The following is a 71,665-nucleotide window of genomic DNA, read 5'->3' on the forward strand; positions in this document are numbered from 1 at the left end:
CATGTGATTCAGAAACATGCGCTTTTATCCACTCAACCACGGCACCTCCACACATGCTTTTCAAACAAACATGCTTTTTAAGTCAACATGTCACATGCTTTTCAAGTAGAAAAGTTTCCTTTAGCCCAAGAGTTATTCTCCTGGAAATTGTGTTAGTGCTGGAATCTCATAATATCAGAACAACATCAATGGTATATGTGTATAGGGATTGAAGGCAATATGCTTCCTACTGAGGCGTTGCTTAAAAGCACTTACAAAACACACGTTACATACTTCAGTTTTAAAATACACACCCAGAGTAGTGGCATAATGTTTGATAATTTTGATCATTAGAAGGTTTTATTCATGTTGATAGGGCAAGGCAACGCATTTTTCCAAGAACATATCACATTGACTCAATTCTGCTACAGAAATTTGATGAGGTATCAGATTTAAAACGAACTCATTACATTCATTGAATAAGCTTATCCATATTCTATTACATATTACACACACATGCACACATTCTATTACATATTACACACACATGCACACACACACACATACACACACACAGACACTCATACACCATATTGATGAATGGGAGAACTGTAAGAATTCTGAACAAGATGACAGCACACGCAACATTGACTCTACACCTACACGTGAGTTTGGAAAATAGTGGCAGCTGTATCATCTTGATAAACACACAATGTTCATTCCTTCATTCATGTTGCAACCAACTTTGTTTCAGTTACATGAACAGAACTTACCCTGATGGTGAATTTATGTAATATTACTAACATGCGGGGAAAAAAAATAGACTTAAAACTCAATTGTGAATCTCAAGTAATAGGACTATTGCCTCGTACACTTTAGGAAGCAATATATTGGTTCTTGGGTACTAGCCCATGCCATGGCAATAAAAGAAGCATTGATTATTTTAAGTACATTCCTTTGGATTCATCATATAGTACTGGAATCATTGCACTTAATTAAATGTAATCTATTCTGACATATCATAAGTATTACACATTTGTGAACTGCAGTGACATCAATAACATAATTTTTGGGGGCAATCCTTCTACACTGAAGACAAACTGTCTGATGGTAGTTCATGATAGTCCAAATGGAAAGGCTGCAGCGAAAGCCTGATTAAGTTTCAGAACACTGACTCTTTGATGTCAATATCATTGAATGTAAGACTGTAAGCTTTCCAGTGATATATAATTAGTCAGAGTCAGTTGGTATGAGAGACCAGCCACCAAAGGAGATCAAACATAGTTTTATATATAATATACTATTATATACATGTAATAAACTTTAGAAGTTAAAACTGTGGGAGATGAGGCATTCAAAACAATAATCAGACAGTTCAAAATAAAAGTGGAGTTTAAAGTTCAGACATTCTCTGACTTTAGAATATGTGAATGAGGTATATAAAATGTCAAACTTATAATCTTTGAACAAATGCATGTACTGAATTCCTCCTTTTGTCACAAAGTCACCTTAATTTCATATATCTTAGTTCCGATGTCTGTGGCTTATCAGGCTAATGTGATGACACATCACTTATTCGTAATTTCTGCTAGCCCTTTCTGGCAGTTGAGCTGAAGCTAGTCATACAATTTCTGCTTCCTCTTACAACATGGCTGCCAACCTCAGTACATCAAAACAAATACTGATGCAAAATTAAACAAGAGACATGGGGTCTCGCACTCACTTGAGTATCGCAAGTTCACCTTCCATGCACTCTTGCAGACTCTTACCTGACAACATTGGAAACTTAAGGCGGGGGCAACTTTGAGAGCTGGGGGGGGGGGGGGCATGGTGTCCATTTGCATATTCCATCACAATGGTAAATATACCTTCACTTTCAATGTTCTCATTGAAAACTATTCAAGCTCTTTATCATGTGGCATTGAATCACATCCTGCAATCTGAACATGATGCAAAAAGACTCACTGCTGTAATACTGTATATTGTATAAGGGCACAATTTTGAGCACAAGTGCTTTTAAAATGGGTCTATAAAATTTCTGTGAATAAAACTCCACAAGGTATTCATCATAACTAGAAATGTCGCTACAGCGACTGGTTATACCCCCGCCAAACAACATTTCATAAGCTTTGGTCAAAACAACATTTCATAAGCTTTTGTCAAAAAACTGAGGAAGCAGTTAAATCCGCAAGATCTTTCCTTGATCTTCTGCCATTAATATGCCGTTACCATGGCAACGTACTTTCGGGTACTGTCGAAAAATGCGTCTTGCACATCTACAACCAAAGGCACACATCTGTACCAAGTTTCATGGAAATTGGGCAAAAACTGAGGAAGTAGTTTGCAACACAAAATTTTCCATCATTTTGGCTCATAATATGTGAGCTGTTACCATGGCAACATACTTTTTGTCACTGTCAAGAAATGTGTCATGCTGACCTATATCCTAAGACAAACATTTAATATGAATTCCATGAGAATTGGAAGAACACTGATGAAGCAGTTTTGCCATGAAGCATTTTGCCCTATATTTTACCAATAACATGCCGTTACCATGGCAACGCACTTTTTGCCACTGCGGAAATATGTGTCTTGCACATTAACATATTCAGATGAACATCTGTACCTAATTTCATAAAAATTGATCAAAAACTGTGGGAGGAGTTCGCGACGCAAGATTTGTACCCATTTTTGCCCATAATATGCCGTTACCATGGCAACGTACTTTTGGGTACTGTCAAAAAATACGTCTTGCACATCTACAACCCAAGGCACACATCTGTGCCAAGTTTTATGGGAATCGGTTGAAAACTGAGGAAGTAGTTCGCGACGCAAGATTTGCAACGGACCGACCGCCCGACCGACCGCCCGCCCGACCGACCGACCGCCCGACCGACCGCCCGACCGCCCGACCGTCCGCTGATTCCTATATACCCCCTTCAAACTTCGTTTGGCGGGGGTATAATAAACTCTTCACACTACATAATAACTTTAGATATTCCCATGATAAAGAATGATCACATCTCTCTGAAAGTCATATTGAATTTCTAGAAAACTTCATCCACATGAAAATATTTTATTGATGTGGCTAACAATTTTTTACTTACTTTCTTATGGAAGAATAGATGCATAATCTGCTAAGTTGAGTCTTCAATCATGCCATCTAGGCATCATGACAGGTTATGACATAATGTGAACACAATAAGTAATCTGCAATCATAAAGGGATGACACCTCCCTCATACAGGTCGCCACGGTTGCCCGCCTCCCTCGCGGTCGTTATGGCGATGACTCGATTTCTGAGGACCTTGTCCCAGTCCTCGCCCTTGTCCATCTTGGAGACTCTGGTTGGGAGCGAAAGCCACCGGTCTACCTCCTCTGAGGGCACTGTCGCTAGGTGTGCTGCCCCCATTGCTTCGGGAAACTTTGCAGGAGAGGCCGTTGCCACGCAGAGCGAGATGGGTGGAAGGTCTGCTCTGGGGTTGGCAAGTCTTGTGTTTCAGAACAAGAGAAGAGAGAACACAGCATACATTTGCATCAAAGAGGAAAATACCTTAACATTTTAAAGTTCCTAGCATCAGTACAGATTGATTCTACAATCTCTACAAAGTGCAATCCTATAAAGATTAGCAAAAGACAGTGTAAAGTATATGTGCTTTCTTGTGTCATGATTTTTGTTTCCTTTCATGTCAATCTTTTACAAAGACAGCATTATTTGTCTTCATTTCATTGAGCAGTTAACTGAATTAAGTTAATGAGTCAACAGGGTGAAAGCAAAGAAGTACATAAGTTGCATTTTCTTGTAATGTGCATAAAGACACACACTACAAAGGGATGTCTTCGGTTTAAGTCACTGGTATAAGAATTACATTGATATGAATACTCTACAAAAATCAAACTGTAAAACGAGTCTAAACATTATATTTCTAATGCTTCTAGCAATCATACATGAATGAACTTTGAACTGTAAAACGAGTCTAAACATTATATTTCTAATGCTTCTAGCAATCATACATGAATGAACTTTGAAAACTATAGTATTGAGTTTTGCACCTGTTGAAGTAGTAAGAAACAGCAACAGCTGAGTGGGGACAGAGTGAGTAGGCGTCCTCTTTCCAGCATCGCTGCATGGTGGACAGGACCACGGAGTCATCCACAGCATATGAGCTGATTGTCTCTCTTATCTTAGGAAAGGAAAGCACATACAGAGAAAATGTGTAAATTCTGTCGTGCATCCTCTTCCGCTTAACCCTTTCTGGGCCCGGAACTTTGGAGAGTGTGTACAATGCTATGTGGTTTTCAGTGCAAACTGGCACTCAAGGCACACAAAGGATGAATTGATGTCCATGATCCACAGTATCAGCTCATTACAACATCAGAAATAAAGATTTTTTTTTGACATGTTTGTTAAATTACAGATCGGCAGTTGCGATCTTACAAATTTTATTTGTCAGAGGGAGACAAACTTAAGAAAATTAAAACCTCAACCTTTACCCCTCTACTTAATATTTTATTCTCTTGCATTCACCAGAGATGTACATTTCAAAAACACCCCACCATACATGTACCTTTTTATTCCAACACCTAGTCTGCAAGGAAACCTTTGTGATCCAAATCCTATAATATTTATGCACCAGCATGCTTTCACAGTAGCAGCAGCCATATACTTCTGAAACGCTGATCCTTATAAACAATTTATTCTCAAATACGCAACAGATAGATGCATACTTCTATTCAAAAGTGAATGAACTGTATGGTATTCCTATTTCCTTCACAACTACCACTCAAAAGGAACTTTATTGTGAACTGGGCACAATATTTTATGTGGCACACTGAATACAGAATCACCATAAATGCTGAAGCCATCATACTAACAAGCTAGCACTGACCCTCTAGGAGAGCTGACTGATAATTGTATTACAAGTATCAAGATAGAGTCCAGGGCAATTGAGAAACCCTTATATTTCAGAGAGATTAACTGTAAAAGTGGATAATTTTGCGCGAGTAATTTTTCGCGCTCGGACAGGTAAGATGAGTTTCGCATGTTTCTAATTCGGCAGAAATGGGACAATAACTACTGGAACGTGTGGTATACAAAAATATTTGTGTGCTTTTATTTTTGCACTAGCTTCTGGTTGTGCGAAATGCAAAAAAATTTCCTCACCGCGAAAATTTCCACCTTTACAGTAGATCAGTTCAATAACTGAGAAGATCCTTAGGTGTTCTCCTACTAAATCTTGTCAAATATATCATCGTATCAAATCTATCATGAAACAATATATAGATGATGACTGGCGGGGGAGGGAACATACCGAATGTTCCACCCGAAGGGTTTGAAATGCTATTGAGGGAGGTTATAAGTCCTGAGATGAAGTCGTGGGACTTATAGCCCCCCGAAATATCATTTCAAACCCTGAGGGTGGAACGTTTGGTACATGTTCCCGACAACAAAAGTCATCATCTGTTATATTATATGGGTTAGTCAAATATGTCTAAACGTCAACCATCAAAGATCGTAGAGATTCAGTGTACGATCTTTGCAACCACCAGCATGCAGCACAATGCACTCGATCGCTCGCTCACGCAGAGCCAAATTCACTGTGCGCGTGTGGTCCTATAGGCCTTCTGTCATTTGTTATGTGAAAATGTTTTCCCATGGGAGAACATTACCAAGAATGTTCACCCATGGGCAAACATAACGAATGTACCTCCATCACATGACTGTGTTCAGCCAATCACTAACCGGTATTTGACTAACCCATTTAATATTTGATAATATTATTGTGTTTTTGTTTCTAAATGGGGATGTTTCCTTTCATGAGGGTTAAAAGTCAAGAAAAGAGAAACCAATGCATTGCCCCGTCAAGACCATTCCTACCTTTTTCCAGAGCTTGGTGTCTATAGATGAGTGTCCTTCCTCTTCAAACCTCTTCATGACATCATTGATGTGATTCACATCTCCGCCTGAATACAGCCACAATACTCTCTCCCAGTTGTATGGTAGCTGCAAAGTGAAATGAAAATGCTGACACAACTATTGCAGCGTGATGTGGGCAAAATCAACGTGTTCTAACTTGAAGGCAAGATTATTATCCTATCATATGTTAATGTTAATTTACTGACATTTTATAATCCTTCCAGATGTTTAAGGTCATCCGATTGTAGATTGCTTGTTGTTCCAAAAACGAAGAAATCATGGGGGGATCGGTCGTTTGCACATGCTGGACCTTACCTATGGAATCAGTTGCCTCAAGCTATCTGTCACATTTCGAATGTTGACTCCTTTAAAGTTGCCCTCAAGACTCATTTGTCCATGACCATTTTCCAGTAGAATTGTATATTATGATGTATATTTTTTCATTATCATTATTGTGTCATTCATTTTCATGTGCATGTTTGTGTAAGGATTTTTGTATTTCATGACTTACTTCTTCTACTGCGCCTTGAGCATGTTAACTATGTGGAACTGGCGCATTATAAGTACCCTGTATTATTATTATTATTATTATTATCATATATTTCTACCTCCCTGGTATGATCGAACTTGTATTCGATGCATTGTGTAGATAAAACTTTCGTGTGCATTTTACTTTTACGAATCTTGGCTCCTTGTGAAATTTTATGCTTTCAAAATTTTCAGGTTTTACAGTAATCACATTAACCTATTCCATACAAGAACCTGGTAGCCCGTGTATTAAAATCTGTGGGGATTTCAGAATTCAGCATGGAATGGGTTGAGGTTGTTCACTCGGCTGCTGTCTATTGAGTTATCTCTGATGTGTATCTGTAAGTGGCACAATGACATTATTTGTGAGGGGACAGGCAAAGAATGTGTGTCATTACATAACTGGTTGTAATCCAGTCCAGTCTATAGACTGAATGAAAATGGACAGTGGACTTTGATCGTCAATGGCAATTTATGTTGTGTAGTTGCAAATACAGACAAGTTGTTGATAGGAAACTCTTTTTAAAGGGGTAATTATCCTAGATGTTACGCAAAATCATACCATATGCAAATCACATGGTCCTGGACATAATGGACAATGGGTATGTCAAGAACATAGTGTATTATGCAGATGGGCTCATGCATCATGTGTGTAAGATATACACACATGGACTTGCCCCACAAATATGCAGATTTCACATTTGACCTTGAACTTTGATGCTAACGATTGTTGACTTGTTTCTTCTTTTAGCAAAGCACAACTCTGATGAGGAAGGGCATGACACCAACTGAAATTTCACATTGATTAGAAAATAAAATATCTGGATAGATGGAAAGGAAGGAAACATGACACCATCAATGTGGAAATACAAGGACAACTGCCATTCCTACTGGCAAGTTCTTTGCATATAATGTCAATGGCAAAATTGAGAGGTGGCTCTGGGTGGGTTAATGAACTTTACCTGGATGTCGATGGCAGGAGAGAGAGTCTGGACGACCTTGCCCATGGAGTAGTCATTGTTGTTCAGCGTTCTGTGCACGATGTCATTGCTGTTGACGGCACACACAATCTTGAGAGGCAGACCCATGTGCTTAGCAATGCTAGCAGCTGAAGGATCAAAGTACATTGCCAATAATACATACAGGTTGTGAGCACACTGCCATTTTGATTTGGTCCATGAAATACCAGGCATCAGAACTTGAACAATAGCACAGCTTATATTCGTGCACATACAAAGCTAAATGGTTCACCGATTGCGCATTATCTATTAACAGAAAATGCATATTCTGTGATATCCTGGATAGTATATCAAGTTCATTTCAAGTTCACTATGCACTTCATTCAGTGAGGATAAAGTGCCTTGCACAATATTTTGATAATAGTGGCTACCTATACAGCTCACACAGTACAGGTCTACCTTACGGTGCTCGTGGCAGTTCAAGAAAAATTCATGTACAAACATAAAAGAGCAGGGAAGAAAATACAAACACACTAGCAAGCAAAAAAATCAACACAATTCTCTTGGACATGACAGATTATATCTATGTAACTGCTAATATGAGAGGAACAAATAGGTTTCATAAAACCTATATGTACCTCTCACATCATATAGGGAGCATATAGCTGTTATTTTCACGTACAGATATTTTCGCGAATGAGTAGGTCATGGACATTTTCGCAAGATTTTTTTTTTGAGAATTGACAATGAGGCTCGACATAAGTTTACAAGTAGCCTAGCTCACAGCGATATCTTCGTGTGTCGTTAAATTCACGGTCCAACAGTGACTCACGATATTTGCAAAAATTAAACCCTCGCAAAAATAATAGCTCATACAGTAGCTACAGCCAACAGACTGACAACCATGAACACTCTGAGATCTCTTCCAATGAATTCTGTAAATTTTCCACTTACCAGTCATATTTCCTCCAGCCCCTGTGGGGATGACAACTTCGACCTCTTTGTCACATGATGGGCAAACATTGAAGTAGCCAAAGAAGAAGTGGATGATATGACCCATGACCCGACCCCAGTTGATGGAGTTCAGCGTTCCGAGGTTATGTCGGTCCCTGAAAGAGACATCCGTGCACACGGGCTTGATAACCACGTCGGTGTCGTCGGATGTCCCATCAACTAAGTTTGATTAGAGTGAACAGATTTTGGCATGAGCACTTGCTTTGTAGATTAGAGATATCCCAGTGATGTGGTCATCTTGCCAAGAAAGCATGTTATAACACAAGACTCACAGTCATATTAATGTACAGCTCAGCAAGTCTACAATTTCATGAAATTACAGAGCAAAATATAATATAGGTGCTGCATTCAAAAAACTTTTCTCAAAATATCAAGGAATGGTATTATTTTTCTTAGGCTGAGTCTATCAGTATCTGTTTTATAAGCTAGTAATTTCATCATCGTGCTACAAAATGTATTTCTAGCTGAAATTTGATGAAAACAAGGAGCTTACGAAGGACTGCGAGAAAGCGTCAAATCATTTTCATCATCATCACTAATAATCCATTTGTTATTTTACATAAAATGACGCAAGGAAAGATGGCTGTGATGATGACGTCCACTCGTCTTTGCTCTTCACCTGAGAAAACATGGATGTTCTTGTCAATGGCGGTGAACATGGAGAGCTTCTGGAGCCTCGCACACTCAGGGACAAGAAGGACCAGGTCTATGTTGTCGAGACCTCTCACAGCTTCTATGGCTGCACTACCAGTATCACCCGATGTTCCTGCGAAAAATAAAGACAAAATACTATAGGAATATTCTCATTTAGTCTCAGTCACAGGACCAGATATACAATACTTCCACATGTAACACAACACACAATATAAAGATAGAAATGTGTAGTCAACAAAACCATAAGAAGATATTGTAAAAGGGCATTCTAATCGAGACAATAAAGCAATAAAGCAATAAAACACTGAGTATCAGGAACAAAACAGTGATGATGGGTATAAAAAGGAGTGAAAGAATAGCAACAGAATTAGTGAAGCGGGAGGGGGGGTGGGGGTGGGACCTAACTAGATGTGGTGTGGCAAAAGAAAGGGAAATAAGAAATAAAATAAGTGATTAGCGAAATGATTCTACAGGGCACTGAATCTCAAGGTACCCATCCTGACACAGTCCGAACCAGCAGACAGAAGTTCTAGAGACGACTTGGCACCATTTGACCTTATGAAGAACTCCCGACCTCTCTTTAAAAAAAAAAGAGGGTGATTTGGCTAAAAAAGTATAAAAGAAAATGCAGTTCCCATACGAGTGTGTAGTAAAATTATCAAGAAAAAAAAATTATTCCTCCCATCTTCCACAGGAGTAACGTACTGACATTGTCTCATATTTTATTTTTCACACCATACGCCTCTTAACTCATTCCTCACGGGAACCTGGTATACCAGGTTCCAAAAATGTAAACAAGAGTGCCTGCATTTGTGGCCTAAATTCATGTTTATTTGTGTTATACTGCCAAGATAATCTAGCAATCAAAGGCAGGGCTCACTGTATTTCAGTGTTTACAACTGACCCCGTTCAGGAGCCTCATATTGTTTATAACAAGAGTCTGTCGACAGGCAAAATGAAAAAAAAAAATCTTGTTTGGGGGCATTGAAGGCTCTTAGAAGAACGGGTAAATACCTCCCTTTGTGAATTATTTTTATTTTATACATCTTTCAATTGTCAATGAATAGAGACTAGTTACCTTGTCCTGTCATGCATATGGTGTCATGATGGTCTTTCTGCTGGACAGAGGTGCATTGCTACACCTGAGTCGGCTTCCTAATCTATATCAACTTAGGAGGTATCACTGGATGCAAATGAAGAAGCTTGGCAAGTATTTAAGCCAAGTGCCTGGACACATAAAGTGTCAAGTACTGTATGCACGGAATATTTTATGAGGTTTTTATTTTTGCAAATTTTGCGAGTCAGGTGCTATTTGTGAATTCAAAAACATGCGAAATATATTAACTTGTTATATCGTTGTGTTCCACAATCACGAAATGTAACCACTCGTGAAATAGTCAGGAAGTCCCAATTCGCAAAAAAATTAGACTCGTTAAATATATGGCATATACAGTAAGCTGGTCCTCCACTCTGGCAGCCAATACTAACGCATATTTATTGGGCCTACATGAATTTGTTCATGTGACTGGCATGTGCATTTCGTTATCACAATAGATCCTTTTGTTTCACTATATCAATAAGGATATGTGTCCTATGCTCTTAACTGGATGAATGAATAAATGAATAAGAGTAATAATATTAGTAGTAGTAGTAGTAATAATAATAATAATAATAATTATATAAACAGCAAATGAAAAAAGAGTCATAACAATGAACATAATGGTAATAATTATGACAATGATAATTAGAATACTGATGTAGACAATAGCAACTAAAAACAATGATGACAGAGTAACTCAAAACGTGAATATTAATACAACTGTATTCACCAACAATGAGGATGATATTCTTCTTTCTCTTTGCCAAGAAGTACTGCATGAACTGGGCCAGTGACACCATGGACAGGTCTTTGAAGGAGAGCGTTTTGGTGTGGAAGAGCTCCATGACGTTGAGATCGTTGGAGAGTTTCGCCACACGCAGGGCCTCTGGGATCTTCAGCTTGGCCATGGCTCGATCCACAATATCTGTAATAAAATGTAGAGTGGCTGATAATATAAGGGGCCTTGCCTTGACACTAGGTCGTGGAAGGGGGTCCTTGGGGGCTGCACTCCCACCCCCATACTTATGGTACCTAACAAGGAATATGCACACACACAATTATAATCAATTTATCTATATTATAGAAGTCTAGTTGAACAAACATTACCTGGCTACTACACTATCCTACAGTACTAGATTTTAGATGTGGAAACCACATAAATTTACTTGTTGCAAAAAGTAGGATAGAGTCTAACTGCGACCAGCCCCAACGATTCGCCTCCCACAGAAATGTGTACAAGGAGCGCCCCAGGGTTAGAGTCTAGAGGAATTTGCATAGAAAACAGGGTCTAGCCTATCTATAGCTGCATGGTACACATTGAGGAGCACATTTCAAAATAGATTAGTTGTACATGCACAGCCACAGGTACACAGAATCACTGACACTGTCACACTGTATGTCTGCAATTCACATTTTATCACAAATATTAATATCATCACCATCATCATCATCAGCATCATCATCGACATCATCATCATTATAACGTTAGTAATCATACGCCATACGGTATCGTTGTCACTATCATCGGTATCGTTGAAAACCAATTAAAATGGGGATCAATCTCCATTCTGTCCCATCATCAACATGAAAAAAAAAAAGCAGACAATAACATAACAGTGTAGATCTTGACGAAAGCTCCATTTACCCTCCAAGTCTGCCAGTAGTACCTCATCCTCGCCCACAAACAAAGGGAAGATCCTTTTGCACAATTCGGGATACGAGAGCTTGGACCACTCTAGCAGCGTGCTCCGCGAGACTTGCGGGACTTCTTCGGGGATGAGCAAGCCACCGTCCGGCAGATAGCCCGGCGTAAATATTGCCTCTTCGAAAGAGAATTTACCGAATTTATCGGTTCTTGTCCCAACGTATTTCATGGTGGCTGGGTCTATGATGTACTACCAGCCCAATTTCAAAGTGGCTTCTGAATCGATTAGCATACAGTGACTATTTTTCTGATCTTTCACGGCCGTTGAACTGTGATACGCTATGCTGCTACTACATGTATACTAGCAGACGTTGCGCCTATCCATCTAGGCAGCTCAGTGACGTGTATGGTGCTATGCAGCACTGAGATCGTGAGCTGAGTACAGTGTTTCGGTGTGTACACGTGTACTACACAACGGACTAGTGTATGTGTAGTGTTTTTTTTTTTTGCTTAATTTTGTTTACCCTCATAAATGCTTCACATGTACGTCAGTTGACAGACTCATGTTTACCGGGAGTTTAAGAGACAATAAAGTGCTCCCATGTCCGTAAAGCAAATGTGGCAGGGTATGGAGAAACTGCATTGAAGAAGGAAGAAAGCGGTGGTTGAAAAGTTTTGAATTTCCCTCCTCATTATATTCTCCACATCACATACACCTACTCTCAGTTCTTTTTTGTTTGTTTATAGGCTCCTATAGGTTGAAATACAGAATAGCTCACCATATCAATAATTGTCAAATACTAGAAGTCACAAAACCCAGAAATTGCAAATATAAAATTCCTTCCGAGTCTTTTAGATTGTAAAAATAGCTTACTCAATTATTGTTGTACCTGATGATTCTTGAATTAATTCAGGGGGTGTTTCATCAATTTAGTCAGCATTGACAAGTTGTCAGTCTCTGACAATTTCAGTAAAATCCTTGGGTTTGATTGGCTGAGATGCTCTGGTCACCGTCCTGTTACCATGGTGATTGTCAGAGACTGACAACTTGTCAGTTCTGACAACTTTCATGAAACGATAACAGTTTTTGAATCGCAGGGGCGAATCCAGGAATTCCGTAAAAAGGAGAGGGGGAGCGCCTCTGAAAAAAATATATATATGTATATCTATATATAGGCCTATATAACATATATATATATATATATATATATATATATATATACATCCCAGGTGCCACTTCCGGGTTTAATCTGCTGACAAGGAAAAACAAACCCCCAAAAACAAACAAAAATGTCATATTGATTACTGAGTAGATTGTAATTGTAATGATTGGGTACTGAACGAAATATTTAGGATCTATTCTGAATTGAATTGAATTGGATTATGCTTGTGTGTGTATGTGTGTGAGTGTGTGTGTGTGTGTGTGTGTGGGGTGTTTCAACTGTCTCTGTTTCACAATGATTTGAAGTAGCAGTTGTCATTGTCATTACAAAATATATAAATGAAGATGCACCGTCACAGTGGGGTTGTCTAAAAGCAATCTTCATCTTAACCAGGATATTAACAGACACAGTATAAAGTCACTCAAAATTTCATTCACTTCCGAATGATCCCCAGACATAAAAAAGTCCTTCTTTCAGCAAAGCAGTCGTTACACTGGCCCTCGTAACTGCAGCATACTAGTAAATCGCCAAATACTCGCAAAATGGCAACACTATTATATTCTTTTTAATTTTTTATCAATTCGGAGACAGCCCGAATGAATAAGGGTAAAAGACTGTTGTTATATACTGTGCAGGATACTCTGATGTATACTCCATGTATCAATAAAAAATAACAATTTGAGCCTTGGGTATTAAACGTAGTGGAACATTTTATATACCCAAAGCTCAAATTTTTATTTTTCATTAATAGTAGACATCAGAGTACTCAGTATCATGCACATGTAGTATAAAAACAATCTTTTACTCTTATTCATTCGGTTTGTCTCCGAAGTTTTATATATTCTATATGTATATATATATATATATATATATATATATATATATATATATATATATATATATATAGCAATATCCATAACACACACACACACATACACACACTACATCTCCCGTGCAAGATTTGTTGTTGATACATTTAAGTCTCTTTGCACCCGACCGCGCCATGTTAAATTTTAGTCCATCGCTGTCACTATATAATACCTGTAAGTATATATAGGTGTGTGTGTGTGTTATGGATATTGCTAATGATGGTTGAAATATATACCGACAAGAAAGGAATCAATATGTTCGTCTTTGTCATAATTTATTCTTGTGCTAAACACCTCACTTACTATATAATCATTCGTTTTCACATGGATACATTGATGTAATACAATAATTCAGTCGAACGAATCAAACATATACATATAGGTCAAGCCCGTTAGTTATCAATACTGACATGACATAGTCACAATGAAAAAAAACAACAACTTTTTACCTATACTATATAACAAGGGAAAAAAGCCAAGTGAAAATTAAAATCATGTAGTTTCGATTTGAGATCATTTTCTGTAGTTAATAGGTGCATAACAATTCTTCACCTTAAACCTTTCTACCTTTGCATATTTTGATAATCATAATCATGAACTATATATAAAAAAAAAGCCGCGTAACTACATAGTCCGATCACAAACCCTATATCGTTTATTGCGGGGTGAAATAATTTGCCATACATGAACACGGTCTTCTTATCAACATGTATAGGCTATATTGTACTACGAATGTCAGGACAAATTGCAAGCTGGCGTAAATGTTATTTCTCGTTCTCCCGGAAGAAAAAAACAAACAAACACATGAATCATAAATTAGAAAGAGAGAGAGAGGTGAGAGAGAGAAAGAAAGGATATCTATGGGTAAATCTTTCAATCAACATCTTTGGGGAAGTTGACATGATAGGTTCTTAAACTCTTAAACAAATCAAAGCAAATAGTATATTTTCTTTGGTAACATATTTCGGACTTGGTAGGCAATGAGTACTGTCATAGGTAAAGTGAAATTTCACTTCTTGTTCATTTTAAGAATCAAAAAGTAAAACAATCAAACAGACAATGATGCCGGAAGTTTCATTAAAATCGGAAGTCGAACAGGAGAATAGGAGAATAGTCAAATTTCACTTTCCCGCTAAACGGTTTGCCATCGGTGTCAACAACAATACGCAAGTTAGATTGGGTATATCGTGTCATCGAACCACAGCTCCCATACCGATTCGTAATTAAAATCATTACATAAGTTATGTCTTTGATCAATTTTTAACTAGCAACCAAAAATAAGGAAAATACGTGACAATAATCCTGTGCCATAAACAGTGATTGTTGTGCGCGGCTATAATACATCATCGTCATGATCGTTGTGTCTGTCTCGAATGCAAGATCATTGCATGTTATCGTATTTCGGAGAAATAATCATGAACTATAGTTTACTGCATGCAGCTCCATATAAGTAATTTTGTTTGCCTTTGTTCTGCAGTCAACTTGAGCATGAAACGAATTCATGTTTACTTTTGAGAGGGAAATTTTACATCATTAATGTGGAACAGTTGGAACCATTATACCAATATGTTAAAATGCAAATGAATGTAGCTTAATAGATCTTAACGAGAAGTAAGTGCTTTGAAATCATATGCGATGAGTCACATCTCTTGACTGTCCTTCTAGAATCCCGAATAGTTATTATTTTCTAAGAGTTTCAGAAGCTTAGGAGCATTCAAAGACATGAATTCATCGAAGTCGATGACCTGGTCGAACAGGCGTTTCGTATCATCCACGCTGTACTCAGGACATGCTGTCTGATAAAACTGGAACATGACACCCAAATCTTTCGCTCGAGGCAAGTCTAGCTTCTTGAAGTCCTCCGCTGTCATCTGGAATGGGTCAAAGGTCAAAGGACGAGCAGTTTGCGTAAATTTAAAACTTTTGTTTGCAGAAGTAAAAACTGGAAAACAGTGTAACAAATCAATTTATTACCTTTTAAGCATTATACATACCGTCGCAAAATCTTAAGGAAAGGCACATATTTTTATTTTCATAACAAAAATAATTGATCAATTTATCAAAAATCAAGAATCGTGCATGACATACTCTTGTCCAGGCGCAACAGGTGACATATACAACAATAATTATGGTTTCTACTTTTTCAAGAAAAGACCATCTATTTAGTACGTTGGTTTTTAAAGGTCATTGCATCTGAGGCAAATTAAGCGATACCGAGTTGTAATCGGCTGATAGGATCGATCTTTCTGTGTGTTTCTTTGTTATAAACGCTGTACAGTGTTTGTCACAAACTATTCAAGTGTCATGCGTCCATGCAGTGTGAGTCTGATTTCGTCATTTTTTTGTTGTTGTTGTTGTTGAAGATGATGTACGCTTTTTCCTTGTCTTAAAAAAAAAACACGAATCGGTAGATTCACAACTTTGTGTGCAATACGATCAATATCTATCTTTTTTTTCGCGTAAAGTCTCCATGGTTTACCCCCTTTATAGGCATAAGTGGGAGAATCGAAAAGACAGTGATGGAGTGTAAGTATCAATATTGAAGATGACTATAATTGACAATAGTAGTCATGGTGATTATGATTATGATTATGATACCAAAATTACTGTTGTGTGCGTTTCCGACATCATCGTTACTATATAATAAGAACAAGCCCCACACCCTATGCCCAGGCCTACAGCATCATGACAGTTTGACCACGCCCACCTGGGAAGCTTTTATGACCAGTGGGGCAACGTGCTTGGAGGCGATCGCTGCGTATTCGGCTATGGTTCTGTAGTCTCCCGCTAGACCCACACGCCGACCGACGTAGTGCTCGGGTTTCTTGAAGACAGCTAAAAGTGCTTGGCCTGCCTGGGATGCACAGATCATTGGTAGCGGCTTCCCCTCCATGGGAATATCTGTGAAACAATCACAAATAATATTATGACGTGTGCCAGAAGGAATATGTTAGCTCTAAAGTTAATCGTTCATTCTGCCCCTGCCATCTTCCTTCCTTCCTTTCTTCCACCATTCATTATCATTGCGCAAGGCGATGAATTTGATTTGCTAAACCACATAATAATAATAATGATAATAATAATTAACATTTATATCGCGCTTAATACACAGTCTCTAAGTGCCTTACACGTATCATAATTATACCAAAACATAATCTTACATTATTCAACATAACTACAAAACTCATGATCGACTTCAGACATTAAACAATCATGCGATTATTATGCTCACCTGTGACCAGGGAGATGGAAATTACAAAGATATTATGTACGTACAATAACCATTATGACGGTGAAGGAGAATGAGACATGCTGTTTTCATTCTACAACTAAATCTGGACTGATGTAAACTAAAAAAAAAAAAAAAAACCACACACACACACACACACGACATAATCACCCCATGTTTGCAAGGATTTCATTATAGTATCTTTTGTGATGATTGGAAAGAGAATAGGTGAAATGCTGTGAATGGCGATGCCGATAATTTCAGATGTATAAACTCAATCAGGTTAGTTCTTTGGTTCTTTGCTTATTGGTCAGCATTATGACAAAAATATATCATCAATTAAGATAAATCTCTCTCTGAGGATGGCGTTAAATATTACATGAAGTAGAGATGAATCAAAGGAAGAAAGACAGCACTGCTCGAAACACAACGGCAGAGGGCTCACTCCAAACGTAACTGGCGTCATTCTGACGAACGGGAATGAAATCCCGGAGAATGTTTTCCATGTACACCGGAAATCTCACGCTTGTGCACCGCAGTCCCGACTTGAGCATCATGTTCTCAACCTTGGCCTTGCCGTCGAACTCCGGACAAGGTTGACCTATGGCCTCCCTGACCGACTGCAGACCGCTGAAGACAAAATGTTGCACGCCACACTGAATAGCCGCTTGAATCAATGCACGACCCTAAGTATAAAGACAAAAATGTAAGTGCTGATGGTATATAGAACGCGGGATACAAGGTAGAGAAAAACCCTTGAATGTCTGAGATAAAAGAAAGTTGATGATTGAACTTCTTATGAATAAAGATTGCTTGCTCAGCCCAGTTTCAATTCTACTTAACTGTTAAGGAAAGTGTATGATGTCTTCCGTTCACTGCCAACTTTTGTCGCAGTAACGGTGCTCTGGCCGCTCGGACCTTGTTATAAATCTGGATTTTGCTAAAGAAATATATAGGCGGTGAAAGAGTACGTTACTTTGCTAACATACACATTCCCTTTATTTGATATTTATGAACACGAATGGTTGTACGCGTGCAGGGACGTAGGATTGATTGGAGGTGCGACAATTGCCATTATCCTTGAGATACACCTTTCTAACGAGTATCCATGATGGTTTTCGGTTATCATCTAGTTAAATTCCGAAGCCAAAAACTGAAAGATAATTCTACCGACTATTTTGACACAATAGACTCCACATGATAGGCTTACTGAATATTTAATTCAGAAGTTAAACAGTACTTCAGGAAAAACTCGTGTCCACAGAATGAGAGTGAGGAGGGAGATGGCATGCAAAGAAGATAATTGGGAGTGAGAACAGACCTGCAGAACTATTGAGCACGTTTGCTTTTCATATTGAGGTGGAGATTGTTTATTGTGTGTGGCACAAATCCGAAATGAACAGCCCTGATAAAGACGCTGACGCTTTTACCAAGAAACGTAGATGAATGGTGACGAATCACGAAATTTTGTAGTTGGGCGATTTATTAGTTTGAATGACGTCTTACCCGTCAATGGTGAATCCAACTTCCAACATATTTTAATAGTCTGGCAGAAGAATTTGATATGTTAGTATGACACTCATATTTGAGAGAGATGGAGGGCCCTGATTGTTTTACCTTAATCTTGAATAATAGCAAGGGTATGCTATACACACACACAAAAAAAACGACAACATCTTAAAACTCGGGGAATGGACATCTTAATGAGGGAATCTGAAGAGGAATGACATCATAATGCAAACAATCAATAAACCTTGCATATGGTTTATCTGATGAAATCATCTGTCTTGATTGCGATATTTTGACACTCACCCGAAGCACTTCTCTCTCTTCGTCGAACTTCTCGAGGTAGTTTCCTGTAACAGCGTAGACGCCGTAGCTGCCCATCATTGCCGTCGTCAGCGATTCCGGTTTGTCATAGTCGGCGACAACCATCTCCACTCCTGAATAAACGTCATGTTGCATGATTTGACAACAAGCAAGTTTCATTTGTAGTTTAAAGGACTAATATATGATAAACTGAATAGTTTCTATTCTATTTCACTCCTTTAATACTGAACTATCCGAAACAATCCGTGCTTTCATTTGTCTGAAGCGTCTACTATCTAAAACAATTTGTTCTTTGGTGGTAGTAGTTTACATTATTTTCTGGGAAGAAATATGATACTCAGTATAATACTGATATAACATAACTGGTATAATACTGATATACTAAGTATATACGATTTATGCTTCACGCCTGTTGGATGGATTTGCATTGTATTTCATCCATCTGCTTCTCATGACATACTTGACATCACTTTCTCTTGTGGTATATTTTGGAATAGGACATATATAGAAAATAATTATTTGAACGGTAGTATCACTGTCATTCATTTGTTCCCCCTCAATATGGCATGGTTATAGTTGAGCGCTGTGAATGTTTTCAACGAATGATGTTCATAAGGTTTGTGAAGCCCGCCGCATACAAAATAATAATATAAACTTATTGAAGATGCAATTAACCTAACCTCAAGAAATATAGTATATATGATGCATTATATCTATATATTTTTTTCGTTGAATAAATAGTAGGGAGAATTGGATTTTTAATGGTAATCAATAATGTTCCACACACAAGCAGACAGACAGACATACTCTGAGAGAGAGAGAGGGGGGGGGGGAGGAGGGAGACAAAACATGCACACATCCTGAGGAAACAATGAAACTAAACCAATGAAAGCTAGCCAACAGCATTCGAAGGTGGAGCCTCAAATTCACTTTGCACAGTTTTCAGTTGACTGTATCCTATACCCGATCTATATACCGTAAATAAATTTCCTCATGAATAAGACTAACCTATTTGTCACATCCTTGTTATAGGGATAATAAGAAACACACAAATACACACGAAAAAAGAAACAAACACATACAAACATACAAACATGGAGATAGAGGAGTAATGTAGGGTATCATAAGATCAATCATAGTTATTTTGATATATCATATTCGTCATGTCTTCGTTTGTCGTTACGAAACAGTAAAAGCGTTCTTGGTAGAAGGTTCTCTCAGTAAGTCACAAACAGCCTGCTAACTCTCGGATGACTAGTCTATATTATTCTGATGACGAATACTATGATATTACGCAGACCAAAGTAAAAAAGACCTTGAACGTTCCACTTGTCGGCTATACACTTTTGTGTTATGAAAAGAAAGAAAGACGTGCCTACGCCGGAACTCCCCCTATCCAGGCCTTTGTATGATCAAGGAGGTGAGACGAGCGACCGCCCTGGTATATGAGAAAGCGAGGCGTGCCTGCGCCACAACTTCCCCCGTAAAATTATGATAAGAAAGAGACGTGCCTAATACATACGTCACAACTTCGCGTTTTCAGCCAATCATCTTTTGTTGTTCGCATTCCCTTCGTCCAATACTAGGCCCAAGTCTCGTCAAATCTCCCACCGTTATGGGATGTTATTACTAGTATTGTGTTTTAGTTCCACGGCCGTGTGGTTAACAACACACAAAAATCAACATTTCGAAGGGCGCCACTACCGTGTGTTCCTTTAGAAAGACGTTTTTAGCATGCGTGATTACACAAATTTTGTGTCAACTATATTTGCCATGAAAACAGAGTAAAGAAAGAAAATATGGAGCAAGAAAACAAGGCATGTGTGTATGTCCTCGGCTGTATGTGAGTGTGTGTGTGTGTGTGTGTGTGTGTGTGTGACAGATGATTTTTTAGCTTTCATTCTCTTCTATATCACTGTGTTACTGCGAATGAAATGATGTAACAGTTTAAGAAAGATCTTATGGATAGCTGTCATTAGATGGGGAAGGTGACACCATATTTAAGTGCCTTGTATCATGGGAGCCATTAAATAATCACAATTATCCCTAGTTATCAAAATAAAATGTAATTGCTATCACTGCTACCCCCAGTTTCCTATTCCACGCACTTTTGGCTCTTCCAAACCGAAAAAAGGGGGAGTTTGAAACAAACAAACAAACAAACAAACGTAACACCACAACAAAACCAATGACTTTCTAAAAGTTCTGTGCAGAGATTCTTTCCATATAGAAGTGGGATGGGGACAATGGACATTTGCCCCCCCCCCCCTCCCATTCTCACACTGAAAACGATCCGCTGCATTTGAGTACAATAAGATAATAATTCCAGTTTATAGGTTGTTGCAACGAGATATTCGCTAATGGTTACTTGTAGTGTATCATCGCAAATCATCGGCACCACACAGCACGTAGTTCAGTGAGACAGATTTGAGAGCAGTCAGTGGGCGCAATGTTTTACCGGGCAGGGCTGCAAGTTAGTTTTGTTTTGATTTGTTTGTTATTTGTTTGTTTTTATTTGGTGTTGTTGTAGAACGCTACTACGGTAAGTCCCTGGGCCTGGCTTGGGCAGCACGCGGCCAAACCAAACGGCTGTACCTAAACTATGATTATATTCTTCATCATCCTTGGCCGAGGACACAGAGTCTTCCTGGAAGGACATTATTATAGCAGGGTCAGATAGTGATTGAACTACAAGGACAGTGGTCTTGAAGGGAGAATAACAGAAGCAAGAGTAGGGCATGGATTGTCCTAAAGAAAGTATAGGGCACAGGACAGTTGCCTTCCAAACGTCACATAACAGACTAGTTGGCGGAGATAGTTTAATTCGCAAGATGTTGGCAGTTTATGTAAATACTGACTATCATCAAAATTCGTAACAAGTGGTACAATGGTAAGTAAGCGCCATTGCTCTAAACTTCAAACTGACATGATTCCGCCCTTCTAAAAAAAAAAAGTTCATGTAATTGATATGTTCATCATAATATCATATATACATACATTAGCATTTCACATTTACATTTAATTCGGGTTTGGAACAAATCTGGTAACACGCAATAATGCAGTTGTAAACAAGACAAATTAATAAAAGAGACTGCCATACAATCTTAAGACATAATGACGTTTTTGACTGTGCATGACATAATACACCGATGTATAGGGGAACTAAACAGAAGCTATAGTATCTATGCAATGGACTAAATCTCAATGGAAAGTAAAGAGACAATTTACAGACATATGCCATGATTTGTACAGACGATGCATGTCCTTTAACTGGATTCATCGAAAAGACTATGATATCGTATTGTTTAAAACTATAAACACACAAACACACACACGCACACACACACACACACACACACACACACACACACACACACACAACACCCCCTTCACACACAAAAAACCCCAAACAAACAAACCTCCATCACGTCGTATTACCCGCTCCTGGCAACTCGCGTACATGATAATGCCGATGATTGGAAAAGATAAATATATCTTATGTTGTTGCTTTAACTTTGTCAATGATACGGTAAGAACTGCTCATGATATATTTTGATTATTACGAAATACTTTGATTACTGAAAAATTCACCTTTTGCTTGTAGCGCGATGGCGGCGTCGCTCCGGTTGGATCGGGACACACCACGCACAGCGAACGAACCGTCTTTAAGCAGAGCTTCGACCAACGAACCGGCCTGGCTTCCAGTCGCCCCAAATACTGTGATCAGCTTTGACATGGTTCCCCCTCTAGAAAACCCGTTTTTAGTCTGAAAATGATGACAGAACAAGCTCTACTATCTTCAACAGTGAAAGCTCCTATGGAGAGAGTGCCACATAGATGACCAAACGACGCGAGAATTTCGTCAACAGAACTCAAAACAGAAAAAATATGCTTCTAGTCTTATATCTCCATCATGTCCATGGTTCACTGAACGTGACGTCCGGAAAGGTCGATTGATAGGGCTAAATGTGGTTTCTGAGCCAACAACTGAAATCAGAAGACCGAGTGTGATTTGCAATTCCCAGGAGAACGTTCAATGACAACAATGAATACAAAAGTAAACTTGAAGAGAATATTGTGATTTCTATAACCGTGAGGGGGAAGGGGGGGGGGGGGGTGGAAGAAATGATCTGTTTCTCAAGAAAAATTATGACAGACAATATCCTCCCATTCACATTTCTAAAACAGTCTGATGTATCGTTTTGAAATCGCGGTAAATGACAGTGAAATGGATTTTTTTTTATCATCATGTCGTCGAACTGCGAAGAAAAGAAGCGACAAAGCATGCATGCGTGTATAACAGGGTAAACTGTTTCTTCTCATTTACTGCCACCAGACCTAGAGAGAAGCTGTCCTCGGTAGTTGAAACCCTTTGTTTTCCTTTTTGCCTGTCCAGGGTCTTCAGCCTTTTTTTTTTCTTTTTTGGACCATATTAAAAACATAAATAGCTTAGTGGTCGAAAAAATTACAATCTCTTTCAAAAAGTGTACAAATCATATCAATCATGATCATAATGTTCTTAAAGGAGACCTCCGGATGATTTTCAGACTTTTACATTTGAACAACTATAATTCAGTTAAACTGAGTACAGAGTTTCAGAATTTATAGTGATTGGGATGAGGAATGAGAATGTTTTCAAAATTTGTAACAAATTGCAATGAACAAGGATGATGACATGGCAGCCTCACCATAGGAATGCATGAGTTGGGGCTCACGGAAGCAGAACAAAAGAAGAAGGCATGCATAGATTCTTCACAGGTGAACTTGTTGAGCAAGTGGTATTGTAATGGAATTGCACTGCTACATTTCTGAAATATATGAGGCTCTGATGTCATCAACACTGTTCAGTGTAATTTGTTTAAGATTTTCAGTTTATTGGTTTCTCTGCTCAAGGACCACAACAAATTCCACGAATCCAAACATGGAGCTTTTGATTTATGTACTACATGATGTGAAATTATGAAAATCGTCCGGAACGTCCCTTTAACTACTACAGGCAAATCTTAGAGATAAAAGTAAATAATGAACCAAGAGTATGTTTGTATAGGTTGCTCTAAAGTTTTTAGATATTTTGTTTATAAAAAATGCGTGTACAATTTATGGTGAGCACTGAAGAGTTGCAAATAATTTTTTTTTTTTTTTAAACGGAATATTCAAAGAAGGCGATTGATATGGAGCCGTTATGTCTTTTTATGTGAGGTTGTACGGGTCTGTTGTGTGCGGTTATGTGGGGAGGGTTTTTTGAGAAACGTTGAAGGTGAAATTCGTATATTTATTTATTAATTCATTCCATTTTTTCCACAGAGTAGCTCTTTCAGTTGAAGAATTGGTTTACAAAGGGGCCCTGCGTAAGAACAAAATACATATAACAAAATGATAGTATAAAAATACGGTAAAATAATAATAGTACAATTACACAAATTCAAAATGTAATAAAAAATTTCAAAATTCCAACCACAAATCACGAAATTTTATTTTACAGATTAAACAGGTAACATTAATGTCTAATGCACTACTCCTATAGCAAATTATGAAATACATGCGTATTTTTTTTCTTTAAAAAGGAGGATTATGACGGATAATATCCTAAGTTAGTATTTGCGGAGTAGTTAAAAAACAAAAATAATGTCCTCCTCTTCATAACTTGCTAACAGTATCTGGCATAGACATACATGTAACGACGACTTTTACACTTTAAAAGATTTTCATTTAAATTTAGAAAAAATATGTGAGCTGCATTATTGGAGCCAGTCCGACTTATTACTCACCCGAAGAAATCTACTCGCCTCATGAAATGGGTTTCCCTTCATTGTTTACTCAGTCAACACACGCCCATCTTCCGACACGATATCTACGTGAAAAAAAAGATGCGTTTAATGGAACAACAACAACAACAAGAACCTGTTACAGTAGTACTTAATCGGCTACAAATGCGAGTTTGATTAGAAAGAGTGACTTCAGCTTGGAAGAACACATCTTAGAAAAAAAAATATCTGAACGCCTTTGGATTTGATAGTGGGGTATTGAAATAACTTTTTCTTTAAATACTTTCTTTGTCCAGTTTAAAGTGCGATGAGGCATACAAATGATATTGCTATCTTGATTATTTTTGATGCATGAATGAATGAATGAACGAGTATGAATTAATTTATATCAAGAACTTTGTCTTATAATGATATTGTATCATTATTAGGCATTGTATTGATTGACTGATTTCTACATGTCTTTGGTAAGAAAGCGCTTACGGTACTTGTTGCTCATGCCATCCCATTGCCTTTACCGAAGCGAACAACTGAAACTCTAAATCAACAATACCCTTTCTTTCATTGATGCAGCTCTCTAAAGGTTTTCGCCAGAGATGTCGGGGAACATTTTTCCTGGAGTTGTAATCTCGACAAAACACCGGCTTCTCTCCCTTGGAACGGTTTTCTTCATACTACAGCATGGAGGTATGGGATATAAAATCAAAGATATCACCCATTCTTGAGTTACAACTCTAATTTTGCATTGTATAGTGTATATCAGGATGAGACGTTTTTGTTTTGATATTACTATTCCGTAAGACACAGGAACAAGCAAACTTTCACCTCGAAAAGCGTACGCGTGATTGCCCCTAATTACATACATTTGGTACGACATAACATTACTATCTGCACGATCATGATACTTCTATGACTAGTTATTATATTTTTATTATCATGTCCTGATGTAATCGTTTCATGTATGTCAAATTACAAAGGGCTTCTTGTATACTTTATTTGACAACGGAACTGAAATGTAACGATGTATAGCAATACGGCAGAATTCATGCATTCTTTAACGTCTTTGATGTTCGAGAGGCTTCATTATCGTGTGTTTAAAATCATTTTTTCAGCTCTTGCGAGTGAAGTGGTGACCAGTCCTACTTCCATCACCCACGCGGAAGGACAGACGGCTTTTCTGAGATGTCGCGCCGAGGGTGTATCTAACCCATCTTTCACCTGGAATTACTACAACTACGAATGCCCAGACAACCACCTGTTTGAAAATGGCGTCAGGCGCCACAACGAAACCATCTTCTGGTCCCACATCGAGGTGAGGGAGAACGTGAGCGCGGGTTCCTCCCTGCTGATCATTACCGATCTCCGCGTCATCCACGCCGGCGTCTACACCTGCCGAGTTGGTTCCAATCAGTCCCGATCCACGCTGAACGTTGAAAGTAAGAGCAGAGAAACAATAGTTTGTAGCACTTATCTCACTCTCCTATAGCTCTTTGCGATCCAGAAAGAAAATGTTATCACACGAATACCACTGTCATTGTGTATTGTTTCAAAGACTTGGTGTCTATCCAAATTGTATTTAGTAATCAACAAACAAAACAAACAAAGTGAATCAGAGGGAACGTCTTTGCTTACAATATAGCCGATAATAATGTCATAACGAATGGCAAACTTACAATATAGGGCCTATATATCATGATGATTATTATCATCATTATTGTATTTATAATTATCATAATTACTCTTATTACATCATAATTATTGTACTATGTTATCATTACCATCACTGAATTATACACTGTATTTTCAAATATTTGTTTCTATTTATTGATCTCTACATATGTTACAAATGTAAATTTGTGTGCAAACTTAATATAAAAATGAATAAATGAATGAATTTTGAATAAACTGTGCGGTGAAGAAAGTACATTACTGCCAAAATATACTGCAGAGTTTGGAATGAACCCCCCATCCGCGCACACACACACACACACACACACACAACAAGACAACGCAATCCTCCAAACTAATGAGAATTATTAATATATGGGCTAATCCTTTAAACAAATTAGATAGGTTTAAGATGGTTTTATCACCAATTCTCTGACCCTTGTCTCTTGCCTCCAGGAAAGTCGAACATGTCGCTGAACGTGCCAAGTCGGCTGTCTGCCAACGAGCCCGCCACAGCACTGTGTTCAGCCCTGGCTGGACTTCCGGCGGAAGCAATATCTTGGTATCTAGACGGCGTACCATTGAACGAGGGCGTCATCTCGACGTCATACCCCAATGAATATGCAAAAGAAATGAAATATAGGATGACCGGAAATGTTTCAGAAGATTAATTCAATGACTCGGAACTACTTCCAATGCATAGATAACGAGACGAATTTGCTGTCTCTACACTGCTATACATATTAAACATTTCCTAAAAGACACCAAATGGGCTTTTTCACATGATTCTCCTTGATAATTTCTGCCCTAATAGATGTTATTGCATATTGATATTTTCCTTGGGATGTAAGACAAATCCATAGCTTCTTAACACCTACGTCAAGTTAGATCTCTATGTTATATGACCACCTGAAAAAAAAGCAACATCAATCATTGCAAAATACCACATAAGTCATTGAATAAAAGGATTGATCCGGCTCGAGTGCTTCACTGAACAACGATAGCATTAGTCGTCATGAAATCCCAGCTTTCCTTTCTATATTCTTTTACTCTGAATTAAGTTATCGGCATTTCTAACGTAGTTAATTATACATCGCTTATGGTTTTTAGTTTAGAAAAAGAAATAAAAAAGTCATGAAGTTTTAAAGACCTGTGTATGAAATTAAAAGCAAACAAAGTTTTCTTCTTTTTTTTTCATAACATTTGAATTAATTTCAGCACCCGGATTTGATAATATAGATGTATTCACAATGTATAACACATATTTCATATTGCTTATTTTTTTGTGTACCCTTACGTATATGTGATGTGGGTATATGCGCCAATTAAATTTATTTAATGAGATATGTATATATATATATATATATATATATACACGCATTATGCAGATAAATAAACATTTGAGTTTTCTTTGAATATTTCGAAAACCAATTTTTCCAGTGACTAAGATCTCAGCAGGTATCAGCCTTTTTTTTCCTCTCTATTTTTTTTTAATTTTTTTTTTAGGGAAGGGGTGCTTTGCTGGTTTAATGCCATCAACATTATAAATTCTTGACAAAATAATCTTAATTCCAATAGAATTGGGTATGGAGAGCTTTTGAGGATAGTTAACTGATTCGTTACAGAGATACCATCATGCACGGAGCTCAAGTTTGCGAATATCATTGGATATCATGCTCTTTACTGAAATAGGACATGTGTGACCTTTGCCCTAGATTGCAGACGTTCTGAGGAAAAGCTTCGTTTTGGGGACATAAGTGTGTACAGAATTCTTATGCCATCAGCACCATGATTTAGCTGATATTCATCTAATTAATGAAAGCGAGTTTTAAGCATCTTCGATCTGTAATTCTTTATTAATTTCAAGTTATTCTATCACTATGGACAGATTTCTGATGAGCGCCTAATTAGAAGAAATATCTCGTCTCTCAACAAACCATCTAACATTCGTGGAAAATACGTCAACCGCCCAATTTGTAGAGACAGATAAATCAGAGTAGCGGACTTCAGAAAACACTTTTCGTTTAAGCAAGGCATTGACTGTGCATGGTCGTAACAACTTCTTATTTGATTAAAGCTTTATTTTTGAAGGAAAATCCTACTACGAAACATGCACATTTTCTGCCCACTGCATGGGCGTTTTGTACAAGGATGGATGCCGCGACAACTTTTTTTTTTTGCCAATTAAAATAGTTCCAGTCAAAACGACAGCCGCTAATCTACTGTCTCCATTTCATGAAAAGTTGATATGTTAACAACTCATGCTGGAATGACAATTGTCATGGTAACGACAAAAGCCCAGCAATGTCCAGCTTCCTGATTGGCTGTTGCTGTGGGAAGTTGCTATTCCAGCAAGAGTTGCTATCCTAACATCCTTTATGAAATGGGGCCCTTATGGAGCCACTGCGTCTTGAAACTATTTTAAGAGTTTGGACCGAGTGGCTACTCCACAAACATCAGATATACCTAAACTCAAAACATCACTTCTTCAACGAAGCTGATATGTAAATCAGAGTTGTAGGAATAACTATACGAGTATCTGCATCGTTTGTGTAACCCTTTAAGAGAACACAAAACAATAGTAATTGTCGCGGCTTTGATAACACAATCTTCTAATATTTGTCGTTAAGATTACTCAGTTAAATAGACTTAGCATATCATCAAAAGCAATCATAAACATTTGGGTAATGTATGGTTTATACTTACGTAGTGCCCATAGCAATGAATGTCCAGAACAGGAAAACAAAGAACCCAGGAAAAACATATCAGTCACGGGTATCAGCTTCTGAACAAAAGAATATCAAATGTAAGCAAATACGATATCTAAGAAAGCATCTACTTGCTTAGTCATAATGTTCGACACCAGCACGACCATCGGAGTGATATTCCAACGCGATTATTGGATAAGCATGCCGGAAATGACCTTTCACCGATATTCTTCAGAGATGTTGAAAAATGAGTTGTGAAACTAAATCGCCAGAAGTTTCCTCAAATTGCTGCATGGTTAATGATAAATCAGTATTTTTGCATTCCATAGATTGCGTTTTACTGGAATTATGACTTTCAGCATGGCGGTAAAACGACATCAAAGATGACTTTTTGCCTACACAGGGCTTTACTGTGCAAAGGCAGACTTTGCTTTACGCATAGCGGACTCTCTACGTTCAGATATTCTAGAATGGTTGCAATTATTCAAATAAATCTCTGGGATAACACTATTTGTTGAAATTTCGTCACAGGATCTACTGCGATTACGTACATGTGCAAAATATTGAAACAGATGGCAGGCTTAGCAAAATCAAAGTATTTTGAAGTGTTGAGAAGTGTCATATCACTGTGCCAATTAACGCACAAAAGAAACTTCATAGGTTGCGAAGTATAGGGTAAAAATGCTAGTTATTTCTAATATCAACTGAATGATATGACATATCTAGTGCGGTTTATGGGAACTGGTACAGTAAATAGTCCTGTAAAATGTCTCATTTTGTGTGAAAAATAGAAACACAAGACGGATGTGAACCATATTCTTACTTTTGAAACCGATAGCACTCACTATTTCGTAGATGATTTTTCAAGCCTCGTGGGGTTTTTCATGAAGTAGTCACTGTTGTCTGAGTTTCAGAGTTAACATTTTCTGTCAAACACATGGTTTTCACTTCCTTGAGAAGAGACACTATTCATCAGTTTGGGTTGTATTTAGGTTGTATCTCAAACCCAGATGCCACCATTAGGGTGCACAAAAAAGTAAACCAGTCAACGGACACTCTACGACGACTGCATCAACGCAGCAAAAATTAGGGTGACCGGAAAAATCATAAATGTCATACGAATTTTTTTCGCGATATCTTTCAAATATTTTGCTTCCAAGCGAGTACTGATTATACAAGTTTGCAACATTTAGCTTTGCTGCTATTTTTACCGTAGGAGTATAAAAGCTACTCGATTCTTGAGTTCTATTCTTCCTTACTTATAGCATGGTCTAAGCGTAAAGCTTGTGTAGAGAACAAAACTGACACATTAAAATAGTTCAGGCAGTGGAAAAATGCAAATATGAAACTGACGTTCTCCGTGACTTAAGAATTACAGCTCATCATGTGTCAACGGTTGATTAATGTCATCCGTCTTCTTTGCCAAAAGGGCCAATCAGTACTCAATGAATAAAGGCTTTTTAGCTTTGGGGGTTTCATTAGGTGGAGTGCATTACCAAACAAGCTTTCTCCGTAAATGCAACTATCGCTTTCATATACAAAATGGGAAATATAAACTATGTATATAGGCCACTATTAATACGAGGAAAGTGGTATTCACCAAGTGTTTACGTCCTTGTTAGCTTTCAAATTCAGCTTTTATCAGTATAAAGATATGAAATGTATAAAATATATAAAATAAGACAGCATTCTGAATGTTTGTCAAGTCTTAGAGTTCTTGAGAAAGGATTTGAAATCCTTACAGAAATAAAGCAAAGAGAAGAATAACATACCTGCTCACTAGCTCGGATGCATGCGCATTGCTACGTTCCTCCTTCAAAGTATCGTGCGTCTCTCGTTCTTTTGAATGCTGTAATGGCCCCTGAATGGGCGGAGTGATATCATGACTTACGACGGAAGTTACCTCTTAGAAATATCTCGGTTAATAACTGAAAAGTTGAAAAATTCGAAAAACTGTTCAGAATTTGGAGGGATGCATTCATCGTGTGAAGAGAGTTAATATTGTATGTTTGAAACGTTTCCCTGAAGTGTGAAGAAATGTTCGTCTTTTCAAGATTCTTCAACGATTTTGTGATACGATGAGGTTAGTTGCAAGAAGATCGAATAGAACCTTCAGTCATCAGACAGTATATTCAAACAATTCTTAGAAAGTCTGAATATTTTCTCATTGAATTCTCAGATAACTTCTCTTCAGCGAAATGTCTCTATTAACACTTCTTCTGTTCAAAGGTAGAAAATTTGGTAAGCTAGCACAATATTATTACGGACACGCGGGCATTACAGTATAAGATTCGTTGTCTTCTTTCTGCCAACGTTATGCTGAGATATATTGCATTTCATGTAATATTATATATTCTTTTTCCATCTGATTTACTTGGGAGATGACAGCAATCAAAAATTGCTTTTATCTGCAAAAGCTGCTGTAAGATCAGCTCTGTCTAGAACCACGTTTCGTCTAAAAAACAAACAAGGTAGACGGATATCACCCGACGAAACAAAATCGAAACTAAGAAAATAAACTCTTATGTATTTCACTTATAATGAACAACGATAACGAATAAAGATGCCTAGACAGTATATGGTGCAAGAGTGATATCTTTCTATCTAGGTATACTCGTTACTTTCATCAAGAACTATGTTTGGAAAGAACTTAAAGCTTAGGTCAGCGACTTCGATTTTGCAACGACCGTTCGCGAAATATAGAGAAAGTCAGTGACTACTCTAATACCTCGATACAGGGTATCCGGTTTTAAAAATTCTTCTAAAGAAATGTACGCGTACATTGCATTCGATGATGCAATGACATAGAAACGTCACTTTAAGAATATGCTTGAGTGATTTTTAGAATTGAAAAATTATATAATCTTATCGGAGATTAGTTAATTTAGGATAGCTTTTCTTCCTTTTGTCACGTACATTTTTGATTACATTGCCCATTGACATAGGACGCTACAAAACATTTTCAAAACGGACATGCACTTTATGAAATACATTAACAAGTGTGTAATACATTGAAAAATAAGTCATTGATTGTGAATGTTAATTAATAGTTCATCAAATTGTGATTTCATCGGAAAGAGGCTAATTAAATTCCTAAAAACTTTGCACAGATAATGAAGCTTCCGTTGAAGAGATAAATGAGCCATGCAGAGGTATGTTTAACTGCTGAAAACCTAACAAGCGAACTGGTAACGATAGTAGAATATTTCTTTCATAAAGAACATTCGTTTATCAGTATATCTAAGCATATAAAGAGGAACATGACTGACCAGACAATATTATTTCACCCATCTCTGACCTGGCAGAAAATGAGGATTCAGACATCAGCATCTCTAGCGAGATGTATACTTCCCTGCTTGGCTGGCTCTCACTGGTTGTGTTGATACTGGCAGATACTCGGCATACTGCAGTCACAACACCGAGAGCGTATTAACCTTCACCCCAACGGCGGCCCACAACGGAAAGATTCTTCAGTGCCGAGTTTCCGGACACAAATTTTCCAGTTTCAATCAGATCCAAGAAGCTATACTCGATATAAGATGTAAGTCAAGTAGAACGAAACTCAGGCCCATAACTAGGACTTTTACGGGGGGGGGGGGGGGGAGGAGGAAGAGGAGATGGTGGACATTATCGGGGAGTGACGCGACCGAACGGATCACGGTCTGCGAGAGGTATATTTTTAAAGGTAAATATCAATCAATTTTTCACCTCTAATGGTTTAGTTTGATGCGTGAAGCTTTTGCATTTTGAGAATTGAAATGTAGCGATATGGTGCATAATTTTGGCAGAATATTGTGGAAATTTTAAGTCAAAAGAGTACGCCTATACGTTGGTTATTTATTTTCAGTTGCAAGAAAAAGCGTCGAATAAACTAAATTCTGTTATTGTTGCGTGGTTTTCTCATTCAGTGACCAATATGTTTAAAAATCTAATAATGTCCAAGAGAGGGAGATTTGGGATTGGTTTGATAAAAAAAAAAAAAAAAAAAAAAGCAAAACATAGCAAAAAAAAATTGTTAGTTAATAAAATCCGTTAGTTAGTTTAGTTTGTTTTCCTGCCTGTTCCGTAGCTGCTTTTGTTCTTGTCCTTGTCATAATCCTTTCTTTCTGTTTGTTTCGCATGACGTCATGATGTCAAAGTTTTCATACATTGAGTCCTTGACGGATCTTGAGATGCCCTCATCTTCTAGAGTAATTCATAAAATTTACGAGCTATGCTTCTCTTGTGAATTCCTCTTTTCCATAAAGAGTTACAAAATAAAATTGTATTGCGTACTTGTTTATTTATCTAAAAACAAAGTTGATATCATTATAGTTATTGTATCCATGCTTTGTTAAAACTTATGTGATTCAAAGTTACTTAAAATATTATATACTCATGTAAGCGTTATGTACATTGGTTTGTATTACTTTATGTGGAAATAAAATCACTTGAATTGAATGGAAAATTACTTTTACAATCCATACGAGCAGGAGCCTATTCCTTTTATCTCGTCACGTGTTCAATCGTCACGTGATTAATTTCGATCTGCACTGACGTTGAGCTTTAAACTCTCAAGTATATTGCTTATTCGTGTGTGTGTTCCTATGGAAAACACGATACTTTTACCTGAATTGTGACTTTTTTCCGCAATCTCTTCTTTCTCACATCCTTAGACCCTCCTGGTGATGGTATAATATCGGTTAGGTTCCAGGAGGTCTGGAACAGACGTACACCTGACAATGTCATCGTCACGTGTCACGTGAACCCAGAAGACCTCCCCAGTCCCTTCATCCACACGTTTACCATAGAAGTGGAGAACCTTCGTGGATGTTCCTCCTGCTCCAACGCCTACAGTCGACTGCCGATGACAAACTCCACTTCGGCGAGTCTGGACTACTATCCTGACAGGTGCATCTGTGTCAGGTGCACCGGCACCAGTGAGCTGGGCTCCACCTCCTCTCTGGCCACGTTCTGTCCGCAAGGTATGTTAATTGCAGCACAGCAGTCAAGATTTAGGTTATCGTTTCATTAATAGAAGTTTGGTGTTTTAATGGGCTTTCAACCAGAAGGTCATGGTTTGAGCTCTAAGTTGGAACGTATATCAATATTCAAGATACATACTTGTACTATATCAACACTCTTAATCATACCTTTATTTAAATATATATTACACGATTATCATACGTGTAGGCCTAGATTTTTTTTTTACTATAAAAAGATACAGATAGACATTACTAATGTCTAATCATTGACATAATGTGTACTTTATTGTATGTACAGTCTGTATACATAAACACACTAAGGATACATCCTGTTTGTCATAGACAGACAAACATTCGTCAATATTATTTCTCTAGCTAATTCTCTTCAAATAAAAAGGGCGGGGCAGGGAGAGAGAGAGAGATTCCACAAAAGCCTTTACATAGTAAAGAGAAGAGAATAAAAGCGTGTAACTATCCCTATGTTTGTGTATTATGTTTCTATTTCAAGCACAGTGTGATTGTCGATTGATTTCTTGTTGTTTTCAGGATTACCGGTATGTCGTCATTTCTGCGATCATGTGGTAAAATGCCGAGTATAACAGCACATAATTTTGTCATTCAAAATTTTCAAAGGACCGCCGACAGATGGCGTCATATCAATTGACGTGCAGGATCAAGTCGAAAACCAGGTGACATCTGGTCTGATCATCACGTGCAAAGTCTCAGATCAGCCCAATCCGGTCTTCCACACTTACACGATCCAAGCAGACAGTGTGATCCTGTCCGCTACCAAATCCCCTTCGACAACTCTTCGTCCAGTACCCGACAGGTGCATCAACATTAAATGCACTGGAAACAACGGACATGGATTGACATCTTCGGCGCTCAGATTTTGTCCTACAGGTGTGAAACTTAATATTTACTGCAATTGAAAGTCATAAGTCATTGCTCATTGATTGAAGTCTCCCTGTCGACTTCAATTCACTTTATGTTATGATACCGAATTACGTAAAACATATAGCTAGTATATTGTTTCTTTCGAATCATAAAATGATCGTTCATGATTAGATTTGATTGAAGGTCTTCCGTGCAGTTAAAAGTGTGAGAGCTCATGACAATAAAATGTATAAGGAGTAAGACATCCCCTGTAGAATCACCATCGATAATGAATTTTCGACCCAAATCTTTTGTAAGTGTAATGATTATTGACCCATCTATTTTTGTCACTTTTTCCATTTTTTTAAAGCATCAAGCAACCCGAGAGGACTGCGTGCACGACCACCTCAGAATGACGTACCACGTCAGGTGACCATTAGTTTTCCTCATCCATAAAGGTAGGTAACCTTCACTATATTTACAGCCCATTGACAGGGATATGCCTTAAGATCACTTGCGTTATTCCTTAAACTTTGTGAGACAAAATGATGCAATCGACCCAGCACCAACCAAACACTATAGGTATTCTATTCGCTTTTCACTATTTAAGATTTGTGCCTTGAAACTTGATCTCTCCTGTTATTTGCTTCCTCTGTTATGCATAATGAGTGTTTGAATTTCACGATTTTCTGTTGCTCTTGACACCAATGTGTTATGTTTTACACCAATTTATCATATTTTAGGATAGAGTATAAAAGCATTTCTGCTCAGTTATCAAAATTGTCCAGGAAGACTCCATACTTCTCTTCAATCATTGGGGGAAATTTCTAACATGATCTGATTGCTTATTTGGACTTTCAATAGAATTTTTCATACAATTTACAGAAAATCACACATCTATTTTTCAATAGAAATCGAAATATTGAAATGACAGATGTTTGAAGATTCATCAATAACTCCAATGTAAAACATCGTCAATGCACCTTTTATTAAGAGTCTCACAGGATAGTCCATGCAGAGTCGAACATATATACAAAATATGTTTATACATTGTGTTTGTCCTGTTTTCCCACCATTAACTTTGGACTTAATAAGTGATACCTATACCTAAATCTTTAATAACTTCTCTCGTCTAATCCTCTTTCATGTAGACTGAAGCCCTGGACACCGAATGAGTTAAAAATCCTCGATCAATGGAGTATGCGTGCTCATGTACTCGGCAAGCTCTCGGTGAGAGAGAGAGTGTGTGTATGTTAGTGTGTGTTAACCAATTTAATAGTTTATCATCTAATCGAGAAAGCATGAAGAATTCAGTAATCAAGCACAATGCTAATATTTCAGTGTCATTCGCATGATGTTAAATGTCGAGTTACACCAACCAGTCACCAAAATTGCTTATCATAAGAAAAGCTGTTAGCTGTATTTTGACGAGTGAATGTTTCAGCTTAAATTGACATAGCGAAATGATCAGTGAGGAAGGTATCTTCTTCCAAATGTTACGATGAATATCACGATCTCTGACTCGGATTAGTATAATATTTGACAAGCCATAGATGGTAAATCATCCCAATCTTTCGACACGAGAAAGTTACTGTATAAACTATTATATTTTTCGTTCTCAGGGACGGATCCAGGAATTCCGTATAGAGAGGGCGCAAAAATATTTCTGGTGCTACTTCCGGGTTTCATTTCATTTTTCTTTTTATTTCTTTTGTTTTAACAAAAAAAATAAAGAGGGGGCGCGCGCCCGGTTCGCCCCCCCCCCCTCCTGGATCCGCCACCGGTTCTCATATGCCATCGGCCGAATTTAACGTAATCAATGTCACCGATACTTCTTTCCATTCCGAAAAAGAAAATGCCAAACTGATGTCTGCATATAACTACGTAAAAGAGACATTTTAGACGTTAAGGGAGAAGCAAAACGAGTCGTCTTTCAAATTTTGATCCCCTGTTTTCCATCACTGTGCATTCCCTTCGTAATTGGCGTGTGTTTTAGCAGATAAGATCATGTTACTAAATAGAATGTAAAGCAAACTATATAGGTCAAGCTGTTTTACTCGATGATATATTATGATTTTTTTTTTAACGCTTTGTTAGTACATTTTTATAGCCTCTTCACAATAGATAGGGCATTATCCGGGTAGCCTCCTCGGTGTTGCCACTACTGTGTCAGGAGAACCTGACAATATTATTACATGTATTATTATCACTTTGGAAGTGCCCAGGTACCCATTAATACACGTGGGTCGAGAGCGACACCGTGATAAACCATCTTGTGCAAAGACAAAGGCTCTTGGCGGGATCCAAACTTTCGAAGATGTCTTAAGAAATATTGTTGTGTTGAATGCATAAGCGCTGAAATAAATCCAAAAGGCTTGTTGGAATATGGTATTTGTCGACTTACTATGCCCCATAGGCTCATTTTTCTTCAATACATTGATATAGATACCTTATACTCGAATCAACTGAATGAGTAACGCCTGAGAATGCTCCCTGTTATACCCTCGTCCAGAATACTCACTCCCAATAGTGTACTTCACGAGTTTGATGCTATAAAGAAACGCTAGTTTCATTTATGAAAAATGATAAGAAGTTACAGTCGTGTTTTTTTTTTTTTTAGATACAAGACATTTAAAGTTATAGAACGTTCTTCTCAAAAAGAATCTGCTTCGATAGTGATTTATAAAGGAATCGAAAGAAACTTAAAGCCATGACGTTTTGTGAAAGAGATCTTGTGTAATCCATGTCATAATCAGGAAACGAGTGTGTGTGTGGGGGGGGGGGGGGGTGGACAACACGAGAAATGGAATATAAGGTTTATAACATCTCCCTTTTCTATAATTCATATCATCGTATGATTTTTTTGCTTTGCGTCAGTCTTGCACCTTGTATATTTGTCAATAGCCTGATGCAAGATGTATTTCTCATGGAAATATCGTGAAATAAATTAACTGAACTGAACCTACAGATATTTGTGTATTTGTGGTCATATATAAACATTCTGCCTGTAACTGAATCACATAATCTTCCTGGGAAACAAGAAATATTATATGAAAATAAAATGCATATGACAGAACACACACACACACACACACACATATATATATATATATATATATATATATATATATACATATATATATACTATAATATATGTAATATATACTGTAGTATAAGTATATTAGACATATTCATATTGCACATATATGTCTACATACATGTACAATATTGATATATTAGTATATGAATATTTGTATATATATATATATATATATATATATATACTATATTATATGTAATATATACTGTATATGTATATTAAGTAAAAGTATATTAGACATATTCATATCGCACATATATGTCTATATACATGTACAATATTGATATATTTTTAAGTGTATTTATTATCATATCTGATGTAAACATTACAAGGAAGGAAAGTAATCATTTTATAATCTTAGAATCAGATTTGGACGTAGATCAAAATAATGATTGTTGTCGGAACCTGAATGAGTGATTACTCCTTCGAATAACACTAATCGGCGCACGTCATGAGTTGTTTTCTCAGTCAACACAGTTCCGTCTTTCTCAGGGATCCTTGCCTTTTTACCAAATAAAATCGCAAAAAAACGAAATGTGCAAACAACAATCGCTAATACTTAAACGACTTCGGATGCAATCAAGATTAGAGGACAGAGTGACTTCGCAAAGGACGTTTTCACCGAAATCCTCTCCGAAATTTCTTGGGATTAAATTCGGAGGTGAACATTCTAATTTTGTCACTTTTGACAGTGCCTGAAAGTAAACTGTGTTTTGCAAATGATCCTACGAGTGAAATAATGGGAAGTATTAGAGCAAGTAAAAAAAAAAATAGTATGATACCGATCATATCTTGAATGATTTGATGATTGATCATCTCATCATTAGTTTTAATAGCTCTCATGGAAAGCTATGAACTCTCCGAGACATATCTTGACAATTAAAACTGTAAACATTCTCCCTTCTTCCATTCACACAGATCTTGAATGGTTATCGCCAGAGATGCCGGGGAACATTTTGCCTGGAGTCGTTGCCTCAACAAATTACCTGGTTCTGGCCCTTGTATTGGGTTTCTTAACTCTACAGCATGGAGGTATGATATACAAAATGAAGGAAAACGAAACGAAATTCATCGATGCGTGTGACTAGCAACTCAAATTCCACAGTGCATTCAGTACCATTAGGAGAGAAACAAATGATTTTATAATATGAGACCTGTCTATTATTTGGTTAAGAGTAAAATGTACATATCTTTCAAATCCTTTAACTCTGAAGGTAAAACCGAACATACCGCCTTCCCATTTCATACCTATTCATGCGACACTACCTATCAATGGTATCAACTTTCATGACATGAGAATAGCCCCAAATTTCGATACAGTCACGCCATGTTTGACGCATTTCATGGGGGCCTGCAGTTGTAAGGAAACGAATGAACAGACTTACAGAAAAATAAAACCCACAAAATTCTTTCTTTTGAAAATGTGATGTAAGAAAAACCTAATTATCTTATTTCTTCATTTAATTGCCTTCAATAGCTCTTGCGAGTGAAGTGGTGACCAGTCCAACTTCCATCACCCACGCGGAAGGTCAGACAGCCTTTCTGAGATGTCGCGTTGAGGGTGTAATGAGCCCGTCTTTCTCCTGGGATTACTACAACTATGACTGCCCGAATAATTATCTGTTTCAAAATGGCGTCAGGCATTGCAACAACTCCATCTTCTGGTCTAATTTCGAGGTGAAGGAGAATATTAGCGCGGGAATATCCTTGTTGATCATAACCGACCTCCGCGTCTACCACGCCGGCGTCTACACCTGCCGAGTTGGTTCCAATCAGTCCAGATCCACGCTAAGCGTTGAAAGTAAGAGCTTATAAAATCAAGTTGATGGTACTTTCTTATATCTTTAGAATGCAGGCAAATGGACCATTGTAATAACTGAAGATTGTGTAGAAATTACTTTTTGCTTTTTAGAATTTGTATTGTGTACAGAACATCCGCTTCCATAATCCACAAACTAAAGTGAACGGAAGAGTAAATTGCTTCAAAATAAAGATATTATACTTATATTATACTTATAACTTGACCATTCATGATAACTGCATTACACTGAGTCATGAGTCTGTGCGCTGCGATTGGCGATATGTAACTTTTAAAAATATTCAATTTGCAAGATTTAACCTCTCTGTGCGCAGCGCATTCGAGGAAGAAAAAGGACGGGCTTCAAACCAGCAAAGTTTTTTGAATGAAGACAAGAAAATTCACACAATAAAATGTTGGGATATCTTTGCATCGACCTGTGTTTACAGTTGAAACTCTATATTATAAATCATACATAATGATCTTGAGGCCTTGTTCTTTCGGGTTACAGAATTTCTCTTCGAATGGTTCGGCATCTATAAATCAGCATAGGTTGGGAAAGATCACATCATTATTATTTTAATCTATACCCCTATAAGCAACCATCAGGATTCAAACTACGTTGCATCGTTGTAAAATTATATTACCTAAGGACACTGATATACGTGGTTATTTGAATGAGAGCACATTACTGTTTAGGTGATGAAGTGTTTTGAAAAAAAAACCCACAAAATATTGGTGTGATGACTTCTCTGGCCCTTAATTCTCGCATCCAGGAAAGGCGAACATGTCGCTGAACGTGCCAAATCGGCTGTCTGCCAACGAGCCAGCTACAGCAGTGTGTTCAGCCGTGGCTGGACTTCCTGCGGAAGCACTATCTTGGTATCTAGACGGCGTACCATTGAACGAGGGCGTCATCTCGACGTCATACCACAATGAATACACACGAGAGAATATCTATGAATTAGGATGACCGGAAATATTCTAGAAGATTCATGGAATGCATTGGAATTATTCCTGATGGGTAGATGGCTAATAGATTATACTATATACAGAACATCGCGCTGATGAGACATTGTTTAGTGGACATACAGGCGGCTTCTTCACAAAATTTTCCATGACAATTTCTGCCCCGGAAAGACTCTTGCAACTTCAGTATTCGCAGGTTATGATGAGAATCCATGATTTCTTCTAATCTATGCGGCAGGTTTTGTCTTTGATCGTATGTCGTCTGGAGTCATCAATATACTGGGCACGGTGTCAGTCTGACTGGATCTATCGTGGAAAAAAAATGGAGTAGATAATGGAGTTTTAGCCGATAAGCACAATTACAACTGGAAAACCCCTATAAATTTATGTATTATACAAATCGACAAATATAATCTTATGACTTTTCTTATATCTGAATTGATGTTATCTGACTATTAATTTACGTGTCTTTCTAGCCCTCTCTCTCTCTCTCTCTCTCTCTATATATATATATATATATATGTATGCACATGTTTAATTGAATGTAAATGTAAATATATATATATACACATATATAATGACCATATATATACATATATAATGACACATACATAATGACCATGACCACCGACGGTAATTACTACGGTAAGTACCATGCCAAGTCCATTCAATCAAAGAGAAATGTGATTTTTCTTCAAGAGCTAAAAATGTTAATAATCTTAATTAGAATTAGTACACCAACTTAAAAACGTTCTCTTTTACCCTTGCAGAGAGGGGGGTGACTGAAATGTTAATCCTGTCAAAATAAGACGACCACCAGAGCAATTGCCATCTAAACTGACAAATCGTAGTGAGCAAAGCATCTTCGATGGAATCTATATGCTTATTGTCCAATTGTCGAGATCACACGGAGTTCAGCTTTGAAACAATCATCAACGTGCAAATCTTGACTGCTCGTCATAGGACATGTGTGACCTTTGCCCTACATTCTGGGTGTGCAGATGAAAAGCGTCATTTTCATGGCATCAGTGGACGAGAAATCTGATTTCAACCACGCCATAACGAAGCCGATGTTCAGATCGTACAACAACACTAGTTGGGTGCATTTTCAATCTTCACGGAGTTATTTATTAACCAGATAATCAGGCATCTCGTACTGATTTCTGATCAGCATCAGTTTGGCAGACATAATTCGTCTCTCAACAAACCCTCTAATTTGGTACGATTTAAGTTGACCGCTTAATTTACAGGTATGTATGAAATATGGTAAATAGCTCCAGTGGACTATTTTTCTTTGCGACAGGTTTCACATGTACATGTTTGCTACAGCTTTTTACTTCCGTTAACCTATTTTTTGAAGGGAAACCTAACTGAGAAACATACACATTTTCTGCCTGCTATGCGCAGGTCCTGTATAAGGATAGAATGTCGTGACAAAAATTGGCTAATTAAAATAGTTCCAGTTCATTTGGCAGTTGCCAATATGCTGATGTTAAATGCGTATTGAAATTGTGGTTCATGGGCTTGAACATTCCACATTATACATCTGAAACAGAATATACATACCTTCTTAAACAAAATTAATAATGTAAAGCATAGCTTTATATTCATCCAGAGATAATCATAAGAGTATCTCATTCTTTGTAACCCATTAAGAGAACAGAAACAATACTCATCATCACAAATTCTTCCAGCCCCGGGTTGATATTCGACATATGGATAAATGTGTAATTATATATATATATATATATATGTATATATGTATATAATTCATATTTACGTTATGATATATTATAGAGTATGTGGAAGAAATTAAGACGGACGTTGTTTTCAAGATTAATTTCTTCCACACATACACACATACATTTTACAATTAGACACCGGTTTGGAGATCGGGACCAATTCGCATTACATGATTATTGTATCTAGGATACATATGCATGTCAGTTGTCAACTGAAGGAAAGTTAATAACAGAAGGAATGAAACCTAACTTTGGGGAGGGGGGGGGGGTTCAAATCACTCACTTGAATTTGAGATACTGTTCCCGCGCGGAATGATATTTTTTTATGATAGTGTGCGCTTGAACGGAAACGAACTTTCACCTACATTTCAGAGAGAGATAGAAAAGGCTACTCTGAAAATAAATTGCCGATACCATCACAGAATTCAGCAAGGGTAGCAACAGAGCAATATTTTTGTGAGGCATTAATGACCATAAACTTTGATATTGACGTTTTGTGTGGTATTAAAACGAAATCTAAAATAACCCTTGGTCCATGCAGAGCACGAACGTATGAAGGAAGACATTCATTTTCACATAGCGGACTCCCTACGAACAGATGATCTAGAATGATCGCAATAATTTCGGGTAAAATCTCTTGGATATCAAATTTTAGTTAAACTTCATCAGAGGTGATTCTACTTTTGTCTACGAATATAAGAAATGCAATTAACTGCTGGTTTAACAAGATTGGAGTGTTTTGAAAAGTTAAGAAGCATCTATACATTTCTGCCAAATACGCGCTAATGCAAAGTCACCTTTATAAAGTATAAGTTGGAAAATGTATGCAGTTTTATACATATCTGCTAATTTGGTGTCTCCTTTTAGTTTTGTGTGTGACAACTTCAAAAGGAAATGTCCAGGAGAATGTATCGTTTTGAGGGGAAATACAAAATAATAAGACGGAAGTCACCCAAATCCATACTTTTGAAACTTTGGTACCAAACAATATAGAAGACATTTTTTTCATTGTGTAGTGAAATATTTCATGTAAACGACAAGTCTGTCTGAAATGTAGAACAAACAGGGGCTTTTGATAAATGGTTTTTACCCTCTTGATGAGAGATTATATGATATTTTAGGACATCTTTAGATTACATACTCAAACTTAAATACTTCCATGACGGTGCACAAAGAGCAAGACATTCAATGGGTGCTATAGGAATGTGTGCAGCGTTAGAGTGACCGGAATTTTTGTTAAAATGATACGAGCTCATTTTTGATTTCTTGCAATTGTTTTTTGCTTTCAAGCACGTACCTATTCAACAAGTTTGCTAAAGAAAGCAATGCTGACAATTTAATTGTTGAGTATAAATCATATTCAATTCTTGTGTATATTTCTTCCCTACAAGAATAAAGCCAAAGTTAGGAGCCCGTGAGACGAAAAAAAAAAGGCAAATTAAAATAGTTCCAGCAGCTGTAGCAGCGGCATTAAGGGTTGAATGTAGTATCGTCTGCTAGAATGGTTGAATGATTACTTTTAATCACAATTATCTATCCATTTAAAGGATTTGTTAGTTTGATTTTGGAGTAACTCCCCAGAGTGAATTACCTCATAATATGCTTTCGCATCAAATTATAAACTTTCTGTTCAGTCGCAAGAATCGTGGATTTAAAATGTGTGGAAGCTGGCAATTGAAAAGGAGTTTACCTTACTCTTAACTGTCAAAATCGGTTTTTATTGGAATTCTGGTAAGACTTATTAGCCATGTGAATATTTACCACTCCATGGTTTCATATCGGAGAATTTATGTCAAAATTGTCACAGGTATTTGCGAGGAAGAGAATGACTTACCTCTTTACGTATATGTTATATGTTCCTCCTTTAAGATATCCGCAGGCTGTCTTGCCAATGAATTGCAATACTTATCGAAGGGGCGGAATGATACAGACAGTTCATCCACATTTGACGGAAGTCACCTTCCAATAAAATGTGGGTAAATCACTGAAGAATACAAATTTCTGAGGAATTATAGAGATGCGGGAGCAATCCATACGTCATAGCAAAAGAGTTCAATCTATATACTCGAAATAATGTGCAACGCTGGAGGAAAGACATCGTTTTAGTATGTTCTGAGACGATTTTGTAGTACGTCGCGACTCGGTGTACGGAAAACGAAAAGAACCTTTGCTCCTCAGACTGCCTATGGAAACACAACAGTGTATAGGCAGTTTGCAATATTTTCTCTTCAAAATGTCTCAGTCTCGCCTGTGGTGGAATGTCTTCGTAGGCACCTCAACTCTTTATACCTACAAAATTTGTGTAAGTTAACAGCTACCGTTCCGGACACAGGTGCGTTACAGTGGTTGGAATGGCCGCATCTTTTCTGCCTGCGGTTTGCTGAAAAAGATCTCATCTTTTGAAATATTTTGTTTCTTCTTAACGCTGGATTTTTCTATGAGGTCAATGCTCTCAGTCATAAGTTTTATCTTGGATAGCTGATGTAAGACGGAGACTGCCAAGAACTGCGTTTTTGGTTGTGCAAACAATAACGCAGGACGGATGTCACCTGATTTAACAGAATCGAAACTGATGAATTAAATTCACGTATCTTTGCTTGTAGAGGGAGAAGTAGTGAAGACTGAGACGTCCCAAGCTTCTGGTGCTAGATCAAAATTATCTTGCTGCCTAATGTATTCATTATTCTGATATATAAGTACATTATAAATTAATCAAACGCTTAATTCAGGACATTAAATTATCTGAAGACACTTCGCGAAGTTTAAAACCAGATTGCGGCTACTCTATCATTGGAATAGGGCATCCGACGATGAAAATTCCTTGAAGCCAAATGTAAACAAATTGTATACAATGATATAATTACTAATAAAAAACACTCTTCGACCAACTTTCAGTCAATCTTTAAGTTTTAAAGACGTGGAATGTTTCAAAATATGGCTTGATTTCAAACAGTTTTTCGTCCTACTGTCACGTTCACTTGTATATGCATTTTGAGTTTACATTGGTGGCTACAAAACATATTTGGAACCTGAACTTGCGTTACCTTAACATTAATAAACGTACATTATCCTGGGTAATCATGACTGAGTTTCAGAAATCGTGGCATTGCTCGATAAAACATATAATCCTCTTTAAATGATAAAGATATCAGTGTAAATGTTGCACAGATTCTAAGCCTTTTTAAATGACAAAGCTGATAAAGAGACACAGCTTTGCATATTGCACATGCACGAAACAAACGGGGATCGAAGGTAGACGAATTTTCAATTCAGCAAAAAGGCAACGGCATCATTTTTGGGAACCATAATTAGAAAAACAGAACTGACCGATCATTTCTTGAGCGTATTTCAGACCAGGCAGAAAATGACAAGTCCGTTACCAGCATCTCTAAGCATCAGTACTTCCCTGATTGGCTGGCTCTTACTGGTTGTGTTGATACTGGCAGTTACTCGGCACACTGCAGTCACAACTCCGACAGCGTATTAACTTTCACTCCGACGGCGGCCCACAACGGAAAGATTCTCCAGTGCCGAGTTTCCGGACACAAATTTTCCAGTTTCAATCAGATCCAAGAAGCTATACTCGATGTAAGACGTAAGTCACTGACAACGAAACTGCGATGTGCTTAATGTAGAAAATGCTGCGTAACGATGGAAATGCAAAAGAATCGTCAACAATAATTCTTTAATATTCCACACAAGTACTGCTTTATGTCTAATAGTGATTTTGCTTCGACTTTGCCTCCTTACATACAATTTCAAGTTTTTGAATTCTTGGTTGGTTTAGGTAGGCCTATTTCTTTGTGTTTTTTTTTTTTTGCTGGACAGAAAACTCTACTTTGACTATTAGTCTCAGATTTTCCCATAAATATAATCATCTTTCTCCCATTTCTTCCCTCCCTCGTCCCCCCCCCCCCCCCCTCCCCCAAACATCCGTAGACCCTCCTGGTGATGGTGTAATATCGGTTAGGTTCCACGAGCTCTGGAACAGACGCACACCTGACAATGTCATCGTCACGTGTCACGTGAACCCAGAAGACCTCCCCAGTCCCTGCATTCACACGTTTACCATAGAAGTGGAGAACCTTCGTGGATGTTCCTCCTGCTCCAACTCGTACAGTCGACTGCCGATGACAAACTCCACTTCGGCGAGTCTGGACTACTATCCTGACAGGTGCATCTGTGTCAGGTGCACCGGCACCAGTGAGCTGGGCTCGACCTCCTCTCAGGCCACGTTCTGTCCGCAAGGTTAGTTGCTGCACAGCAGTCAAGATACATAGTGCCATTAATAGCGGTTTTAATGGTGTTTAAATGGTGTTCAATGGTGTGATAAAATGTTGCGTAACAGCACATAATTTTGTCATTCAAAATTTTCAAAGGACCGCCGACAGATGGCGTCATATCAATTGACGTGCAGGATCAAATCGAAAACCAGGCGACATCTGGTCTAATCATCACCTGCAAAGTCTCAGATCAGCCCAATCCGGTCTTCCACACTTACACGATCCAAGCAGACAGCGTGATCCTGTCAGCTACCAACTCCCCTTCGACTACTCTTCGTCCAGTACCCGACAGGTGCATCAACATTAAATGCACTGGAGACAACGGATATGGATTGACATCTTCAGCGCTCAGATTTTGTCCTACAGGTGTGAAACTTAATATTTACTGCAACTGACAGTCATTAGTCATTGCTCATTGATCGAAATCTCCATGTCGACTTCAGTCCACTTTATGTTATGATACCGAAATGACGTAAAACATATCGCTAGTATATTGTTTCTTTCGAATCATAAGATGATTGTTCATGATTAGATTTGATTGAAGGTCTTCCATGCAGTTAAAAGTGTGAGAGCTCATGACAATAAAATGTATAATGAGTAAGACATCCCCTATATAGAATCACCATCGATAATGAATTTTCGACCCAAATCTTTTGTAAGTGTAATGATTATTGACCCATCTATTTTTGTCACTTTTTCCATTTTTTAAAGCATCAAGCAACCCGAGAGGACTGCGTGCACGACCACATCAGAATGATGTACCACGTCAGGTGACCATTAGTTTTCCTCATCCATAAAGGTGGGTAACCTTTACTGTTTACAGCCCATTGACAGGGATACGCCTTAAGATCTTGCGTTATTCCTTAAACTTTGTGTGACAAAATAATGCAATAGCAATCGACCCAGAACCAACCAAACACTAAGGTATCCTATTCGCTTTTCACTATCATTTAAAATTTGTGCCTTGGAACTTGATCCCTCTTGTTATTTGCCTGCTCTTTTGGGCATAATATGTGTTTGGATTTCACCACTTTCTGTTGCTGTTGACACCAATGTGTTATGTTTTACACCAATTTATCATATTTCAAGATGGAGTATAAAAGCATTTTTGCTCAGTTATCAAAAATGTCCAGGAAAACTTCATACTTCTCTTCAAACATCTGGGAAATTTCTGATATGATCTGATTGCTGATTCATGTGGTTGATTAAAGATGTAATCATTTGGCCCTTTCAATTGAATTTTTCATAAGATTTCCAGAAAATTACACATCAATTGGATAGATTTTTTAAAACACAAATCGAAATATTGAAATTACAGATGTTTGAAGATTCATCAATAACTCCAATGTAAAACACCGTCAATGCACTTTTTATTAAGAGTCTCACAGGATAGGCCATGCAGAGTCGAATATACATACTAAATATATTTATACATTGTGTTTTCCTGTTTACCAACCATCAACTTTTGACTTGATAAGTGATAACTATACCTGAATCTTTAATAACTTCTCTCGTCTAATCCTCTTTCATGTAGATTGAAGCCCAGGACACCGAATGGGGAAAATCCCGATCTATGGATTATGCGTATTTATACTCGGCAAGCTCTCAGAGAGGGAGTGTTTGTGTGTGTGACATGACTGAGATGTTAACCAAGTTTATCATCTAATCGAGAAAGCATGAAGAATTTAGTTATCAAGCGCAATGCTGATATTTCAGTGTCATTCACATGAATGTTAAATGTCGAGTTACACCGACCAGTCACCAAAATTGCTTATCTTAAGCTGTTAGCTGTATTTTGACGAGTAAATGTTTCAGCTTAAATTGACAAAGCGAAATGATCAGTGAGAAAGGAATCTTCTTCCGAATGTTGTAATGAATATCACGATCTCTGACTCAGATTAGTAAAATATTTGACAAGCCACAGATGGTAAATCATCCCAATCTTTTGACACTAGGAAGTTACTGTATAAACTACTAAGTAGTATATTTTTCGTTCTCATATGCCATCTTATTGTAACCGATACTTCTTGTCATTCGGAAACAGAAATATCTTCTGCAAATTCTACAAATAACCACGTAAAAGACACATTTTAGAAGGTGAGAGAGAAACAGAACGAATCGTCTTTCACATTTCGATCCCCTGCTTTCCACCACTGTGCATTCTGTGCAAAATATTGTGCAAAGACAAGGGCTTTTCGCGGGATCCGAACTTTCTAACAAGTCTATAAGGAAATAGTGATGCATTGAATGCATAAACGCTGAAATGGAATGTGGTATTTGACAACTTTCTATGCCACCACATGCTCATTGTTTCAATATATTGATATTTTATATTTGAAGCAATTGAATGAGTAACGCCTAGGAATGTTCCCCGTTAAACCCTTGTCCAGAGTACTCACTCCCAATAGTTTACTTCACGAGTTTGATACTACAAAACAAATGCCATAGTCAGTTTTATTTATGAAAAATGATAAGATGTTACATGTCACCTTTTTTCAGGTACAAGACATTCAAAGATTATAGAACATTCTTCTCGAAAAGAATCTACTTAAACATGGATTCATAAGGGAATCGAAAGAAACTTAAAGACATGACAATTTGTGAAAGAGGCCTTAAGTAATCCATGTCATAATTAGGAAACGAATGTGGGGAGGGGGTACAACACGAGAGAGGAATAATATAAGGTTTATAACATCTCCCTTTTCTATAATTCATATCATCGTATGATTTTTTGCTTTGCGTCAGTCTTGCACCTTGTATATTTGTCAATAGCCTGATACAAGATGTACTTCTCATGGAAATATCGTGAAATAAATTAACTGAACTGAACCTACAGATATTTGTGTACTTGTGGTCATAATTATATAAATATTCTGCCTGTAACTGAATCACACAATCTTCCGGGGAAACAAGAAATATTATATGAAAATAAAATGCATATGACTGAACATACACATACACACACAGATATTATTATTATTATTATTACATATATAATACTATATTATATATAATATATACTGTATATGCATATGTATATTAAGTATAAGTATATTAGACATATTCATATTGCACATATATGTCTATATACATGTACAATATTGATATACTAGTATATGAATATTTGCATATATATATATATATATATATATATATATATACTATATTACATAGAAATGCCGAAGAAAGAAATATGTGGCAGCAAGACGTTCCTTTTTTTTTATTTTTTGGTTCATTTTTTTTTGCTTTTATCCATAGATCTTATATAATCATGATTCTTAGTCATTAATACAATGCACAAACAAAATCTCTTGCACATAATTATTGTGTAAATGTACATGACTGTCATGTGTATAGTCTTTATATATTTGTATGCGGAAAGAGTCTTATGAAAAACGGTGTTGCACTTGAAAGAGCAGTATTTCATGTTTTCGCATTTCCAAAAGTGTATTTATTAATATTATCTGATATAAATATAGCAGTAAAAGCGAGTTAACGAATAATCTTAAAATCAGATTTGGACGTAGATCAAAATAATGATTGTTGTCGGAAACTAGACGAGTGATTACTCCTCCCTCGAGAGAAAACTAATCGGCGCACGTGATGAGTATCCGTTCATTGTTTTCTCAGTCAACACAATTTCGTCTTTCTCAGGGATCCTTGCCTTTTTACCAAATAAAATCGCCAACAAAAGAAATGTGGAATCAACAATCGCTAATACTTAAACGACTTTGGATGCAATCAAGATTAGAGGACAGAGTGACTTCGCAAAGGACATTTTCACCGAAATCCTCTCCGAACTTCTTGGGATTAAATTTTGAGGTGAACATTCTAATTTTGTCAGTTTTGACAGTAAATTGTGTTTTGCAAATGATCATACGAGTGAAGTAATGGAAAGTATTTGAGCAAGTAAAAAAAAAATAGTATAATACCAATAACATCTTGAATGATTTGATAATTTCATCTCATCATAACTTCAGATATAGCTCTAATGGATGCAAAGCTACGAATTGGCCAAGAGATATCTTGACATTGAAACTGTAAACATTCTCCTTTCTTCCATCCATGCAGATCTCGAATGGTTATCGTCAGAGATGTCGGGGAACATCTTGCCTGGAGTCGTTGCTTCAACGAATCACCTGGTTCTGGCCCTTGTATTGGGTTTCTTTACTCTACAGCATGGAGGTATGATATATAAAATGAAGGAAAAACGAAACGAAATTCATCGATGCGTGTGACTAGCAACTCAAATTCCACAGTACATTCAGTACCACTGAGACAGAAACAAATGATTTTATATGAGACCTCTTTTATTTGGTTAAGAGTAATATGTACATATCTTTCAAATCTTTTAACTCTCAAAGTAAAACCGTACATGCCCCCTTCCCATTCCATACCTATTCATGCGACTCGACCGATCATTTTCACCATGGTATCAACTTTCATGTCAACTTTCATGACATGAGAATAGCCCCAAATTTTTATTGTAGTCACGCCATGTTTGTCGTACATGTATTTCAGGGGGCCTGCACTAGTAAGGAAACGAAATGAACAGATTAACAGAAAAATAAAACCCATGAAATTCTTTCTTTCGAAAATGTAGTTAAAGAACCTAATTATCTTATTTCTTCATTGAATTGCCTTTAATAGTTCTTGCGAGTGAGGTGGTGACCAGTCCAACTTCCATCACCCACGCGGAAGGTCAGACAGCCTTTCTGAGATGTCGCGTTGAGGGTGTAATGAGCCCGTCTTTCTCCTGGGATTACTACAACTATGACTGCCCGAATAACTATCTGTTTCAAAATGGCGTCAGGCATTGCAACGACTCCATCTTCTGGTCTAATTTCGAGGTGAAGGAGAATATTAGCGCGGGTTTCTCCCTGTTGATCATAACCGACCTCCGCGTCTACCACGCCGGCGTCTACACCTGTCGAGTTGGTTCCAATCAGTCCCGATCCACGCTGAGCGTTGAAAGTAAGAGAATATAGAATCAAGTTGATGGTACTTTCTTATATCTTTCGAATGCAGGCAAACAGACATTTATAATAACGCGAAGATTGTGTAGAAATTATTTTTTTTTTGTTTTCGAGAATTTGTATTGTGTACATAACATCCATAAACCACAAACTAAAGTGAACGGAAGAGTATAAATTGCTTCAGAAGGAAGATATTGTATGTTATACTTATATTATACTTATAACTTGACCATTCATGAAAACTGCATTACACTGAGTCGGGAGTCTGTATGCTGCGATTGGCGATATGTAACTTTTAAAGATATTCAGTTTGCAAGATTTCACCTCTCTGTGCCCTGCAAATTCCAGGAAGTAAAGGGACGGTCTTCAAACCAGCAAAGTTTTTTCAATGAAGGGCAAGAAAATTCCCACAATTAAATGTTAGGATATCTTTGCATAGACATGTGCTCGCAGTTGAAATTCTATATCATAAATCATACATAATGATCTTGAGGCTTTGTTCTATCGGGTTAAAGAATTACTCCCAGTGGTACGACATCTATAGATCAGCATAGGTTGGAAAAGATCACAATTATTAGTTTAATCTATACCCCTAGCAACCATCAGGATTCAAACTACGTTGCATCGTTGTAAAATTATATTAGCTAAGAAAACTGATATACGTGCCTATTTGAATTATAGATAGCCTTTTCAATGAGAGCATAATAACACTGTTTAGGTGATGAAAGGGTTTTGAAAAAAAAATAACACATAATATCTGGCCCTTAATTCTCGCATCCAGGAAAGGCGAACATGTCCCTGAATGTACCAAGTCGGCTTTCTGCCAACGAGCCTGCCACAGCAGTGTGTTCAGCCGTGGCTGGACTTCCGGCGGAAGCACTATCTTGGTATCTAGACGGCGTACCATTGAACGAGGGCGTCATCTCGACAACGTACACCAGTGAACACACACAGATGAATATCTATGAATTAGGATGACCGGAAATATTCTAGAAGATTAATGGAATGCATTGGAATTATTCCTGATGGGTAGATGGCGGATGGAATATGCTCTATATAGAATATCGCGCTGATGAGACATTGTTTAGTGGACAAACAGGCGGCTTCTTCACAAAATTTTCCATGAGAATTTCTGCCCCGGAAAGAGTCTTACAACTTTAGTATTCGCAGGTTATGATGAGAATCCATTTCATTTCATCTACGGCATATTTAGCCTTCGGTTGCATGTCGTCTGGAGGCATCAATATTCTGGAAACGGTGTTAGTCTGACTGGATCTATCGTGAAAAAAGTAATGAGCAGATACTGACGTTTTAGCCGATAAATATAATATAATATAATAACAACTGAAAAAAAAAAATCCACATGAATTCATGTATTAAATAAATTGACGAATAAGATCCTATGTCTTTTACTATAACATATGAATTGATGTTATCTGTCTATTAATTCACTTGTCTTTCAAGCTCTGTATCTAGCTATATGTATATGCACATGTTTAATTGAATGTAAATGTAAAAATAGCATATTATATACATATATACATATACAATAATATGACTGACAACCAAAGGTTTTAATTACTGCCATGCCAAGTCCATTCAATCAAAAAGAAATATAATTTCCCGTCAAGAGCTACAAATTTTGATAATTTTGATTAGAATTAGTACACCAATGTGCATCGAACTTTTCTCTTTTGCTCCTGGGTTAACACAGGGGGGGATGACTGAATTTAATGTTAATCCCGTCAAAATAAGATTTGACCACCAGAGTAATTGGCAACTAAACTGACAAATCGCAGTAAGCAAAGCATCTTTGATTAAATGATATGCTTATTGTCTGATTGTCGAGATCTCTCGGAGTTCAACTTTGAAAGAATCATCAGAGACCAAGTCTTGACTGCTCGCTATAGGACATGTGTGACCTTTGCCCTACATTCTGGATGTGCAGATGAAAAGCGTCATTTTCGTGGCATCAATGGACGAGAAATCTGATTTCAACAACGCTATAATGAAGCCGATGTTCAGATCGTACAACAAGACGAGTTCGGTGCATTTTCAATCTTCACTTATTTATTTATTAACCAGATAATCGGGCATCTCGTACTGATTTCTGATCAGCATCAATTTGGCAGACATAATTCGTCTCTCAACAAACCCTCTAATTTTGTACGAATTAAGTTGACCGCTTAATTTACAGGTATGTATAAATCATTGTAAATAGCTCCAGTAAGCTTATTTTCCTTTCCGACAGGTTTCACATGTACGCGTTCGGTGCAGCTTTTTACTTTGATTAATCTTATTTTGAAGGGAAATTAAATTCAGAAACATACACTTTTTCTGCCTGCTAGTCGAAGGTCCTGTATAAGGATAGAATGTCGCGACAAAAATTGGCTAATTAAAATAGTTCCAGTTAATTTGACAGCTGCCCCATATGCCGATGTTAAATGCGTACTGACATTGTGCTTCATGGGCTTGAACCCGGCGGCGGTTCTATTATACATTATACATCTGAAACAGAATATACCTTCTTAAACAAAATGTAAAACATAGCTTTATATTTATTCAGGGATAATCATAAGAGTATCTTATTCTTTGTAACCCATAAAGAGAACAGAAACAATAATCGTCATCACAAAGTCTTCTAGACCGTGTTGATATTCGACATCAGAAGACATTGGCTGTCGTCATGATGACTGCAATCTTATATATATATATATATATATATATATATATATAAAACGAAGAATCAAGAAATAAACTAGTAATGCATTATTTCGCCAATAAGAATGAGTTTATTGAACAACTCATTCTTACTGGCGAAATAATGCATTACTAGTTTATTTCTTGATTCTTGGTTATATTGGAGCCAATACGTGAATTCGCAACATGTTTATATATATGTATATATATATATATATATATATATGGTTAAATGTATATTTACGCATATTTATTATTATGTATTATATATATATATGTATTATACATATATGTATATATATTTACATTATAATATATCATAGACTATGTGGAAGAAATTAAGACGGACGTTGCTTTCAAATTAAATTTCCTCCACACATACACACACTTTACAACGAGACACCGGTTTGGAGATCGGGTATCTATAATACATAATATATACATGTCGGTTGCCAAATGAAGGAAAATTAATAAGAAAAGGAATAAAATCTAACTTTTTGGAGGGGTGTTCAAATCACTTACTTGATTTTGAGATACTGTCATCTGCGCGGAATGATATTTTATATGATAGTGTGCTCTTGAACGGAAACGAACTTTCACCTACATTTCAGAGAGAGATAGAAAATGCTACTCTGAACATAAATTGCCGATACCATCACAGAAGTCAGCAAGGGTAACAACAGATCAATATTTCTGTGAGACATTAATTACCATAAACTTTGATATTGACGTTTTGTGTGGTATTAAAACGAAATCTAAGATAACCCTTGGTCCATGCAGAGCATGAACGTATGAAGGAAGACATTAATTTTCACATAACGGACTCCATAAGTACAGATGACCTAGAATGATCGTAATATTTTTGGGTAAAATCTAGTGGATAACAAATTTCAGTTTAACTTCTTCCGAAATGATTCTACTGTTGTCTACGAATGTAAGGAATGCAGAAAACTGCTGGTTTTACAAGATTGGAGTGTTTTGAAAAGTTAAGACGTATCTATACATTTCTGCCAAAACGTGCCAATGCAAAGTCACCTGTTGCGAAGTATCAGTTGGCAAATGTATGCAATTTTACATATCTGCTAATTTTGTGTCTCCTTGTAGTTTTGTGTGTGACAACTTCTGTCGGAAATGTCAAGGAGAATGTATCGTTTTGAGGGGAAATACAAAATAACAAGACGGAAGTCACCCAAATTCATAGTTTTGAAACTTTGGTACCGAACAATATAGAAGACATTTTTCATTGTCTAGTGAAAAACTTCATGTAAACGACAAGTCTGTCTGAAATGTAGAGTAAACAGTGTCTTTTGAAAATAGTTTTCACTTTCAAAATTAGGGATTCTACAACATTTTAGGGATATTTTTCGATTACATACTCAAACTTGGATACTCGAACAACGGTGCACAAAGAGCCAGACATTCAACGGGTGCTCTACAACTGTGTGCAGAGTTAGAGTGACCGGAATATTTGTTAAAATTATACCAGATCATTTTATATTTCTTGCAATGTTTTTACTTTCGAGCATGTACCTATTCCACAAGTTCACTAAAGAAAGCAATACGGTCAATTTAATTATTGAGTATAAAACATACTCGATTCTTGTGTATATTTCTTCCATACAAGAATAAAGCCTAAGTTAGGAACCCGTGAGACGAAAAAACAAAGCAAATTAAAATAGTTCCAGCAGCTGAAGCAGCTGCCTTAAGGGTTTAATGTAGCATTTGTCTGCTAGATTGGTCGAATGATTACTTTTGATTATAATTATCTATCCATTTAGAGGATTTGTTAGTTTGATTTTGGAGTCACTCCTCGGAGTGAATTACTTCATATGCTTTCACATCAAATTAGACTTTCTTTTCAGTTGCAAGAATCGTGGATTAGAAATGTATGGAAGGTGGAAATTGAAAAGTAGTTTACCTTCCTCTTTAACCGTCAAAATCTGTTTTTTTTTTTTATCGGAATACAGGTAGGACATATTAATCATGTGAATATTTTCCACTCCATGGCTTCATATCGTAGAATTTATGTCAAAATTGTCAGAGGTATTTGAGAGGAAGAAAATGACTTACCTCTTTACGTATGTTATATGTTCCTCCTTTAAAATATCCGCAAGCTGTCTTGCCAATGAATTGCAATACATATCGAAGGGGCGGAATGATACAGTCAGATCATCCACATTTGACGGAAGTCACCTTCCAGTAAAATGTGGGTAAATCACTGAAGAATACAAAATTCTGAGGAATTATAGAGATGCGGGAGCAATCCACACGTCGTAGCAAAAGAATTCAATCTATATACTCGAAATAATGTGCAACGCTGGAGGAAAGACATCGTTTTAGTATGTTCTGAGACGATTTTGTAGTACGTCGCGACTCCGTGTACGGAAAACGAAAAGAACCTTCGCTCATCAGACTGCCTATGGAAGCACAACAGTGTATAGGTAGTTTGCAAAATTTTCTCTTCAAAATGTCTCAGTCTCGCCTGTGGTGGAATGTCTTCGTAGGCACCTCAACTCTTCATACCTACAAAATTTGTGTAAGTTAACAGCTACCGTTACGGACACAGGTGCGTTACAGTGGTTGGAATGACCGCATCTTTTCTGCCTGTGGTTTGCTGAAAAAGATTTCATCTTTTGAAATATTTTATTTCTTCTTAACGCTGGATTTTTCGGTGACGTTAATGTTATCAGTCATAAGTTTTATCTTGGATAACTGATGTAAAACTAGGACTGCCAAGAACTGCATTTTGGTTGGGCAAACAAAAACGTAGGACGGATGTCACCTGATTTAACACAATCGAAACTGATGAATTAAATCCATGTAACTTTACTTGTAGAGGGACAAGTAGTGAAGACTAAGACGTCCCAAGCTTCTGGTGCTAGATCAAAATGATATCGCTGCCTAATGTACTCATTATTCTGATATATAAGTACATTATAAATTAATCAAACGCTTAATTCAGGACATTAAATTATCTGAAGACACTTCGCGAAGTTTAAAACCAGATTGCGGCTATTCTATTATTGGAATAGGGTATCCGACGTTGAAAATTCCTTGAAGCCAAATGTAAACAAACTGTATACAATGATTCAATCACTAATGAAAAATAATCTTCGATCAACTTTCAGTCAGTTTTTAAGTTTTAAAGACGTGGAATGTTTCAAAATATGGCTTGATTTCAAGCAGTTTTTCTTCCTACTGTCACGTACACTTGTATATGCATTTTGAGTTTACATTGGTGGCTAGAAAACATATTTGGAACCTGAACTTGCGTTACCTTAACATTAATAAACGTACATTATCCTGGGTAATCATGACTGAGTTTCAGAAAGTCAAGCATCGCTCAATAAAACATATAATCCCCTTTAAAGGATAAAGAGATCAGTTTAAATGTTGCACAGATTCTAAGCCTTTTTTAAATGACAAACCTGATAAAGAGACATAGCTTTGAGTATTGCTCAGGCACGAAACAAACGGGGATCGAAGGTAGACGAATTTTTAATTCAGCAAAAAGTTAACTGCATCATTTTTGGAAGGATCATGAGAAAAACAGAACTGACCGATCATTTCTTGAGTGTATTTCAGACCAGGCAGAAAATGACAAGTCCGTTACCAGCATCTCTAACGAGAGATATTTCCCTGATTGGCTGGCTCTCACTGGTTGTGTTGATACTGGCAGATACTCGGCACACTGCAGCCACAACTCCGAGAGCGTATTAACTTTCACCCCGACGGCGGCCCACAACGGAAAGATCCTCCAGTGCCGAGTTTCCGGACACAAATTTTCCAGTTTCAATCAGATCCAAGAAGCTATACTCGATGTAAGACGTAAGTCCTTGAAAATGAAGCTGCGACGTAATGTAGAAAATACTGAATAACGATGGAAATGTACAAGAACCGTCAAAAATCATTCTTATACTCCACACAAATACAGAGTTGCATGAAGTGCTTTATGTCTGATAGTGATTTTGCTTCGACTTTGCCTCTTTACGTACAATTTCAATTTTTTAATTCTTGGTTAGTTTAAGTAGGCCTGTTTTTTTTTTGTGTCTGTGTTTTGTCGGTGTATGTGTGTGTGTGTGTGTGTTGCTGAACCCAAAAGTCTACTTTGACTATATAGTCTCAGATTTTCCATGAATATTATCATCTTTATTCCTTTTCTTCCTTCCCACATCCCCTCCCCAAACATCCGTAGACCCTCCTGGTGATGGTATAATATCGGTTAGGTTCCACGAGGTCTGGAACAGACGTACACCTGACAATGTCATCGTCACGTGTCACGTGAACCCAGAAGACCTCCCCAGTCCCTGCATCCACACGTTTACCATAGAAGTGGAGAACCTTCGTGGATGTTCCTCCTGCTCCAACGCCTACAGTCGACTGCCGATGACAAACTCCACTTCGGCGAGTCTGGACTACTATCCTGACAGGTGCATCTGTGTCAGGTGCACCGGCTCCAGTGAGCTGGGCTTCACCTCCTCTATGGCCACGTTCTGTCCGCAAGGTATGTTTATGTGCAGACTTTAGTCATTATCATAAGTGTTGGGGTGTGAGGTACACACGTAATAAGCACTCAGTGTTAATTGCATACATGTCAGAACCATGTGAGAGTGTGTGTGTGTTTATGCAAGTATATGCACTCACATTGTGCATTTATTTATATATATATACATGTATGTTATTATGTAGTAACGTATATAAATACATATTATATGTAATTGTTATGCATCTACGTATTGCTATCTCCTACAGTGTGTCCTAGTGTTCATCTACCAAAGACAGTTTGAAGAGACAAGTATATAGGGATATATCAAGTGATGCTAGTGTATGATTGCATGTATATGTTTGTTTGCTTCGATCATATTCAATCACACTCGATCACACTTAATCACATTCGATCTCAAGTCGAGTAAGTTTTCAGTTACTGCAGTCGTTTCGACGATCATCTATTAAAGTGTTGTGTTTGACATTAAATGCGTTTTAATCGTGTCGCTCAATTTCCAAACATAGGACCGCCTACAGATGGCGTCATATCAATTGACGTGGATGATCAAATCGAAAACCAGGTGACATCTGGTCTGATCATCACGTGCAAAGTCTCAGATCAGCCCAATCCAGTCTTCCACACTTACACGATCCAAGCAGACAGCGTGATCCTGTCAGCTACCAACTCCCCTTCGACAACTCTTCGTCCAGTGCCCGACAGGTGCATCAACATTAAATGCACTGGAAACAACGGATATGGATTGACATCTTCAGCGCTTCGATATTGTCCTGCAGGTAAGCATTTAGGATTCAGTTCGCAATGTCAACTGAAAGTGATTATTGATGTCTTTGATAAATCGACCAACTTGCTGTCCGATATCTTCTTACCGAATAAAAGAGGGCGAAAACTCCCGAGAAAACCCTTCTTTCTTCGACGTGAAGCATCTATACGAAGTTTAATGCTACCATTTAATGCTCCTTTGTATTAAGGGTGCGAAAAATTCACTCTTTTCTCGCTCCTTCCAGTCTTCACCGTATGATTATTGGTACGTGTATATATATATATATATATATATATATATATATATATATATATATATTGTTATATATATATATATATATATATATATATGTATATATATACATATTTTATATATATATATATATATATAAAACAAAACTGGAACAATATTCATGCTGTATTCACCAACGGTTTATTTCTGTAAACAAATTTTCGAGCTACTCGCTTTTTCTCATTTAGTGTTGGTACTTAACACTTGAGAACACGTGGACAACCTACTCACTTATATAATATATGAATTTACATTCTTTTTTAATGTATGTTGGTGTCTCTTAAACGGAAGACAATGTTGTGTGTGTGTGTGTGTGTGTGTGTGTGTGTGTGCATTCTTGTAGTTTTTGAAGAGAGATATAGGAGGCCAATAACAGGAAACTCACAATTGGGAATATGCGCTTGATTACCGAAATTGTAACATATCCGGTGATTTGTGTAGGCATGACATTTCTTAAAGTAAAGCCAATGATGAATTAAGAATTGCAAATTGATTTTTGTGAGACATTGTATTATTTTCTCTTTTGAAGCGCCTGGCGCCACGACAGGACTGCGTGCACGACCACCTCAGAATGACGTACCACGTCAGGTGACCATTAGTTTTCCTCATCCATGAAGGTGGGTAACCTTTAATGCTTACAACCCAGTGACAGGGATATAAAGGAACGGGGAGGATGGTTGGGGAGTAGTCTATGAAAGAAAGACCTCGATGATGAGCAGCTGTTGATTAGCGTAAATAGTCTTCCTTCATTCTTTAAACTTGGTTCGAGAAAAATAATTAATAATCTTATCGGCCCTGAACCGACCAAGCGCTTCTATGATATGATATACACTTTTCCCCGTATATCATTTTAGATTCGAAACTTGAAAGTACACCTTTCCATCTAACCTGGTGAATTCATTTTCTTCCGTTTTTTATCGATATTGGCATGATATTGGACGTCAACACTGCATGTTTGTGTTGACACCAATGTACTACGTGTATTTTACGTCAGTGTATATATCACTCCAACTGTCATGATTACTATCAGCAGAGAGTAAACAACTTCTCTTCAGCTGTCAGTGTCAAGAAAAATTTTATAATTCTCTTCAAAAGGGAAACAAATTTACGACATGATGTCGTTACACAATGTGCAATGCTTAGCATGGTTACTAAATTATGGATGTAGTTATTTGTCAACTATTTTACTTGAATACCAGTATTTCACCTGTATCCCGGTACCTAGTAAACTCAAATTGAAATATTAAATTGACAGATATTTGACGATTTCATCAATATCCACGATATTAGATAGAGTTATACATCTAATATATGATTAAATAATCAATAACTAAATATAATCTAATCTATATTAAATACCTATAATCTAATTTATAATTAAATAGAGTTTTACATCTAATCGAGACAGGTAAAGCAGTTACAATGCACCTTTTGTTCAGAATCTAACTGGATGTAAAATGCAGATTTAAATGTTTAAAAAAAAAAATCGAAAATTTTCTTTTCTCGACTTTCCCAACTCCTCGTATATGACTGAATGACTGATTGTTGTTGTAATCTCAAACGACGTGTCTGATCTTCTTCTCTCTTGTGTAGATTGAAGCCCTGGACACTGGATGGGAAGAGAACATGTAATCATGAGGGTATGGGGTATTTTCACACCCGACAAGCTTTGTCTGAGTGTGTGTTTGTGTGTGTGTGTGTGTGTGTGTGTGTATGTGTGTGTATGTTGTGATATAACTGAGAACGGAAACCAGCAGTTTTACATCTAATCGAGAAACCATGACGAATTGAACAATCAAGAGAAATGCTAGTACATGTAGTTGAATTTCATTAAACCAACCAGTCACTAAATTACTTTTGAAAACTACAGTAGCTTGATTCTTACGCAGAGTATTATGCTTCAGTATGTGTTCGTATGTGTGTGTGTATGTGGGTGTGTGTGTGTGTGTGTATATATATATATATATATATATATATATATATATGTTGTGATATAACTGAGAACGGAACCAATAGTTTTACATCTAATCGAGAAAGCATGACGACTTGAATAATCAAGAGAAATGCTAGTACATGTAGTTGAATTTCATTAAACCAACCAGTCACTAAATTACTTTTGAAAACTACAGTAGCTTGATTCTTACGCAGAGTACAGTGTATATGCTTCAGTATGTGTGTGTATGTGTGTGTGTATGTGTGTGTGTGTGTGTGTGTATATATATATATATATATATATATGTTGTGATATAATTGAGAACGGAACCAATAGTTTTACATCTAATCGAGAAAGCATGACGACTTGAATAATCAAGAGAAATGCTAGTACATGTAGTTGAATTTCATTAAACCAACCAGTCACTAAATTACTTTTGAAAACTACAGTAGCTTGATTCTTACGCAGAGTACAGTGTATATGCTTCAGTTTAAAATCAATATTGAGAAATGAACACAAAGTGTAAAAAGTAAACTTCTCTTAGATGGTACAATCTATTTGGAGAATTTGTACTCAGATTGCTGAATAGATTACAAATGGATCATTTCGACGAAGGAAGTGACTGCGCAGAATATTTTAGTGCGCTTATGCAATAGAATAAACTTTATGTAAGTGCACCACTATTTAATTCCTGTAGGAATTCAACAGGAATTGCTGACAAAATATGTAAAATTTACAGCAGACATATTTCAGATATTTATTCAAAGGGTTTGTTATAGAATAGGATATGTTGAGGCTCAGTGGATATCACAACTGACTATCAACCTGAAGTCTTAATTTGGTAATTCGAGTCCCCTAGCTGGGGAGGTCGTGTTCCTTCCATGCTTTCGGCAAGGCATTTAATATTATCATTATTTTGTCCTGTGATTTGTCTGTTCTATGGTTGCGAACTTGAAAGCATTCATTCCCCCTGAATAGCACCCACGTAAAGAAATCATGGTAGATTATATAATACATAAAACATAATGTTATTCGTTCACGTTGCCCACAGATGATTATTGTTTCAATATTTTGATCAAACTGTATTCAAATCAATTAGATGAGTCTCGCAGTTCTTCCTGTTCAACAATCGTCGAGAATTCTCATACTTTTAGTTCTCCCCAGACTATATGATTTTATCAATTAGTTTCATTATGGCTAACGGTTGCCATATATACGTTGTATAATAAATATTTTGTCTGTGTTAAGTGATCAATACATGTACTATGATTATGAATGTACTGCGCATCATGCCTGGTGCATCCTCGGGCACGCACAATCACCACACCATCACCATGATCACACGCACTCGACTACACCTTCCAACCTGGGACATCATGTATGATTCATACCGCCCTCTTGTACGTCACTTCTAAAAAGGGCCATCTTTTTGTCAAGTGATACAAAATGTATCGGTTTGTCATGGAAATTTTCTTTGAATAAATCATCTTGACTGATCTGATAGTTGTTAATGGTGGTATATTTGTCGTAAATCGGAATCATATGAGCTTTCTATTTGTACATATACTACGAGCAGTCATTCCTCCGTCACACCTATATATATATGTATATATATATATATATATATATATATATAATATTATGCTTGTACATGTAAGTATATATAAGCATGTACATAATATATATGATATATACATATACATATATGTAAGTATGAGTTGTTAGGTTGTTTTGATTTGTTTTGTTTTGTTTTGCAACGTGTCGGTTATAATACGCAAAAGATGAGAGGGACAGATACGAAATGCATTAATAAGGTCCGATATATTTTGTCTATAACCAGTTGGTATCCCTGAAGAAGTCTCGTAACGCGTCGAAAATTTGGTGCAAGCATTAAAATACGATGGACAATATACCATTTCTTTCTCTCAGCATTTAAATTTGCCTATATTATCATATATATATATATATATATATATATATATATATAGGCGTAAGACAGTATAATTAGTATTCCACGGGAGACGTAGCTTGTTCTTCTTGATGAAGGCCGACACGGCCGAAAGCTCGAACACAAAATAAAACGTCTCCCATGGAATACCAACTGTCTTACGCCTATATAATGTCTCCATGACCTGGAAGTCTAAACGTTGGCACATTTATATATATATATATATATATATATATATATATATATATATATATATATATGTATATATATATATATATATATATATATATATATATATATATATATCATACAGAGAGAGAGAGAGAGAGATACGTACATGCGAGTGTGTGTGTGTGTGTGTATTAGCGAAAGAAAGAGGTGAGTGGCCACAAGATGTTGCTTCCGCTGGTGCTTTAGAACTTTCTTCCAGTTTGGTCCGTTATCAAGATATCCCAGTCACGCAATATAATAATCAAAGTGTAAACATAACCTTCGTCAAAAATGCAATGCACTTACATAACCCATTCATAAATAAAATGCACGTGACTGTCAGTACGCAGTTTCTATATATCTATTGTGGAAATAGTCTCAAGAATGGCGGTGGTGTACTTGAAAGGAAGTAATAGTTTAAGTCTTCGTATTTTCCAAATAATATGGTGTCAACATACCAGGAATGGCGAGTTGTTAAAACGTAAGTATTAACCCTAAACACATACGTTAGTATATAGTAGTGGAAAGACAAAAGGAATACATCAAGAGAATTCTACAGATTTTTTTTTCTTTTAATAAAGAGCTACATACTTCCTCGACTTGTTACATTAACTACATATATGCTAAGAGTAATATTATTCTCCCTGCCTTCTGAATGATGTCAGTGTGCTTTTTCATTGTGCAAGAAAACAAGAAAATGCAAATATGTTGAATTCTCTATATATTTTCTTATGTTATTCTCCTATATACGTAGACATTGTTGTAGTCTTTTTTTTTTGTATACAGCGATTACGGCACATTGCTTTTCTCTAACAAACACTTCAAAACATATAACTTTTGAACATATTGTCTGATTTTCCTCTAATTTCACTGACATGTTCCAATATTTTGACAATCACTCAATTTCCCTTCAACACTTCGAAAAATTCAAATTGAATATGGACGCAAATCAACCGGAACGACCGATTACTCACTCGAATAAACCAAATCGACGCACGTGACGGACTTCCCTTTATTGTTTTCTCAGTCAACACCGATTTCATCTTCCTCAAGATCTTTTCTTTTTTGATATTGATATGTGACGTCAACTCTATGTGTGTGGAAAAAATAAATGCAAACAACAATCAGTAATACTTCATCGCCTACGGAGGCAAGTACTGAGGGACTTCGCTCGGGACCTTTTCACCGCCTATTTGTCTTCTCTGAGCGTTTCAGGATTTGATAGTGAGGTGAATATAAGTTATTTAATTTGTCATGCTAATAGTCTCTGAGCACTATTGTCTTGTGCAATCTATAGAATATACTATATGAAGCATTTGAGCAAGAAAATGAAATATTTCGATTCGGACTATGATATCTAGCTAAATGATTTGATAATTCTTTCCCATCGTCAGTATGAGTAGCTCCTAATGGATAATCCATGACTTGGCCGAGTCTTTTCTTGGCAACTGAACTTGAAGCTTTTCTTCATTCATGCAGATCTCGAAAGATTATCGCCAGATATGTCGGGGAACATTTTTCCTGGAGTTGTCTCAAGTAATCAACTGCTTCTGGCCCTTGTGTCGGGTTTCTTCACTCTACAGTACCAAGGTATGATTATTATAAAATTAAGCAAAACCAAACGAAACCCCAACGAACCTTGCAACTCGAATTCCGCATTGTAAACAATAAATCTAGGAGAAGTAAAAAAGATAATGATGTGAAATGATACCAACATTTTGTTCCATAAAAAGTATAGAAAGTACAAAACTTTCAACTCACAAAGTGGACTGTGCAAGGAATGCGCATCCCCCCCCCAAAAAAAAAAATGCACATGTTGATGCAATTATGAATAATTACGTGACTTTTACGTGTTATATCACATTTGGGTGTAGTCATCAGATTTTTGTCGTATTTCAGGGGCTTGTGCTTTAGGATGATGAAACTGTAATGCAGAGATGTACACTCAAATACAGCACAATTAATTCCGTCGAGTAAATGTTTTAATGCATCCTTTTTGTATCTCACGCTACTTTAGCTCTTGCAAGTCAAGTGGTGACCAATCCAATTTCCATCACCCATGCGGAGGGTCAGACGGCCTTCGTGAGATGTCGTGCTGAAGGTATATCAAACCCGTCTTTCTCCTGGGATTACTACAACTATGACCGGCCGGGTAGCTATCTGTTTCAGAACGGCGTCAGACATTGTAACTTCTCTATCTTCTGGCCTAATTTTGAGGTGAAGGAGAATATTAGCGCGGGAATATCCTTGTTGATCATAACCGACATCCGCGTCTACCACGCCGGCGTCTACACCTGCCGAGTTGGTTCCAATGAGTCCCGATCCACGCTGAACGTTGAAAGTAAGAGAATATAGAATCCAGTTGATAACAATTCATTATTTTCTTTTATTATATTTCATTTTCTGTTAGCTGCAATAAATCAACTTTATACTGACAAAGAAATTTGGTAGACGTGGTTATTTTTTATCTTTTTTTAAATAAGGGCACACATTACTGTTAAGGGGATGCATTGTTTCGAACCCAAGACGAAAACAAATCACACACAAAAAAATATAACAGTAGCAATTTATGAATCAATTTTAATAGACTGAAATTAGTTTGATGATTTCCATTACCCTTCACTCTTGTTTAATATAGAAAAGGCGAACATGTCGCTGAACGTGCCAAGTCGGCTGTCTGCCAACGAGCCTGCCACAGCAGTGTGTTCAGCCGTGGATGGACTTCCGGCGGAAGCACTATCTTGGTATCTAGACGGCGTACCATTGAACGAGGGCGTCATTTCGACGTCATACCACAATGAATACACACAAGAGATTTCATTTGAAATAGAATGACCGGAAATATTCAGGAAGATTTTCTGAATGGACTGGAATTATTCCTGATGGGTAGATGGCAAGTGAAATATGCTAAATATACAGGGTCACAGTCATAAAATATTATTTGAAGGACACAAAAGCGGCTCCTTCATAGATATTTTCCACGATAATTCTGCCCCGGAGAGAATTGTACAACTCAAGAACTCGCTACTTCTCAGCCACAGTAAGTTGAGTCTTGAACCTTATGGCATCTACAATCATCAATATAATTATTATGAACGCAATGTCAATTAATTCATCTTGATAAAAAATCAGTACACCTATGTACGTCGAAGATATTATCAGTTTTCTGTGCTTTTTTTTTTCTGGTTGGGGAAAAGGTGAATGATCCATCTCTTACTCCTGATAAAATATGAATTACTCATCAAAGTAAATACTAATCCGATTGACAAATCGTTCTCAGCATTGAGGACTTTTGATCGTGTGATATGAGTACTAACTGACTGTTGAGACCTCATTGGTTCAACTATGCACAAAACGTCACAGAGAGAGAGAAAGAAAACAAAGAGCTATAACTTCCAGGACAAGCGTGACCTTTGCCCTACATCGTGGATGTACCGATGAAAAGGTTTATTCTGGCAACATCACTGGATGATAAATCTGATTTCAACAACACTATAACGAAGTCTACATTCATATCATTCATCACAGCGAGTTCGATGCATTTTCAATCTCCTCGGCTTTAATAATTGACAAGTTAATCAAGCACCTCACACTGATTTCTGATCAACACCTATTTGGAAGATTCATCTCGTCTCTCAACAAACCGTCTACCGTATTATGGAATTACGCTGAATGCTTGATTAACAGGAATATATAAATCATGGTGTGTAGCAGCAGTAAACTATTTGACTTTCTGACAGGTTTCACCTATACATGCTCTTTACAACTTTTTACTTCGTTAAAACTGAGTTTAGGAAGAAAATCAACTCGAGAAACATACACATTTTCTTCCAGCTACACGACGATTCTGTATGAGGATATATTGCAGTGACAAAAAACACGAATTAAAATAGTTCCAGTCCATTTGGCAGTTGCCAACATGCTGACGCCAAATGACATTCTGAAATTGTATTTCATAATATTTGTACCCAGGCTGTTCTACAAACCTCTGATACAGAATCATAAGCATCTCTCCTTACACGAAATTGATAGGTAAAGCATACATTCACCTTTGTCTATTAAGAATAATTATGCGAGTATCTAGTTCTTTGTGGGCTGTAACGGAAACAAACTCTCCCATCACGAATTCTTCCTTTGCGTCATGATATTCGACATTTTCACTTACAATGTTTGATGATGATAGAGATTGAATAAGAAATCATCTTATGCAAATAAAAACACACTATATATACCTGCATGATTCTGTTTGTATATTCTCTATCATTTCTCTTGGTGATATTGTTTCGTCCCAAATATAACCTTCATAAGAAGACATAGGCCTTTGTACGTCAGTTGTCAAACGAAGAAAAGTCACTTAAAGAAAGTATGAAACGAGAGGAACTTCCTTTTTACAAATCACTCAAATCCAGACTTAATCTTGACATCTGTAACAAGCGCGGAATGATACAAGATTTTCTGTTTTCCAGTGTGCAGGAAATGACCTTTTACCCACATTTCTGGGACAGTTTGAAAAGACGACTGTGGAGATAAATCGCCGAAACCTTCGACGAAGTTCACAGACGGTAATCAGAGATGAATATTTTTGTGGGCTACACATTAAGCTAAACTTTAATAATGACGTTTAGTGTGGTGTTAAAACGAAATCTAAGACAGCTCTTGGTCCATGCAGGGCGCAAACGTATGAAAGGAAGAATTTGGTTATTACATAGCGGACTCCCTACTGACGACAGCGAAACTAGAAAGGTTGCAATACTTTTGGGCGAAATCTCTTGAACATCAAATTTTAGTAAAACTTCACTGTAGGAGATTCTACTTTTGACCAGAAATGTAAAATATGCAATAAACGGCTGGTTTAACAAGATTGGAGTATTTTGAACAGTTAGGAGCAGCTATACATTTCTGCCAAATACGCACTATTGCAAAATCACCTTTTGCGAAGTACAAGTTGGAAAATGTATGCAATTGTACATATCTGCTCATATTGTGTCTCCTTTTAGTTTTGTGTGTGACAAATGCTATCAGAAATGTCCAGGAGAATGTATCGTTTTGAGGGGAAATACAAAATAACAAGACGGATGTCACCTAAAGCCATACTTGTGAAACTTTGGTAATTAAACAATATAGAAGACATTTTCATTGTGTGGTGAAGGATTTCATGGAAACGCATGTCTGTCTAAAATGTATAATAAACAGTAGCTTTAAAAAAAATGGTTTTCATTCTCTAAATGAGAGTTCCTACGACATTTTTGAAGATCTTCAGATTACTTACTCAAACTGAGATACTCACATGACGGTGCACAAAATGCCATACATTCAACGGGTACTCTATGAGCAGTGTGTGCAGTTAGAGTGACCGGAAAATTCGTTGAAACGATAAGAGCTCATGTTAGATTTCTTACAATTGCTTTTCCTTTCAAGGACGTGCCAATCACACAAGTTCCTAAAGAAATGTATGCTGCCATATTAATTGTTGAGTATAAAACATATCCGATTCTTGCGTACATTTCTTCCCCACCAAGAACAAAGACCTAACTCAGGAGCTCGTGCGACGACAAAAACTTAGCAAATTAAAATAGTTCCAGTCATAGAGCAGCTGCGCTTCATGGGTTAAATGTAGTATTTGTCGGCTATAATGGTCGAATTATTACTTTTGATCTCATTATCTATGAATTTGGAGGTTGTAAGTTCAACTTTAAAGTCACTCCCGAGAGCGGATTACCTCATATGCTTTAAAATTAAATTGAACTATATCTTCAATCGCAAGAATTACTTACCTCACTAGGTAAATAGTACATTCCTCCTTGACTTTTCTTGCCAATGAATGGCAATGCACATTCGATTGGCGGAATGATACAGACAGATCGTCCACGTTTGACGGAAGTCACCTCTCAGTAATATATAGGTAAATCACTGAAGAATCATGAATCCTGAAGAACTATTAAGATTTAGGAGCGATCCGATCATCACGAGAAAAGAGTCCAACCTATATGCTCAAAATACTATGCCATGCTGGGAGAAAGACATCGTTATTGCACTATTTTGAGGCAAACTTGCAGAATATAGCAGCTCTCTGTACGGAAGACGAATAAAACCTCCACTCATCAGACTGCCTATGGGACAACAGTATATAGGTAGTTTGTAATATTTTCTTTTCAAAATATCCAGAGTCTCTCCTGTGGTATAATGTCTCCAAAGGCACCTGAACTTCTCATACGTGCAAAAATATGGGACTTGGCAGCAGTTGTGATGGACATATGAGCGTTAGAGAGGTAAGAAACTCTGGATCTTTTCTACCAAAGTTTGCCGAAAAAAGATTTTATCTTTTGAAATATTTTGTTTCCTCTAAACACTGGATTTCTCTGGGCAGTCAACGTTGTCAGTCATTAGTTTTATCTTGGATAGCTGATGTAAGACGAGGACTGCCGAGGACCAAGTTTTGGTTGGGCAAACAAAAACGCAGGACGGATGTCACCTGATTTATCACAATCGAAACTGACGAATTAAACTCATGTATCTTTACTTCTGAAAGAAGAAATAGTTACAAATAAGACGTCCTAAGCCTCGACTGCTTTATCAAGATTATCTTGCAGTCTAGTGTACGTATTATTCTGATTTATAGGCACATTTATAAGCAACTAAATGCTTTATTCGGGGTACGTAATTACTTTAGGACACTTGGCGAAGTATAAAGCCAGGTTGCGGCTACTCTAAATGGAAATAGGGTATCCGACGTTGAAAATTCCGTTAAACCGAATGTTAAGAAACTGTATACAATGATTCAATCATAAATGGAAAACACCTTTAGACCCAAGTTTAAATCGAAATCTAAGTTTTAAAGGCATGGAATCTTTCAAGATATGACCTGATTTGTGGCAGCTTTTCTTCCTAATGTCACATACAATTTCATTTGCATTTTGAGTTGCATAGGTGGCTACAAAACATTAATTGGAAGCTGAAATCACGTCAAGCTAACACTAGCAAATGTGTTTATACTGTGGGCAATTATTCCTGAATCTTAGAAAACTTAGCACTGCTAGATAAATCGTATGATCACTGTAAAATGACTAATTACATTGTAGCAAACACTGTACCTATTTGACGCTTCCTCTGAAATGAAAAAGCTGTTAAAGAGACACAGTTTGAATGCTGCACTGGCAATAAACGAAGTGGAATCAATGCTCGAGTATCTTCTTTTTAGCAAGATACGTCTGTGTCATTTTTACGAAGGATAAGAACAGGAAACAAAACTGACCAATATTTTTTCGAATCCATCTCAGACCAGGCAGAAAGTGGTGAGGCCATCATCAGCATCTCTAGGTATCAGTACTTCCCTGATTGGCTGGCTCTCACTGGTTGTGTTGAGACTAGCAGATACTCGGCACACTGCAGTCACAACACCGAGAGCGTATTAACCTTCACCCCGACGGCGGCCCACAACGGAAAGATTCTTCAGTGTCGAGTTTCCGGACACAAATTTTCCAGTTTCAATCAGATCGAGGAAGCTATACTCGATGTAAGACGTAAGTCACTGAAAACGAAACTGCGATGTTCTTAATGTAGAAAATGCTGAATAACTATGAAAATG

At 37.1% G+C, this 71,665-nt stretch overlaps 2 protein-coding genes across 2 annotated transcripts; both read right to left on the reverse strand.

The window, feature by feature from the left end:
• Positions 1-3,012: 3,012 nt before the first annotated feature.
• Positions 3,013-12,118, reverse strand: LOC140242080 (threonine synthase-like 2). The gene is made up of 8 exons (XM_072321843.1): positions 11,795-12,118; positions 10,880-11,074; positions 9,016-9,162; positions 8,337-8,555; positions 7,386-7,531; positions 5,857-5,982; positions 4,032-4,162; positions 3,013-3,469 (listed from the first exon to the last, which is right to left on the reverse strand). The coding sequence occupies exons 1-8, from the start codon at positions 12,021-12,023 to the stop codon at positions 3,196-3,198; spliced, it is 1,467 nt and encodes a 488-aa protein (XP_072177944.1). The 5' UTR covers positions 12,024-12,118; the 3' UTR covers positions 3,013-3,195.
• Positions 12,119-15,487: 3,369 nt separating this feature from the next.
• On the reverse strand, positions 15,488-22,621 carry LOC140244365 (nmrA-like family domain-containing protein 1). The gene is made up of 5 exons (XM_072324008.1): positions 22,477-22,621; positions 18,868-18,998; positions 17,501-17,741; positions 16,534-16,727; positions 15,488-15,697 (listed from the first exon to the last, which is right to left on the reverse strand). The coding sequence occupies exons 1-5, from the start codon at positions 22,619-22,621 to the stop codon at positions 15,488-15,490; spliced, it is 921 nt and encodes a 306-aa protein (XP_072180109.1).
• Between the last annotated feature and the right edge of the window lie 49,044 nt (positions 22,622-71,665).

Source organism: Diadema setosum, chromosome 2 (assembly GCF_964275005.1).
Source record: "Diadema setosum chromosome 2, eeDiaSeto1, whole genome shotgun sequence".
Classification (NCBI taxonomy): Eukaryota; Metazoa; Echinodermata; class Echinoidea; order Diadematoida; family Diadematidae; genus Diadema; species Diadema setosum.

Coding starts and splice junctions, on each gene's coding strand:
- LOC140244365 (XM_072324008.1), bottom strand. CDS start 22,621: ATGTCAAAGCTGATCACAGTATTTGGGGCGACTGGAAGCCAGGCCGGT. Junction 18,999..22,476: donor CATCGCGCTACAAGCAAAAG/GTGAATTTTTCA, acceptor ACGTTTATTCAG/GAGTGGAGATGGTTGTCGCC. Junction 15,698..16,533: donor TGGTCATAAAAGCTTCCCAG/GTGGGCGTGGTC, acceptor GACCCATTCCAG/ATGACAGCGGAGGACTTCAA.
- LOC140242080 (XM_072321843.1), bottom strand. CDS start 12,023: ATGAAATACGTTGGGACAAGAACCGATAAATTCGGTAAATTCTCTTTC. Junction 11,075..11,794: donor ACTACTGGCAGACTTGGAGG/GTAAATGGAGCT, acceptor ATTTTATTACAG/ATATTGTGGATCGAGCCATG. Junction 4,163..5,856: donor ACACCAAGCTCTGGAAAAAG/GTAGGAATGGTC, acceptor TCCTTTCCTAAG/ATAAGAGAGACAATCAGCTC.